This window comes from Saccostrea cucullata, unplaced genomic scaffold (genome assembly GCF_032062105.1).
Source record: "Saccostrea cucullata isolate Sc308-1 unplaced genomic scaffold, CSIRO_AGI_Scuc_v1 ctg1819, whole genome shotgun sequence".
NCBI classification, from domain to species: domain Eukaryota; kingdom Metazoa; phylum Mollusca; class Bivalvia; order Ostreida; family Ostreidae; genus Saccostrea; species Saccostrea cuccullata.
This window is the reverse complement of record NW_026937349.1, coordinates 18,835-80,582: the sequence shown is the minus strand read 5'-3', so window position 1 is coordinate 80,582 and position 61,748 is coordinate 18,835. Positions and strand designations below refer to the sequence as shown.

At 33.1% G+C, this 61,748-nt stretch overlaps 3 protein-coding genes across 3 annotated transcripts; 1 reads left to right on the top strand and 2 right to left on the bottom strand.

Moving 5' to 3' along the window:
- Positions 1-12,396: 12,396 nt before the first annotated feature.
- On the bottom strand, positions 12,397-23,835 carry LOC134248000 (GTPase IMAP family member 7-like; the record flags this gene model as incomplete). Its single annotated transcript, XM_062730419.1, has 3 exons — positions 23,752-23,835; positions 22,780-22,861; positions 12,397-13,131 (listed from the first exon to the last, which is right to left on the bottom strand). Coding segments are annotated over exons 1-3 (901 nt in total), but the record flags the coding sequence as incomplete, so codon positions are not given.
- Positions 23,836-26,711: 2,876 nt separating this feature from the next.
- On the top strand, positions 26,712-34,742 carry LOC134247999 (uncharacterized). Its single transcript, XM_062730418.1, has 8 exons — positions 26,712-26,778; positions 27,519-27,701; positions 28,068-28,160; positions 30,464-30,556; positions 31,513-31,569; positions 31,767-31,844; positions 33,493-34,274; positions 34,695-34,742. Exons 1-8 carry the CDS (start codon positions 26,712-26,714, stop codon positions 34,740-34,742), a joined length of 1,401 nt encoding a protein of 466 aa, XP_062586402.1.
- A 4,550-nt stretch (positions 34,743-39,292) lies between these two features.
- Positions 39,293-41,524, bottom strand: LOC134247998 (GTPase IMAP family member 4-like). The gene is made up of 3 exons (XM_062730417.1): positions 41,515-41,524; positions 39,545-40,503; positions 39,293-39,445 (listed from the first exon to the last, which is right to left on the bottom strand). The coding sequence occupies exons 1-3, from the start codon at positions 41,522-41,524 to the stop codon at positions 39,293-39,295; spliced, it is 1,122 nt and encodes a 373-aa protein (XP_062586401.1).
- Positions 41,525-61,748: the final 20,224 nt, after the last annotated feature.

Below are 61,748 nucleotides of genomic sequence, written 5' to 3'. Positions count from 1 at the left end.
AACCCTAACACTAACCCTAACCCTAACCCTAAACTCTTAATTCCCATTGACCTACGTGATCACTTAAATCCGTGATCATTTTCGTTTTTATCCCTATACCCTATACTTTAACCCTAACCCTAACCCCAAACCTAACCCTAACCCTAGCCCTAAACCTAACCCTAACCTTAACCTTAACCCTAACCCTGACCCTGACCCTAACCCTAACCCTAACCCTAACCTTAACCCTAACCCTAACCCTAACCCTAACCCTGTACTTTAACCCTAACCCTGACCCTAACCCCCACTAACCCTAACCCCCGTTAACCCTAACCCCCACTAACCCTAACCCCCAATAACCCTGACTTTAACCCCTGCAAACACTTACTTTTCTTTTTTTGCCCATATCTTCTGACTGACTGCTCTGATGTCAACGTTCTTGGTGTCCTTGCAAAGGTCTTGAAGAGCTCTTTACGCTCGCTCATGATATTGTCGTTTCAGTGAGCAGAAAGTCGAAAAACTAGAGATATGCTCAAGAAATTTGCAAACGGCAGAAAATCCTTATTTCTGGACCGATTTTCAAATTCTTGGGCTTGTCAGAGAGCTCTGGGCAAGGTCTATCGAATGCCGTAAAGTATAGAAAGATCAAGCCATTTTTTGAGGCTTTTAAGAGCAAATATGGCCTAGGTGTACCGACGCGGCTTACGTAGACATCTTTCATCTCTCGCAACTTTTCTCGTTTTTTGATCTTTAACAACCATCTTCGGACAGTGGACGGAACTTGCCAAGAGCTTTCCAATGACACCAAGACTTTGAAAATTGCTTGAAAATTCAGAGAGATACGGACCTTTCCATTTGGGGTCCGTTTGCCACCCCTTTGGAGCAGTTTTGGGGCATTTCAGCGAGAGAGGTTCAGGTCTGGGTATCGAGGCCTATGGAACCTTTTATGAAACGAAGAGTCCCCTTTCGTCCCAATTTTTGGACTACTGAGGACGTTGCCTTCCGGTCCTACCGGAATTACGGCACCTTTTCTTCAAATGCCTATAGGTAACACGCCCTTGGGACTAGCAGGCTGAGCTATGGTATGTGGATTCCTTGAGGTCTTCTTCAACTTTAATGTACGAGTTTAGGGCCTCTATCTCTCACCATTTTCGCGCTATCGCCCGGAGAAAGAACTTAGCGCGGAACGCAATTTTAACTCGTCTCCGAGCTTAACCGGTTTTTAAAGCACTTGAATAGCTCTTACTAAGACCTCCTCAGCAACGTGCAGGTTGTCGAGATCTGACCACTTTAACTTGTCCAAATCCCTGTCTCAAAGTTTTTAAGACTTTTGTACATTCTTCTGCATGTTTAGTCCTTCATATCTTTAGAAGGAGAACGCAGATTGGCAAACTTTTTGCAGTTACCAAGAGTCCTTGTTAGGGTCTCTCACTGACATGAGTGGGAAGTGTCATTTGCATACCATTCTCGAGATCTGAGAGGTTGAAAATGGTGAAAAACTCCCAATTTGTCAATTTCTAAACACAATCTTTGCTGTAAATAAGAGACAAACTTTCTCCCTTTTCCTGACACTTGGAGTTTGTGACCCCACTTAATCGTGTGCCTGGTTTTCTTACCTTTCCAACGACACCAAACTCGTCTTCATCCGATGATTAATGAGAAAGTTACGAGCTTCGGAAAATTGCAATTCTTCCTTTACTTTTGCATGTATCCGTGACTTTCACTTTCCACTTTCATTTCATTTGACCTAAATAATTCATGACCTAGATAGTTCATCTTCGTTTTTAGCTCTATTCCTAACCCTAACCCTAACCCTAACTTCAACCTTAAATAATTGTTAGGTTTAAAATAACTTAAATTTGATCAATACAAGGGAAAGAAAAGAAATACAAGGTAGCAAAATAAGTTTGATCTTTGTAAAAGAGAAATCATAACAACAGGACAGGTTTAAAACTAGTCCCGTCCTCTAATTAACTCATCACGTACAGCGTTCACAGTCTCAGTTACATCAAAGAGCGATCGCTAGCTTTGTGTATTGGATGCCATCAAAAACCGGTTTTTGAAATGCCGTCTCAACACTGAGCGCGTGCAGACTTGGACATTCACAGAAAGTCATCGGAGAGAGAAGACGTGGAAAAGGTAGGCAGAATACTTCATAGTTAGCTTAGATGTTTTTTAGCTCTAATTTGATAAAGGTGGAAGACTTTAAGCAAAGGAGCAACTATTTGTATATAAGGCAATAGTTTTCTTGATACCGTACAAGTAGACGTTTTTAGCGAGGATGTAATTTATTATTACATCCTCTGCATGTTATTACACCAAAAGATTAAATTTATTTTGCTACCCTTATTTTAGGTTTCAGAAAGTCTTTCATTTTATATACATTATATCACAATATAACATAGGGGATAATTTGAACAAAGTTTTAATTTATATGCTTTAATTTCTAATTATAATGGAAATCTATATCATTTCAAACTCTATAAACTACATAAATCCGGTGTGATTTTTTCGCTATCCATTTCTATTGATTTTGATTTGAAAACTATCATAATATCTCATTTCCTATATTATTAAACACAAAAACAATGTTATGACTTTCGGCTTGTATTTCACCATCAATGAAGCTGCAAGGTTAGAAATTCTTGACCTAATCTTGTTCTCTGTATTCTTAGCTTTAAAATGACACCAAACTTGTTTAAATCGAACGACAAATGAAAAAGTTATGGGCTAAAGAAAATTCCATTATATCCTCTAAATAACTAACCCTCTACAACTTTCACTTTCCACTTTCATTTTGTTTGACCTCACATGACCCGGCATGACCTATAACCCGGCATCTTCGCTTTTAGCCCTATTCCTAACCCTAACCCTAACCCTAACCCTAACCCTAACCCTAACCCAAACCCAAACCCAAACCCAAACCCAAACCCAAACCCAAACCCTAACCCTAACCCTAAACCCAAACCCTAACCCTAACCCTAACCCCCGTTAACCCTGACTTTAACCCCTACAAACACTATTTTTCTGTTTTTGCTCATATCTTTGGACTATCTGCTCTGATGTCAACGTTCTTGGTGTCGTTGGAAAGGTCTTGAAGAGCTCTTTACGCTTGTTTTAGTGAGCAAAAAGTCAAATAACAAGCGATATTCTCAAAAGGCTTGCAAACGGCAAAAAATCTCTATTTCGTGACGGATTTTCAAGTTCTTGGGCTTGTCAGAGAGCTCTAGACAAGGTCTATCGAATGCCGTAAAGTGTAAAAAGATTAAGCCATTTTTTTTAGGCTTTCTAGAGCAAATATTGCCTAGGTGTACCCACGCGTCTTACACAGATTTATTTCAACCCACGCAACTTTTACCGTTTTTGATCTTTAACAACCATCTTCGGATCGTGGACAGAACTTGCCAAGAGCTTCCCAATGAGACCAAGACCTTGAAAATTGCTTGATAACGAACAGAGATACGGATCTTTCAATTAAGCGTCCATTTGTCACCCCTTCGGGGCAGTTTTTGGTCATTTCAGCGAGAGAGGTTCAGGTCAGGGTATCGAGGCCTACGAATCCTTTTATGAAAAGGGGCCTAGGTGTACCCACGCGGCTTACACACACTTCTTTCAACCCTCGCAACTTTTACCGTTTTTGACCTTTAACAACCATCTTCGAATCGTGGACAGAACTTACCAAGAGCTTTTTAATGAGACCAAGACTTTGAAAATTGCTTGAAAACTAAGAGAGATACGGACCTTTCTATTTGGGGTCTTTTTGCCTCCCCTTTGGAGCAGTTTTTGGTCATTTCAGCGAGAAAGGTTCATGTCAGGGTATTGAGGCCTATGAAACCTTTTATGAAAAGAAGAGTTCTCTTTCGTTCCCATTTTTGGACTACTGAGGACGTTGCCTTCCGGTCTAACCGGAATTACGGCACCTTTTCTTCAAATACCCATAGGTAACACGCCCTTGGGACTAGCACGCTGAGCTTTGGTATGTGGATTCCTAGAGGTCTTCTTCATCTTTAATGTACGAGTTTAGGGCCTCAATCTCGCACCGTTTAAGCCAAACTCGTCTTCATCCGATAATGAATAAGAAAGTTATGAGCTTTGGAAAATTCCACATTTTCCTTTACTTTTGCTTCTATTTGTGACTTTCACTTTTCACTTTCATTTCGTTTGATCTAATTCCGGCATGACCTAATTCCGGCATCTTCGCTTTTAGCCCTATCCCTATCCCTAACCCTAACCCTTACTAACCCTAACCCTAGCCCCCACTAACCCTAACCCCCTTTAACCCTTACCCTAACCCCCTTTAACCCTAACCCCCACTAACCCTAACCCCTAACCCCCATTAACCCTAACCCCCACTAACCCTAACCCCCGTTTACCCTAACCCCCACTAACCCTAACCCCCGTTAACCCTAACCCCCGTTAACCCTAACCTCCGTTAACCCTAACCCCCGTTAACCCTGACTTTAATCCTTGCAAACACTTATTTTTCTTTCTTTGCTTATATCTTTTCACTGACTGCTCCGATGTCAACGTTCTTGGTGTCGTTGGAAAGGTCTTGAAGAGCTCTTGACGCTCGCATCATGACAATGTCGTTCTAGTGAACAAAGAGGCAAAAAACAAGCGATATTCTCAAAAAGCTTGCAAACGGAAGAAAATCTTTATTTCGTGACGGATTTTCAAGTTCTTGGGCTTGTCAAATTTGGCGTCCATTTGTAACCGCTTTGGAACAGTTTGTGGTCATTTCAGCGAGATAGGTTCAGCTCAGGGTATCGAGGCCTACGAAACCTTATATAAGAAGAAGAGTTCCTTTTCGTCTCAATTTTGACTACTGGGGACCTTGTCTTCCGATCAAACCGGAATTACGTCACCTTTTCTTCAAATACCCATAGGTAACACGCCCTTGGGACTAGCAGGCTGAGCTTTGCTGTGTGGATTCCTTGAAGTCTTTTTCATCTTTAATGTAGGAGTTTAGGGCCTCTATCTCCCACCGTTCAAGCGCTATCGCCCGGAAAAAGAAATTAGCGCGGAATGCACCTTGTCTCCGAGCATAACCGATTTTTGGGGCACTGCATTAACCCTAACCCCCACTAACCTTAACCCTTATCCCTATTAACCCAAAACCCTATTATCCCATAACACTTATCCCTCACTTTAACCCCTGCAAATACTTTCTTTTCTTTTTTTGCTCATATCTTTACACTGATTGCTCCGCTGTCAAAGTTCTTGGTGTCATTGGAAAGATCTTGGAGAGCTCTTTACGCTAGCAGGAAGTCAAATGACAAGCGATATTCTCAAAAGGCTTGCAAACGGCGGAAATATTTTTTTCGTGACTGATTTCCAAGTTTCTTAGGATGAAAGAATGAATGTTTTGAGAGCTTTATCAGTTTCTTAACATTTGACTTATATTCATGTTTGCTTTAATGAACTCATCACCAAGTTGCTGACAGTATGCAGGTGTAAATAATGTGTAGCCAAAATAGCTTTTTTCCACGTTGTATGTTTAATTATGTGTTTCTCAACAAAAATACTACTGTGTATCTCTGGCTGGTATTTGATTGTGTATACTAATAATAATAATAATAATAATATTTCATTATTTAAAGAAGGTAACCCGATTAGTGCACGCATTATTCTTCCCCGGTGCCTTTACGTTTGAAATGAAAAAAAAAATCTGTTAAAATACATGTGATTATACATGTGATTATATGAATATGTAAAGAATAAAATGTATATTTTTGCCTTTAACTCTTGTTATTTAATCCTGCAAGTAGTATTATACAGTTAAACTTCGTTATCTCGAAACTGAGATAAAAACTTCCAGGAATGAAGATATCTGAGGATTTGAGATATCGAAAGGTAACTACTTTATGTACAGTAGTATGTGTTTGGGACTTCCAAATCACACTGACATATCCATACCAAATCACATTGACATATCCAAACCAAATCACTTTGACATATCCAAACCAAATCACATTGACATATCCAAACCAAATCACATTGACATATCCAAACCAAATCACATTGACATATCCAAACCAAATCACTTTGACATATCCAAACCAAATCACTTTGACATATCCAAACCAAATCACTTTGACATATCCAAACCAAATCACATTGATATATCCAAACCAAATCACATTGATATATCCAAACCAAATCACTTTGACATATCCAAACCAAATCACTTTCACATATCCAAACCAAATCACTTTGACATATCCAAACCAAATCACTTTGACATATCCATGGTATTCGAGATATTGGAGTTCGAGATTCCGAAGTTCAACTGTATTAAAATTGATAGTTGCTATACTGTAAAATCCACCAAACAAATATTAAGATAGAATCAGTATTGGTATTCTCATGGATTTTATTCTGCATAAGGAAATGTTGCACTGAATTGTTAACAACTCATACAATTGAAGCAGAAATCAGAATATTTTATTACAAAGAAAGATAATGCACAATTCTTTGCACATCGATTATTGTTTAAGAAGGGATTTTAAAAAATGTCGTCATTGTAATTTCATTGAGTTGACTTATAGAAATATCATTTTGAAAAGCACTTTAGAAAGGCTTTAGTATTTCTAGCTATTAACCACTCCACTTGTATTAAAACGGATGATATAGTCAGACTTCAATGAATGAGAATCATGAGCACAACAGTATTACCCCGGTAGTATTTATGTATAGAGTAGAATGGCGTTATGATGGGGGAAATTTAAATTCCTTAATTAAAAAATCTTTTTTGCTGAATAATTAAAATCCGCAATTTTCAACAGTTTTGAGAGTATTCATGCACTTTGTTTTCTAACCCTAACCCTGATTTGGTGCAACAAATCTCAATAATTGCTCATCTATTGGCAGTTTTATTAGTTATGTAATTGTTTTAGTATGTAATTTAAGAAATTTTAACATTTTTATTTTTTAAACAAATATGTGATATTTACGATTCAAAGTAATGCCACAGCGTCCATATCTTTTTTTTAATTTGCGCCATATGAACAAATGGAAATATACCAAAAGATGCACATATATTAATTTAATTAAACTTGATTTTTTAAAATCTAATAATGATTAACTGTATTTATTTCATAGATGTTTAAAACATAGAACATAGGGGGTGTCGCCGCTTCACAACCAAACGTCACAAATTAACGTATACTTTTTTTTAGAATAAAAGAAAAACAAGTTAAAAATGCATCCCTTAAAAGTGCCTAATCCCCCAATATTTTAAAAGACAAATTTTACAACATTTTCTAGTCTTAAAATGAAAATTAAATTACATCATTTCTTGTTGATCATAAATATTATTGTTTCACGCTGATGAGTTCAACATGGAAATTGGAAAAGAAGCCACAAACTGCAATGCATTTTTGCTTTAACTTTTTAGGGACTGCATTAACGGACAAACTTATGGTCAGACAGACAAGTTAATTCCTGTCAACAACCACGTCCCTCAAAGCAAAGTTTTTGTCAAAATGTTTATATTTTCGATTTCCTAAAAATATCGGAAGAAATTGTATAAAAAATCAATGATTGTTTTTCCTTGGTTGATAACAACAAAAGCTGTTCTGAAGGAATATGTTTGCAAAATATTTGCCATGGCAAGGGAATTATCTAACAATTTAAATAAATTTCTTCGTAAAAGAATAACCTTAGGATATCCAAAAATATAAATACAAATCATTATTAAGGATTTTATAGATGCTACCAAAAGTAAAGATTTCTTCATTGTTAATGAAAGTCATGATTTCAGATATGAAGGAATAAGTTTTAAGACAGTTTACATGGTGAAGGAATACATATTAAATTAAAAACATATTTTCTTCGTAAAACAGTCACTTTGACATATCCGTAAGTATACATACAATCAATAACTAAAGACAATATAGCTGGTTAATGACAATGGATGGCATTTTATGCAAGATTACGAGGTCTGAATGTGTATGTGTTTTTGACGACGGATTCCATTGCAACGAAATATGTAATCAAATAGAATTACATTTTTAGTAACACTCTTGCCTTATGCGTCTCCATAGTAAAGATAAACATTTTCTGAATTGGGGCCTTAAATAGCCCACGCCATTTATGATTCTTTAGTTAAATATATATAAATACGTATACGTAATTCTCTTTATAGAAGTGGACAGGCTTTCGTCTACATCGACGCCACATGTTCATAAAATTCATCATGTTATAGAATAAATTTGTTCAATAACTGTTTGAAAAATCTTGCGGTTTAGATTATTTATGGACCGATGAAATGAAAGGAAGGGGGCAAGTGTCGTTGTCTCTCACTTAAATTCGAGCATTAAAATGAAACCCTGCCTGGAAAATCAAACAATCATTTAAACGATGTCTTAAATGTATATTTAAAATTCATAATAAATTTCTTGTAAGCTTTGATAATGTATTAAGTTTGAAACAGTCCGGATGAAAAAATTATTCAAACAAAATAAACAGGATTTAATCATGATCGCAGCACAGTTAAGGTTACAAAAAGGAGGCGGAGCCTAATTTGTACGGGAAAACTTGACTATGACATCACACATAATATACGTCATACAACATTTCTTTAAAATACCACAAAATGAGTTTATCTGCTAATTTAACCAGTATGAAATCATCAAACTACATAAAAACTTACTACAGTGTGTTGTTTTGTCGTTAGTTAAATCCCACATATCAAGTTATAAACAAGTCACTGATCGCAATACACTTGTCAATATGACGTCATTTCTTACAACGTGACGTAGTTTGTATGCAGTGAGAGACAGATCAAGTAATATTTTCTCAACAAAATATGTATTCTCTAATTAAATAAAATATTATTTACATATATTCTATGGGGCAATAACTTGAATTTAATATCTTCTTCACTATTTTATTAATATATTTTCTGTACTTTACGTATTTAATTGACACTGCCGTATATCTGTATGCAAGTACATCGGAGGGTAATGTGGGTGTCTTAATAAATCGATCTAGTGCAAGGGCATACACTCTATAGATCAAAGTAAGCTTTTACATTTCAAATATAGAACTATTAAAGATATCTGAAAAGTGCTGCGATCCTGATGAAATCTTAAAAACAATTTAATTATATCAATATTTCATGCCGCTGTCCAGCAAAAAATATAGCATTCGGTCATACAAGTATAACTTTAACAATTAAATTGCAGAATTTAGACAGGATCGCAGCACTTTTTAGAAACTATAATGCGTGTTGAAAATATTTATATACTAAACTTGGAAATTTATCTTGGTTATGCCCTTGCACTAGTGACATTTATATGTAACATCAATACTTCAAGTCAATGTGCTAAAATCGCGTGACTGTCGCATCACGTGACTAGTCTAAATATAAAATATAATCGTCCTCGATATGTAGTTATTAATCATAATTACAATTATCTGATATAAATAATGTACTAAAAATAATCGCCATCCCGATTACGAATACATTTTTAAATACAAAATTTTGTTGATATTTCCATTGCGCACCTTAACTGTGCTGCGATTAAAAATACTTAAAAATCAACTTACAGGTAGTTGCATGGATTGATTGTATGTTGTTAAACGTCCCTCTCGAGAATTTTTCACTCATATGGAGACGTCACAGTATTCAGGTGAAGGTTCAAATGTTGACCTTTACTCGGCACTCAGGGCCATTGAGCAGTGAGGGATCTTTATCGTGCCAACGCCTGCCGCTGACACGGGGCCTCGGTTTTTAAGGTCTCATCGGAAGGACCCGCAACTTTCACTTCAAAGTGCCGAGGGCATGGCGAAGGAACACTTGCTACCCATTTTAACGACTAGGTCAGTCGCAGCCGAGATATGAACTCACGACCTCCGCTCTACCGACTGAGCTACCGTGAACAGTAGTTGCATGGATATTGTGGCAATGTATACGGCAAACTTTGCTACAAACTTAATATGCATGTATTATTAACTTACAAGTAATTTATTATAATTATTTAATTTCACAAATAGACTTTCATTGTCCGCATGAATATTATGGCGATATATACGGCAACTTTGGCTACATACACCGTGTAAATAAAATATTCATCTTCAAAACCAAGTATTTTTGTACGTAGTCGCAAGTTTACTGTGGGGAAAAAGATAAAGTCGTCAAAAAGTAACAACTGAAATATTACTATTACATCACAGACAGCACAAGACACTAGCTATGTATAGTGTCTAAAAAATCCTGTTCGAAAGAAAACCAGCATATAAGCAGATACTTTTACAATAAAATGATTGACAGTCACGTGATATATGGGCAGAATTACGTATTAGTATTCCCACATCAGCATCACATTAAAATGCCTATACCCTCATCGTAATCCCTAACCCTAACTCTAACTGTAAATTAGTATTTATTTGTAATGGTTGCTTGTGTTTCTCCCTAAGAATTTCTAAGATCTCGTATTTTCCTTTCTTAAATAACAATATTTTTTGGTATCATATCAATGTCAATTTGTGCAGATAACTATGCTTCGTTAAGCAAAAGCAGGAATAATCACTGATAAATAGTAAAAAGTCTAGTAAACATCTGTGAATTATGATTGAGGGGTTGCTGAAAGGCGATGGAAAAGTCTCAAAAAGGATAATGAAAGTCAGCGAAAAGGTCATAAAAGACAACTGAATGTCTGCCAAATGGTTACTGAAAGGTACCTGAGTTCTGGCTGAAAAATAACTGAAAATATCGTTGAAATATACAGGGTGTCCCAAAACATATGTTACACTTCTAATTATCTATAACTTTATCAAACCAAAAGCTATCACAAAGACATTTTGTCAACATCTAGTGTATTAGTATACAATTTATCTGACAAACGTTCGGGAAATTCTGTTTAGAAGTCAGGCAATTATAATGTCCGAATGACGTCATACTATTTCTTTTAATATGGAACCTTCGTGTGAACAGCTGTAAGAAATTGTAAAACTCTACTTTAGGTCTAAATTTGCTACTTTAGTCATTAGAACCATGAGAAAACAACATCCTGTGATGAAAATGCTCAACAGAATACTAATGTATAGGTTGTGAAGGTAAAGGCACCATACACAACACATAAGGTACTAGAGGACCATGGAGTGCTCGTACTAAAAAGGACATCAGTACCATTGATAGAGTTTTTGTTACTTTACAAAAACCATTAGACGGGCCCGGCATTAACAATAGCATCTTGGGTAAATCTAGTATTCATAAAATACTAATATTTGATTTAAATTTGATTCCTTACAAGATAAGTGCAATGCAGCATTTGAAAGAGACAGAAATTAGAGGTTGATTCGAGGTAGATTAGAGTTTACACATTGGATCTGAATTAGACCCGACTCTGAAAATTTACAGATGCATGGTTTTCTGATAAAGCCCACTTACATTTTAACAATTTTGTTAAAGTGAATCTTAAATTCTGTTGTTTGGTAAAATCCAATTTTAATGTGGAAAACCTCTTAACTGTTAGAATGTTAATTTAAAGTTTGGTAAAAGAAAACTTTAAAAATCGTATTCAAACAATGTTTATTCAAAGGGAAGTCATTTGAAACATGCTGTTAAATGACATGTGTAATTTTATAGAAAAAAATGGTAATGATTAATAAGAAAACTTTGACAAATGTATGCTTGACAAAAAAATCATAACAATTTTAATATATTATTTAAATTTCATTAATGTACCTTGAACATTTTTATAACGGTTTAAAAGTGTAAAATATGTTTTGGGACACCCTTTATGTGCCATTTAGTGATTGAATGACCACTGAAAAGTCAATAATAGCCATCCTAAAATTTTCAGTGAAAAGCCGTTTTCTTCCTGTGGTTTTATTTAGCATAAACCGAGAAAAAGAAACACAAAATGAGTTTATTCTAAGAAATATGGTAAAGATAACATCATTTAATTACTGTTCAAATCAAAATAAAAGATTTATAACATAAAAGTGAAGCAGTGAAACCATGGAAAGTAGGATTCAAACAGGCTTAATATTTCTAAGATTAAATGTTAAAGAAGAACGTTATCATCTTTCAGGATGACCCAGTGCTCTCGGATTTCAAACTGTGAACATATCCTGATACTTGTTGAAAGAAATCCTTTACTTTCTGAAATCCATTACTCTTTGTCTTCTCTGAGGAGATAACGTTAACAGCTTCTTCCCGCAAGTCGTTATTTTCCTTTCTTTCTTGCTTTTCAGATTTCTCTTGTAATTCTTTTATTTCTTTATTTCTGTTCTTTGATATTTTTTCTAAATAAGCCTCTATTGCAGCCTTCTCCTCATAAAGTTTGTTTAAAACATCGTTAATTTGTTGCTCCCTCTCCTGAATATTGCTTCTTGTGAGACAAATTTTATTCTCTATTTCAGTTAATTGCGATTTCATTTTGTTTTCTTTTTCCACGAATTTTTCACCTATTTCTTTTTTATAGATCTCATATTGTTCTTGTCTTATTTTCTCTAACTTCTGTTTGATTTCCTCTTCTAAGACCTTCATATGTCGTTCAGCTTCTTGAAACATTTCATCAGTGTAATATTTCACCGATTTTTTGGATATGTTATCATCAATAAGTTGAAGAAGGACATTCACTTGTTCATTGACATTTTCAATATCAGTTTCCCTATTATTAAAAGCAACACATCTGTGACCACAATTTCCAATGAGTAATTTAAGGTTTGCAGGAGCAGTCGATATAAAATCATCAAGGGATTTTTTCTCAAACTCTAAGTCATCTTTTCTTGTGAAAAGAATGATAAAATACTCATATACTGGATCCCCAAATAGCTTCACAAATGCCAGAAATGATTCTTCTTCCTCTTTTGTGAAGCGAGCAATATTGAGAACAAGAATAAATGCATGTGGACCAGGTGAGGACATGGTAATACATTTGACAATTTCATTCTGGACAGTCTCGTTTTTTAAAGATGTATCAAAGAGGCCTGGAGTGTCGATGATCTGGATTTTTCTGTTAAACCTATATACGCTTTTTGTCGAACATTCGTCGTTTGTAGAGGACGAAGAAGATGAAGATGGGAAAAGCTGTTTTCCCAAAATTGTATTCCCAGTAGTGCTCTTTCCAACACCTGTCTTACCAAGTAAAACTAATCTTAGGAAACCTTCTTTATCTTTCTCGTTTGCATCCTTTGTGGCTGTAAAAAATAAATAAATTATTTCTGGGAATACAGAAATGAAAGTACGAGGGGCATTTCAAAAGTCCTGAGAACTGTTTAATAAAAAATTAACCATTTTACGGAAATTATTGAGTTTGATATCATTCGAAAGAACAGAAAAATACACACATATTGTGACGTCACTTTATAATTTTTATGACGTAATAACCCCGAAAATGACGTCATACTTCCGCATACTTACAATACTGGTCATAAAAATGACGTAACAAAAGACACAATTTCATCAATGTAAAATTTTAAAAACAACTTTTGCTCATTACTCGGGTGCAAGCTATCGGACGTAAATGACAGTTAGTAGAATCTTTACATAGACTACAATCTATCATATGGTGGTCTATTTCAGAGATCTTCTTGTTCTGAGATGGTTTAAGCAATTGTCAAACATCGAATGTTTTTATCGAATCTTGCTCAAAATATTGCGTAAAACAGACCCAACTGTGATAATAAGGCAAAGTTGGCAATCAAAGAAAAATATACGATCGTGTTACTACATTTTATGGCATCAATTCGTCAAGTGTTTTAACCATATTTGTCGGATCGGTGAAGGCTCAAGAGAAGTTAAGTTTAGTGTGCCCCGTATTTTCTCGTAAAATCTAAAATGGCGCGGGCGCAGTTGTAACCCCGCCGTACCTCCACATATTCACGAAAATTAATTCATGGGATTTAAATAAGATTTTTCATGTCTATGTTATTTATAAACCGTTTATGGAGTCAAAAGTCAAAAGCATTACTGAGTTTTGGGGCGCCGAAGTTGAATTAATGAGAAAAATACGCACAGAACCAAGTCAAGGCCAAAACTTTTGTACATTTTATTTGTAAACGGTAAGAGTACTGTTACTCAAAATATATTTCTTGAAAACTGCATTAATATACTTTAGTTTTATACAGAAATTGTTTTATTTAATACAATAGAGGAGTATATAAAAACCGAAAATCCAGTCGAATCATGTAACTTGAAATCTTGGATGAATGTCGATGATAGCATAACCGGACATAAACCGCGCTAGTTAACAAACCAAACAATGAAATATAGTATTGTTGATAAACAGTATTATTATACTTCTGTTAAAATGTTTCCTATATAAAGTTCAGAAAGTAAAATAACTATCTTTTACAGTCTACGTATAGCAAAACTATACCCCGGGGTATAGTTTTTGCTATCCACCCTCGGAAAATTTTCATGCAATTTTTGCCGCCAATTTTGATTTACAGCGATAAATCTATTGTCTGATGATGTCATAATGAATTCAGTAGCACTGTGACGTCATCAGGATTTCAGATTATTCTTGCAGTATTATCTTACTCCAAAAAAATTCTAACCTCAAAAATTATATTATACATCAGTATAATAAAACGCTTATCCACTGTTTGTGAGTGGGATAGCTCTTTTATCAAACCCTTGACAGGGACTATTCCCCTCGGGCAAGCCCTCGGGGAATAGTTCCCTGTCGCAGGTTTGATAAAAGAGCTATACCACTCACAACCAGTGGATAAGTGTATACTATAGTCCTACTCTACTTCTTTGCAATTGAAAATTTTCTTTGAAATATATTTTCAAATAAGCCTTTGGCAGCACTTTTAAAATTGTGCCATGTGGATAAAAACGCGAGTTTTCAGTATGCTAAACATTCTATATTCTGACGTCATTTTTGGAGATATTACATCATAAAAATTATAAAGTGACGTCACAATATGTGTATATTTTTCTTATCTTTCCAATGATATCAAACTCAATAATTTCTTTAAAACGGTTAATTTTTTATTAAACAGTTCTCAGGACTTTTGAAATGCCCCTCGTATCATATCATTTTATTTCTAGATTTCATTTCCTCCGTGAGTTTTAAAAATAAACAATGACGTATCACTTTTATATCCACAAAAATATATTCATTTTATAGCCTTTTTTCTGAGAAAGACATTTTGATATGATGGCATTTATTGAGATAGCAAACAAGATCAGAAGTCCATTTAACAAAACAATTTAGAAACAGGGCTATCACGGACCTTTAAAGCATCAGAGTAGGGATTAGGTGCCATAAAGACGAATTTAAAGGATAATCTTGCAACAATTCAATGTTTACACAGGTGTGTTAAAAACAATAAGATATTCCTGCTTGACTCTATTGATACCTGATAACGTCATAGAATGCGAAATTACGTCAATTTTACAACATATGTTTTTATGATATAGATATTTAGGGATGTTATTGAATATTTCATTAATATCTAATAATCTAACTTCTAATACAATGCAATTTTTTTTTCATTTTTGGGACATTCAGCTATTCATGTATCTCGGTCGTCCTAGTCTGTCAATCCTATCAAAAATAATGCGAAAGAACAAAACAAAGCAGGCATTTCTAAACATAAGATTTGCACAGATCGAAAACTTCGCTTCTAATTTATTTGGAAAGTGCTGTCATAATCGATTGGTAGGCATAATTTGAGGTCAAATCTCGAGTTATATGAGAAAAAAAAATCCAAACATTGGATTAGGTCTAAATCGAATGTATGGAATAATTTTTTCACCCACTCAACAATGAGATTATAGCAGGACTTTGTAGGCATAATAAAAGTTTTAAAATATATATTAGGTAGAAGTTCAGAGAATTTATTAAACCCCATCATAGTGTTGTTCTGTTAGATTTTTAATTAAGTCTATTTTGCTATAAATAGCTGTAATGTGATCGCATGATGCTTGTTCGCTCCTTTGTCGCAGTCACTTTTTGGGAGTTGAACTATGTTAAATCTCCCTTGGTGATCACGCATTTAACATGCGCCATAATTTGTGTTGATTACATAGAGCCGAAAGCGAGGCTACTGTGTCGACCGATTTACTCCGATTATACAGAAAACATGCATAATCATCCGCCACAAATAGTTCATGTCAGTTTCTCCTGAATTGATCTAATTTTTTATAATTTAAAATGTATGTAAATGTAATGATAAAGAAAACTTATTTTGAATATTACATTTCGTTCAAAAATACTAAATTATAAAGTACCTAAAACGTTTTACGTATTAGAACTCATTTTTAGTGTAGCGTCATCTATAAACACTGAAAGAGATACAAACGACAACTCTGCATACTGACAGCAAGCAGTAAATTAGTCCGCCCAACTTCCGACGGTCCCGGATTTTAGAATTTTAGCAATTTCTTCGGTGCACAGAATTTATTAAAACTTTTCACTAACATTTTCTTGGATTAAATGAATTCATTAACGCACAAAAGGTTAGGAAACATGCGTATTTATTACTAAATCAGCAGTTTGACTGGCCAAAAAGCGGTAAATCTAGTATTTTGTTATAAATGTAAAAACCAAAAAACGGACACCGATGTTTTCGTAGAATCGCGATTTAAAGCAAAAAAATGAAGTATACATACAGTGAAACCTGTCTAATCCGACATGCACTGGGAGACAAATTTTGTGTGGGAATACACAGGGCGTCAGATTGCACAGTGTTAAATACAAGGAAAATGCTCAAATTGGAAAGAATTTTAACATAGGAATTATTTATTATTTGTGTCGGATTATTCAGGTTCGGATTAGACAGTTTTCACGGTATATATATTTTTTCTAAATGAAAGGAAAATCTCAATTACATATCTGCTAATAATTAATAATTTGTACGCACACAAACCATCACATATACCACTATTTTTTTGTTTGGTATTTAAATATTTGTTTTTAACTTGGTATTGCTTTTTTCTACACAGAAATAAAAATATATAACTTCTGACGTACTCCAAGTATAATGTTGTTATATAAAACTTATTATGTTTTTGTTTGGTATTTAAATATTTGTTTTCCACAGTGTTAAAAACAAGGAAAATACTCAAATTGGAAAGAATTTTAACGTCAGAATTCACAGTGTGTCGGCTTTTTCAGGTGTCGGATTAGACAGTTTTCACTGTATATATATTTTTTCTAAGTGAAAGGAAAACCTCAATTACATATCTGCTAATAATTAATGATTTGTACGCACACAAACCATCACATATACCACTATTTTTTTGTTTGGTATTTAAATATTTGTTTTTAACTTGGTATTGCTTTTTTTTTCTTCACAGTTATATAAATATATAACTTCTGACGTACTCCAAGTATAATGTTGTTATATAAAACTTATTATGTTTTTGTTTGGTATTTAAATATTTGTTTTCCACAGTGTTAAAAACAAGGAAAATGCTCAAATTGGAAAGAATTTTAACTTCAGAATTCACAGTGTGTCGGATTATTCAGGTGTCGGATTAGACAGTTTTCACTGTATATATATTTTTTCTAAGTGAAAGGAAAACCTCAATTACATATCTGCTAATAATTAATAATTTGTACGCACACAAACCATCACATATACCACTATTTTTTTGTTTGGTATTTAAATATTTGTTTTTAACTTGGTATTGCTTTTTTCTTCACAGTAATAAAAATATATAACTTCTGACGTACTCCAAGTATAATGTTGACTTCGTGTAATTGAAATACATTTTCATTCACAGAGAAGTTTTATATAACAAACCTGTTAGTTCTTAAAAGGATGCTGTGTGAAAATCCACATTTTATCAACATTGATATCATTCCTGTGAAACTGAAATTTTCATAACACATGGGTAAAGGTGCCAAGGAAAAATATATTACAAAGTTGAAGATGAACTAGAGGTACTGTGAGCTGTGAATTATACAAATGATCAACAGCCTTTAATATGAATTCATATAATGGCAGTGTCTATCTTTTGCAATGGGAAACCCAAAATATGTGTAGGATGAAAAAGTAATAGAAGGTGCACAACGGCAATATTTAATAAAGATTCTATGAAAATTTCATTCAGTGGTGTAAGAGGAGTTGTGGATAAGAGATGGGTATACCTGTAACGTAACAAACAGATGGACGGACATCATGATTAATAAATACCCTCCTGCTTTTCAAGCAGGGCGTATAAAAAGGACTAATGAAGCCAGGCAAGCATTATAGCCCATGCATTTTTTGCTATTCAATGTCTCTGAATGTCTTTCGCAAGATTCTTGCAACACAAAAAATCTGAAACAGTTGTCTGTATTTGAAATAATGATATTGTTCAATCACTTAACCTCCCGATCAAATATTTTATTTTACACTATGTTCAACTCCCGTGAATACTTTCAGTACTTTGATTTTTCTTTATGCAATTGGTAATTATAATAATAATTTACGTTTTCTCGGTGAATTTAGAATTGATAAGAAACGAAAATTTATTAAAATCCTTACAAACAAAGGTACACAGAGGATTCCAGTTAATGTTTTATCAATTAAGCATGCTTCTTTACAGATAAAAACAGTGGTGAAGGAGAAACTTAAAAAATAATGTGCAACAATATAAACGAGAAGTGTGAATCATGCGTTGATGCTTAAATATTCCAACCAAAAAACTTAAAAACTTACGACGTTTTCAACGTTAAATACAAATATTTCCCACCGTAAATTATAGTCCAGGCTTTTTTAATTCACTGACAGCTGCGTTTGAGGGGTTTAAAAAACTTGTAAACTTACATACCTTGTCATTTGTCATAAGCAAATTAAAAAAAATATCAATCTAATAAAGTACTCTGAAGTTAATATTTAAAAAATGCTCGAGGTTGTGATCAACAATATCTGTGCTGCTCTCACTTCGGGATATTAAATTTTCGATCAGGTTATGTTTTACCTGGAAATGCCAGCCATGTGGTTGGCGTAGTCTAAGCTAAGGTGTGGTAGCTCTATGGTATTTGGCTTCTAAAACAATGCAATGTCCTTATTATGATTATATTTTACAACATGCAATGTATTGTATAATGACTCATTTTCAGTTGGCGATAGGCATCGGGAAGATCAGGATCAAGTCACCTCACCGCTGTCTGGATGCAACATTCTACAATTGTTGAGAAACCGAAGGCTGGCTTGAAGTATGCAGCTCAAAGTCCTTAATGGGTGCTTAAATGTAGGTAAATGGTAGCTTAAGGATGGCTTACAGGTCCTTAATGGTAGCTTTTAGAAAACCATTAAGTCACCATTTAGCTACATCAAGGTAGACTTACAGGTGCTTAATGTTCAAACGCCATTAAGCTACCATTAAGCTACCATTAAGCCATCATTAAGCCACCATTCAAGCCACCATTACATTGTCGATATTACTGGTTTTATCGGTAAAAAATTGATAGCGAATTGTCATCACAAAATATAAATGTCGAGTTCACACATATCTTGATTTGGTAAAAATAAGGAAAAGAACGAAATTAAAAAAAAAAACCAAACAAAGAAAAAAATCACAGCACACGAAGCGCGAAGTCATGACCTTTCGATGAGGTGGTCATTGTCTTAACCATTAGCCTAACACTGCTCCTTATGTCTATAGGAAAATATTTAACATTTATTTTGCACAAAGATTGTTTTGGACTAATAAAAGTATTCATTTTGTTGAATGTTTCCAAAGTCTTGAATTAATTTATTAATCAAACTACAAACAGTTTTACTTATGGATCTTTCTAAAAAGGCATATAGCACATTAATATTTCTAAACCGTTGAGTTCGGCTTTAAATTGTAAAGAATATTAGGAGATTTATACATGTAAGCTTAAATCATGATTTAAATTAAATTAATTATAGATAAAACACAAAAAAATCTATCATCGAGAAAATGAAAATTTCATCGTAAATATTCTGCGGACATTAATGGTTTTTGTGTCTAAAATTTAGGCCTAGTGACAATCCTCGTTTGTAAACATGTACGAGTTAACTGGTTATTTTTACAAAAACAAAACGTTCTTTAGAATATTGTATTCAATTAGAATCCTTTTTGTATCATAGTGGGTATCAAAATAATTGTCCTTTTACAATGAATCATTATTTTTAATTTGTTATATGCTTGCATTAAATTTAATTTTTTTAAAAATAATTGATCATCAAAATCTGATGATGTACGTTGTGTATGTATAGTTTCTGTTTGTTGACCGGGGGCGGTGGACACCTAATTAAGGTCTATTGTCTAACCAGTCGGTATAGTGTACACTGTTAATCTGACCCGTTTCCCAATGTGTATAAATCTGGTTGGATGTCATGTTTAATCTGATCGGCTGTTCTTCTGAAAATTGATTTTGAAATAACAATCATTGAAGACCGACTAGATGTTGACAGATACTTACCGCTGCATTATATAAGAAAAATTTCGAATTAATACAAATTATTCATGATGTAAAAGTCAAACTTTCAAAACTAAACATTTTTATACCTGTAGCCCCAGCCCCTCACCCCCTCCAAAAAAAAGACAGATTTTTTTTCATGAGAACATGACTTTTTATTTCTGTGAATTCTGTAGCGGAATGTTGCTATTAACACGTGAAATAAAAATACCAGCTTTTAAATAAAAAAGTAATATATTTTTGTGTTCATGGATAAAGATAATTTTTAGAACAAATTGATTTTTGGTAGTGAAAAATGAAGATATTTCACAGGGGGTTTTCCCCAGTGTGTAATTATATTATTATCTATTTTTTAAAACAAAAATCCTATACACTAATAATAAAAACAACGTATGTAATAATAATTTATTTTTTAAAAAAATCATGTGCGGTAATAAATTAAAACGTCTTTTTATTAATACTGTAAATGATAAAATTTTTTTATTAAAAACCGGGAGCAAGCCCCTGTGGCTATTAGAAAACTTTTTTCTCAGTGACCGAGATTTTGCATGTTGAAAGAAATGTTATATAAAAATGACGAACAAGACAAAATTATAGATCACACACACACGCACACACACACAATAGATTTTGCATAAATGACATTGAAATACTATTAACTTACTAAGTTAGATCAAAGATTCGAAATAAGATGCGTTTAAGTTTAATGATGTTTGACCATTAAGTCACCATTAAGCTCGGCTAAAAGGTGGCTTAATGGTGGCTTAAGGGAGTTAACTTTAAGCACCATTAAGTCACCATTAAGCTACCATTAAGCGATTGCTTAAAGGTGGTCTTTCGTTTTGTGTTTTTCGTCATCGACGTTCCATGTGCGTCGTTACATGCAGGATAACAACAATGATCGCATCCCTCTTCCTGGTGTTTCAATTGAAGTGAACCTTCGTGCGTTTGACAACAAACTCCCTCAGGAAGTATGGCAAACCCCACAACCTTTGTGTGCGCCATACAATAAAACAAATGAAGTGAAGCTAAGTGCTGTTTCTTTTATCCCGTAGAATATTTCAGTTGAAGCTACCGACTAAGCAAAATTAGTTACCAAGATGTGAAATCAGTGCAAAACACTCGAGCACTTTGACCTGTTAGTGAATCATTTCCTAACAGAATCTAGAATTCAAGCTGAGAATATTCAAGCGATAAATTCACGTAACCTAGAGGAATCTGGGAACGCTTATACCGTGCATATGTGAGTGTAGAAACTATCGAACTGTAACTTAAGTAGTACAAAAAAAAACAAAACAATTCTGTGGCTCTCACTGATGGTGCTCGCAAGAAATTCCATGACTTTTCTGATCTAGCGGCAAAAGTGACATCAGTGAAATGTGCTCCAGTATTTGGCAAATTATTTTCATACAATGACACGTCCAATGATATCAATGAGTTTGTTCACAAATTGCCAAACCCATTTCGGGAAAAGAGGGGTTTCAGAATGTGATATATACAAGATAAACAATTAAGTTTACCAAGCACCATTCTGAGTGCTTACGAAATTTCTTAGAGATCTCGCACGAGTGTGTAGTGATCCCAGCCTGGTGTTCACGACTTCCTCTATTAACGATAGTCATGGAAACTCATAGACAGCTCAGCAGAGGAACAAGAATGAACTACGAAACTCTTATCGTCATATAGTTATGTCTACTAAGAATACTGATGATATAACAGATTTGAATTCTTACATTTTTAATATGAGTTCCTCTATTCAAGGAACTAATTCTAGTCATTCACTAAAGGACTGTATGACATTCCGCGAAAAAATATTCAAGGGGCGTAAGGATTACCTATACAAGAATGGTTATTGTTTAAAGTGCTGTGTTTTAAGGATTCATCTGCTGAAGATCTGTATAGAAACTGTGAAATGTGACACTTGTGGTTCTAGGATTATATTACAATTCTTCACACCGAGACTGGGCCTGGAGTAATTCACGAAGGGGAACAATTTTGAGTGAGACAAGACGGGGAGAAATTCCAGCTAAGTACATACTGTGTAAAAGTATGTGGCACTCAATACAGCACCAGCAAATCCTGTGCGAAGATCCAACTTGTGTTAGTGTACTCTTTGAGTGACGAATGTCGTGAACGCAAGATGTATTTCAAGATAGACAACCAGAGTAACAAATTATGATATTATGTGAGTACTTCAAAAATCGGGCTACATAATTAAGCAACTTTGACATGGATAACGTTGCACTACGAAATTATTTATGAAGACAATATACGACATGTTATTGTGTAGTGCTAATTCAAGAATACGCAAACAACTAAAAAAAATGATTGCACCAAATTTTGAATACGCTAATTTATGAACACGTATAATAGCTACTGCATATCACGTGTTGGGACAATGTTTTGGAGAAGAGAGACTTCATTACGGCCATGACAATAACACTTTTAATACCGGCTTCCTGCTTGGAAAGGCCAAGATTGGTCGGTTCATTGGCATACTCTTCCACAACTTGAGTTGTGTGCAGCGGTATCAGCTAGAATTTGCAGAGTTTGTGAGAGATCAGCTGAACATTCCACCATAGGACTTCAGTTTCTTCATAGACAGTCGAATAGTATTTGGCTATATCGCGAATGAAAGTCACAGGTTTCATGTTTATATTGTGCTAAGAGTGGCACACATTCTATTCTTTTATAGTAATAGTAAAATGGAGATATGTTCAGTCCTAGCTTAATCCAGTGATGCTGCTTCCAGGCATGTACATCCTTCTACTCTTCACCATTAAAGTTGTATTTGTAGACCACACACTTGGCTCAGCACTCCAACTGAGAACTTTGAATAAATGGATTCAGAGCATCGTACCGAAAATCGCCCAGATGTAACCTCCAAGAAGACAGTCAACACATGAGGCAAAACCTTCAACTGGTCAGACTGAAGTGTTTTCTGAAAGATTGTGTTATTGGGACATGCTCGTACGTGCAGTTGCCAACTTGAAGTTCAGGACTAGACAGTTTAAAAATACAAAGACAACTAACCTGGTGGTCCCAGTGACCCAGAACTCTTAAAAGATTGTGACCGTTCTATCTTTACATCTGCTTAGCGAAACGTGTTCAGTGCCAAAGATCAGTGTATAGAGGATGGTATAGACATTCTGCATTCTAGTGCAATCATTCTTTTATGCCTAAGAATTGGAGCAGAAGTTCTGCTACACGTTAATGGACGATTAAACAACCTGTCTGTTGATGTACTAAATGATCACAGGACATGCGCAACTCTAAAAACCATCATGTAAGTTAACTTATCATTCGTCACATCAACCAGAGGATATTTCTACAAGGAAGACAATTCAGGAAGAAAACTGTACGTTCCCATGAATTCTGGGTAATTGGTTCAAGACGGATGACTACTTTAGTTATAAAGAGCTACATTGTGTGTCGTAAGTTTGTGGACAACCAAGATGACAGCATAAGACACATCGTCCGGATGATCGATGTAGACCATGTCTTCCATTTTCTTAGGTACCTGTCGGCAATTTTGACCCCTGGCCTGTTGTGTAGTGTCGAATTAGGGATGGAAGTTCAAGTTAGAAAGATGGTTTATATTGTTATTTGATTTGTTACTAGGACAGTTCACATCGAAGCTATTGAACAACTGTGATGAAGTTGAGTTATCTTCTGTATTTGATTTGTTATTTTATGTGTAAACAGTTGTAATTATATCCCAAGTTTGTTTCCATAGAGTGAAACAGTGTTTGCAAACAGGACTATATTTAGTCGGTTTGATCAGGGAGAGCCGTGACTGTTAATCAAGAGTACGGCCACGTTTTGATTTTGTCGTGTAGTTGAAGTTTCATGGCGAATTCCAGAAGTTAGTCTGGTAAACGGGTAACCAAAAAGTCTGTAATTTACTTCATGTGCATTTCTCCAGTCGGTAAGCTTTTTACTTTTGTAAATATTTTGTGTGTTTTGTAGTAAAGTTGTGAGTTGTGTAGGGGTTTTAGATAGAGAAATTATTGTTTCAGTGCGAAGGGTTTGTAAGTATAAACCCGGGGCTAAAGTGGGTTATAGGACCTCTGGAGGGCATTTGAGTCATTGGTTGAGACGGGGGCCAAAACAAGTTGACGACAAAGGTCGTAGTGTACACGGACAGCGTGTGTGTAGTGGAGTTGGTGACAGTTATGGTAGTATAGAGGGGAGTGAATTTTAGTGCTATCCAGTGGGAGACCTGTGAGTCCAGGACTGGAACTAGAGGGACGCAGTGTTGGTAGTATGGAGGCCCAGTGGTGTTATGGTTGATGTAACTGTTTTTCTACGAAGTTGAATAGCAAAATTTCCTATTCAGTTTTAAAGAAATTAAGCATTGAAAAGTTTATTTAGTTTCAACGGATTTCAGATTTACAGTTATTATTTAACTAAAAGTTATTTTTTCTGTGAAAAATCTACAGTGCTGAACTTTCTATTTGTTAGTTTCCTCTTATAATTACAACTGATTTGTGAAGTCCAGCATTTTATTTATTGGCTATAGTTTTTGTTTCGAGTTAAATCCTTTATTTCATTGTCAATATTATCTGGTTTTCGATTTAACTTACCAGTATATTTTGTTTTCTTTGTGAGAGAGGGTGCGTGAGCGCGCGTTTGTTTTGATATTTTCTTATTTTGTTTTGTCTTTAAATAAATATATTTTGTTTTGTTTTGCAATATATCTTCAAATTCTACAACTACAATGTTTTGAATAATGAACCACATTAAGTCTGTGGTAGGTATAGGGCTATTTGGCAAAAAAAAACAAGAAAGAAAGGGAATTTTCAGAAACAAAAATTAAAATAACATAAGAAAAGTAGGAGGGTCATACTGAAGATGAATGCCAATATGATAAACATAATTTAAAAATCTTTATTTCACAAGAAGTAAAAGTAAAAGTGAAATAAAAACATTTGTTATCGGTCAATACGTAACAGTGAAGAGCTCTCACTTCCTTTCAGAAATTGAGGACACTAAGGTAATCTTTAGGAGTAAAATGTCACTGCTTGACGTGTACACATGTTCTTCTTCTAAGACCGTATAAACGGAAATTAATGTTGTATTGCTTGAAGTTGTTGTCGAAAAATTAATAACTAATTTCACTGTTCGGTTAACAAAAAACGCTAAAACCGCTCTTATTTTGAAAGTTTTACCGTTGATTAAAGGGACTTGGTGTTTTGGGCATTATAAGGAACCTATTATCTGTTAACCGGGGGTCTTCACAGGCATCATACAGTATTTAAAAGATGTTGCACGGACTAACAAAAATGCGACAAACATAACTTTTTAGTGAAATATTATCGCAAACCATTCACTGCATTTTTTTAAAATAAATATTTCCAAAAATAATACGAGTCCAAAAGTAATGTCACAGTGTTCATATTTTTTATATTTGGCGTCATATTATATAAATGGTGCCTGTTTTGTAGGGTAACATTTGAAATTGACACCCCAAGGAAAACCATTGTCAACCGACGCGTCAGCGGAGGTTGACAATGGTTTTCCTTGGGGTGTCAATTTCAAATGTTACCCTACAAAACAGGCACCATTTATTTTATTATACTGAATGTCTTATTGATTTAGGACGTCAGCAAAAAAAAACAAAAAACGTCGATCGTCTTTACGTTCATGTATAGAAAGCTTTCACACTCACAGGTTCACTAATCTCCTTATTGTTTGTGTGATACTCGAATTCGAGTCATTTATCATATAAAGTTTCGTTATTTCTGGCTCGCAAGCATGTTCCTACACTCGCAAGCATGTATCGTCTGTCGTTTGTTGTTTTCAAGTAAGCTATATGGGACGCAAGCTTTTATTGACTTCAAGTTAATTCCGGTTCTTTCAAACGCGCAACTGACGTTTTGAGAATTCTACGGTGAACCGTACGCGCATAATTTCCACGCATGTGGCATTACCGTTGTGTTACCCGTTGTCACGTGTGTTGCTAAGGCTCAGGGTAATCGAACGGATTGTTACCTGCGTCTAAACCAATCAGATTTTAGTATTTAACATGAAAGTATAATAATATCAAATACAATATACCAACAGATGCACAAATATAAATCTAATAAACACTTAACGAGGCAGAGTCTAATTCGAGTTTTCGCGCTTTGCGCATGTTTTCGCGCAGCTTTGCATTTTCATGTAGTCGTTCGTGTGAGGTAGTATCAATCTTTAGTTTTTATTTTTCTAAATCCAGAATTAACATTATAGAAACGCATATTAGTAGTACATATTATATGCAAGTGATGAATTTCAATTTTATCGCTGAATGTATTTTACGACATAAATGACAGCTCTACCAGTTTGCGGTATTGACGTTCCTAGCAGAAGACTGGGAACGGTGAAGCGGTAAAAATTTCAAGTATGACTCGTACTCGAGATGGCACGGGGCGTTTGAAGTCAATGACGGAACATCGCAGGAAACGAATAAGTAATTTACAGAAATCCATTTCTTTGCAAAATGACTCTTTTACACCAGCTGCTGGCAGCGCTTTATACCTTGACCATTCTTATCAGAGCACTTTACAGCCTCCCGATGTTGGGAAACTATCTCAAGATGCATTTGATGATATAAATGAACTTTTTTTTTCTGGCAAATTGAAACCATTGAACTCATCACGTTTTGTTATTGATTTACATACTTTCTGTACAAATATGAAATGTACAGTTTGTGCAAGAAATGTTTTGTTGGAGGACGCGGTGGGAGTTTTGCCTGCGGGAGTTAGTGGCCATTAAATAGTTAAATGCTGGTCATGTTCCGAGTTTATACGTGTGGCGATGGACAAGACACATAGTGGGAAAGGAGATACCAATACGGGACCCAAGATTTTTGATGTAAACACCAAGCTGCAACAGGTAAGCCTAATGTGACAAAAAAACCTTGTGTACAATATATGTAATTTTATAAGTCTATATATCCAAGTATCTCATTGTTTTGGTTATTTCCTATCTTTTGCATTGCTCTCACAAAATAATATATAGGTTAAAAATCAAGGTGAAAAAAATGAATTTTAAACTTCAAGTTTTTGAATTTCACTTTCAACAAATACTTGATAGTACCCTGTATTATTTTCCTTCTTTTAAATAATAAAAAACAATGAGGAAATATATGTAATTAAAGTAAATTTAAGTTATTACAATTACCACAAGAAAGTTGTTTTCATTTAACAGCAATGTACCATATTGGAATTGGGCTAACTCAGATAAACAACTTTTTGTCAGTGTTAAATCTTCCAATGCCTGCATCCAAGACAGTACAGAGGAGATGTGAGGAAGTTGGCTCTACACTTGAGAGGTTGGCTTGTGAGTCAACTGATAAAGCCCTCCAAAGAGAAGTTGAATTGTCAACTGAAGGTATTGTAAGAGATACTTCAATTTCTATCATGCATAGCAAATCATTTATATATGACTGGTTACCAAACTGAACATGTTGCAACTTTCATCAGAATCTAAATCAAGTTGGTAAATGGTTATGTTATGATATCAAAGAGCCCAAAAGGTTGACTGAACAATATGTTTTTATACAAAATTTCAGGCACAGAAGGGCTATAAAAAACAGTTTTTGGAAATGTTTTGTTGTGGAATTAGTAAAAAAAATATATGCTAGGAACACAGTTAAATCTGCAGTTTGAACATTATATTAGAATTGCTCATCTTTTCTTTATTGGTCTTTTTTGCAATTTCAAATTACATATTCTAACTTTATCAAACATATTGTAGTTTCACCACTTTTGATGTGTGCTGATCAATCCACTGGAATTTCAGTAACAGCCAGTCCTGATCAAACTGTCAACATTGGTGCTCCTGCCCAAGGTAATTACTTAACAGATGAAGAATGTATTTAGCTTTTTCTGATCAAAAATTGACTGTTGTGTGTGGTTGTTGTCATTGAAAACTTTTCACAGTGAAATTTATTTTCTTATATCTAAACTTGGTACAGACTGACAGAGTATCCTTGGATAACGTGGATTCAAGTTTGTTCAAATTAGGGCCACACCCTCTACCAAGAGGACTTAATTTCAAAATAGTGAAAACATAATGAAAGATGTATCTGCTCGTCCAGCCCAATATTTTATTTCTTAGACTAGAGAGGTACAGATCTGCAGTTAGTAGAACCCTCATACTACAGATATGTTTTGCAATACCATATACAATATTTTTGTCATTGTTCTGCAGTACATGTATACTCAAATATCTTTTAAATATGATTGCATAGTCCTAATAAATGCACGGTAAAAATATGAAGTTCATATGTAGATCAAATGGTTCTACATTTAAGGAATGACCCAAAATTCTTTGCCAACTACTTCGAGTATAACCTGGTTAGGGTCACTTTATGCTTTATGATTTGCAAAGCAGATTATAAAAAAGAGTAAACCAATCCAAACCAGGTTAAAGTCGAATAATTTGGCCACAAATTTTATTCTTTTCTTATAATTTAATTTTAAAATCATTGAACAACTACATGTATATATGGGTGTAAAATAGTGTTGCTTTTTATGAGTTCAAATTAGGTGCTCAATGATTTAAATGTTGATAATGGAAGCAATGGGGAGCAAGGGGAGGTAATAACTGATACCTAGACTTTGCAGCCATGGTGTTTGTTTACATGTGTTAAGACCAAGTTACTGTTTAAAATTAAAACTACATTTAATAAATGAGGAATTTTCCATGAATCCTGAGGACTGGAAATGAGAAGATTGCATGGATACAAATGATTCAGCTGGTTGACAATGGGATGTGTCCTCATACCAAACCAGATTATACAGAAATAATTTGCATTCGTTTTTGGATATTAACCAATCAATGGCTAGAATATAGACAAAATTTAATTATAAACTTTTCTTTGAACCAGCAGTTTAAAAACATTATATACTCACCGTCAATGGAAACGCAACACCCTATTTTTAGGTTGAAAATTATATTCGAGTTATAACTATGTACCAAAAAGTTAGGTCAACTTTTACTTTGCCAAATCAATTATTTAACGATTGAATGAATTTCTTTCCACTACCGGAAGTTGCTTTCTAGCCCTCTTAACAGAAATCAAAATTTTGCATTTTGAATAAAAAATTTAACAATATTTTGGGTTTTCGAGGTTTTGTAGCTGTTAATCATAAGTCTTGTACTAAAACGCCGGGGAAAAAATTCTTCTTTCTTCACCGGAAGTGATGCCTATATTTCCTCAAAATGATTGATTTTCATTGCTAATGCTAAAAATTCTCAAAATAAAGAAAAAAAGAGTGCAGATGCAAATGTACACTATATAATTACTCATTAGGCGTATGTGTTTCAATAGCATAAATGAAAGTTTCTTGACCGGAAGTCCAAAAGTTGCTACACTACGCCAAGTTAGAGAAAATTCGACCGCAGTATCGGAAAAAACATGCTTTTAAAAATGCCCAAGAATATTAATTTCGCTCAGATTAAGATGTCTATAAACCTAATGCTTGGTAGAAATCTGGCTGAACTTGTTGTATATGGCGGACTAGCACGTTTTAATTAAATGGTCGGAAGGGGGGATGTTTTAAGATTTACCTGGTATTTGTTTCTTTCTAAGATTAAAAAAAACATTCAATGTTTAAATTGAGTATTCATGTTTTGAAAATTTACTTTTTAAAGATATATATTATTTTTTTATGCTATCATTAAACTTTAGAAGGTAACACATAACTCTTAAAACATCCCCCCTTCTTGATTTCAGTCATTTTGAGGAAATATAGGCATCACATTACAATTGTTTCGGTATAGAAAGCAGGATTTTATCCCGGCCTTTTCGTACAATACTTATGGTTAACAGCTTCAAAACTTTGAAAACCCAAAATATTGTTAAAATTTTATTAAAAATGCAAAATTTTGAATTCTGTTAAGTTGGCTAAAAAGCAACTTCCGTTAATGGAAAGAAATTAATTCAACCGTTAAATAACTGATTTGGCAAAGTAAAAGATGTCTTAATTTTTTTGGTACATAGTTATGACCCGTAAATAATTTTCACCCTAAAAATAGGGTGTTGCGTTTTCATTGACGGGGAGTATATTAGAATTGCTCATCTTTTCTTTATTGGTCTTTTTTGCAATTTCAAATTACATATTCTAACTTTATCAAACATATTGTAGTTTCACCACTTTTGATGTGTGCTGATCAATCCACTGGAATTTCAGTAACAGCCAGTCCTGATCAAACTGTCAACATTGGTGCTCCTGCCCAAGGTAATTACTTAACAGATGAAGAATGTATTTAGCTCAACTTAGCTGAAGGCCAGAGTGAGCTTTTCTGATCAAAAATTGACTTGGTAGCTGTTGTTTGCGGTTGTTGTCATTGAAAACTTTTCACAATGAAATTCATTTTCTTATCCAAACTCGACACAGAAAATCAGGTTTGTTCAAATCCTGACCCCCAGGTATAGGGTGGGGCCACAATGTCTGTCTGTCTGTTTCAACTTTAACCTATAACTCATAACTATTCAATGTCAAGGGCAAGTGTATACCACTTTATTCTACATCCCATTCAAGAATTGTGTTTCAGTCGGGGGCATAGAGTGTTTCATAAACACATCTTCTGGGTTGTAATTACATGTAGCTGCAGAACTGTAGCTCTCTGAAAAGATATATATTGATAGACCACTGAGAGCTACAGTGCCAGTACCCATTGAAAAAACTGTATATTTATTGCGCACAAAAAAGTGCGCTATTTCTGGATTAATTCTTCAAAATTCTTACCTCAATTGCAAAAAAGCTAGATTTGAATAAAATCTTTACTCCTCTATCAATTACTTTTGTAGTTAACATTTGTACGAAGCGCGTTGGACCCAATATCTTACAAACCAAAATGGCAGTATAAATAGGCAAAATTTTCAATGATCTGTATTTCAGGACCAGGAGGGCTATCAAAAACAATTATAAGGAATGTTTAGTTGGAAACAGTTTAAAATTCTGTAAGGAACACACAGTTTATATTTTATAGTAATATTTTGAAATGACAGTTTTTAAAGCATGGAGAAATAAATTGAAAAACAGCACACTTATTTGTGCGCAATGAATATACATTTTTTTTCACGAGGTGGAACTCTACCTCTCCAATCTATCAATATATATTTTTCGGGGAGCTACAGTTCTGCAGTTAGGTTGTAATATCACCATAATATATAAAATGAATTACTTTTTAGGTGAATTTCCAGAAACAGCTACTTTACCAGTGGAAAAGTCAACAAAATCAAGAACTGGTAAGATTTCCTTCTGTCATGAGTACACTCTTTCATCATCCAATATACCAAAGCATGTATTATTCAAAAGCCAACATGTACATGTACCTGTATATTATTTTAGTTAGATAAATGGTAATTATTTATACATCCACTGGTAATTAAGTTAACATCATTCACTGCTTTACATACATGTACAATGTTTTGTAAATTTGCAGATTATCATGAAATAACAGCATCAGCAGATGGAACATACCAAAGACGTGGATCAGGGAGATGCCACAATAGTCTTTCAGGTGAGATTTCAAACTGAAATTAAGCTCACCTGGCCATGAGAATCATTTTATGTGTAGATTAATGTATATAGGATCTCTCATTTGTAGTTGGATATGAATTTTATCCAACGAGATGTGTTTTTTAGCTCTTCTGAGCCAAAGGCTCAAAGAGCTAATACTATGGCCATTTGTGCGGTGTGCGTTAACTTTTTAGAATATGGGCCATTACTCAAGAACACCTTAGCCAATTATTGTCAAATTTGTCACAGGGTATCCTTGGCCCAAGGACTACCATTTATACTAAAATTAGGGTTGGCACCCTAAAAGAAGGGGAGATAATCATGAAAATAAAACCAAAAGTACTGGTTGCTAAAAAAATCTTCTTCTCCAGAACCACCTGGCAGATTTTCCCCAAACTTACAAACAAGGATTGGGATATGTTGAAGATTAAAAATTGTTCAAGGCATGACCCTGGGCAAAGGGCATGGTCTCAAGGTCACTTCAAAGTTGACCAAAATTTTCACTTATTAAAAACGATTTTTGTTTGCTAAAGAGACTAGGATCATCAGATCTTGGAAGTTTATGCATCTAAGGGCTTGACATCATGTTAATACAAAAGTAGGTCACAGTGACCTACTTTTCAAATTTTACGGGCTTTTGTTTTCAAATTGATTTGGAGGTATATTTTGGACACTTTAAGGCATATGATCATCAAACTTTGTCAGTAGATGCATCTTGGGTTTTTGGAGAATGTCTACCAAAAAGTACGTCAAAAAGTAGGTCACAGTGACCTACTTTTGTCATTTTATGGCTATATTTAGATGTTTTGGGTACTTATTGGTTTAAAATCATCAAATTTTGTTATTTGATGCATCTTGGGTTCTCGGAGAATGATGATCAATATATAGGTCACGGTGACCTACAGTACTTGTTACTATATTTAAGTATTCTAGGGTACTTATTGGCTTAGAATTGCCCAGTTGTTCTTGAGAAGAAGTCGAAAATGTGAAAAGTTTACAGACGGACAGATGGAAAGACAGACGGACAGCTAGACAGACGGACGGACGACGGACAAAATGTGATCAGAAAAGCTCACTTGAGCCTTCGGCTCAGGTGAGCTAAAAATGTAATTTTCTATTTATCATATATTTAAAATAATAAATATTTGAGTTCACTCAAAGTTGTTAAAGAGAGTCTCATGTAAGATACATTAAAAAAATCAAAAAGAGCCAATTTTAGGTCAATTTAAAATGGATAAAGACTAAAATTGAAGCACATGAATTGATATTATTATTTTCAATAAATTTCGTTGATTTGTCATCAAAAATGGTTTTGTGGGCAGTTTATTTCGTTGGTTTGAGAGAAACCCTATTCAATATATAGTCATATAAAATTTCGTGAGGGATTTAATTTTGTTGATAATTGTTAACAACGAAATAAACGAAATTTAATCCCCCACGAAAATTTCTGCTTTTACAGTATGTAAATTTAATCCATATGCATGTGTACGACCCCCAAGGAGCTGGAAGGGAAAAAGCAAATGTATTGAATTCATATAGGCATTTACCATGATCTTGATCTCTGAGGGATCAAAGAGGGGTCCATAATGGGGGAAGGGGTGATTTAACAAAAAAAATAGTTTTAAAGACCTGTATTTCAACTTATTTAGGTGCTGCTTCTCTCATCGGTAAGAGAACAGGAAAAGTAATAGCCTACACCGCTCGTTACAAAAGATGCAGGATTTGCGACATGGCAAAGGTGCAAAAGAGACAACCAAGACAGCATAGATGTAGAAAGAACTGGAGAGCCTCTGCAAAAGCAATGGAGCCAGACATGGTTGTAGAGATGTTGAAATCCACTAAGGAGAAAAAAGCTGTGGTGACGACTTTGATTGGGGATGATGACACAACGGCGTTTAACAGAGCAAGACAGGAAGTTTGCTCCACGATGGAGAAAGTGTCAGACAAGAATCATGTCAAGAAAAATATTTCTTCTCAACTTTACAAGCTGAAGCCAAAGTATAAAGAACTATCAGTTAAAACGATAAATGCTCTAATGAAAGGCTTTAGTTACATGATATCGCAGGCAAAGGGGAACAAGGATTATATTAAGGAACGACTACAGTCAGTTGTGTTACACCAGTTTGGAGATCATAGCCATTGCAAGACTTGGTGTTTTATTTCTAAGGATCCTACCAGGAAGCACAAAAACTTACCCTGGGGAGTCGATCTCACTGATGTCAATTTAAAGCACTCACTGTTAGCAGTTTTCAACAACCTGGACCCTGAGAAGTTGTGCAAGCTTGATAGTAGTAACAGCAATGAAAGTTTTAACAACACACTAAGATCTAAAGCCCCAAAAGACAAACATTACAGTGATGGAGGGAGTTTGGCTCATCGGTTATCAGCTGCTGTGTGCCAGAAAAATGAGGGATATGGATATGTTTCTACGGTATTTTTTAAAATTGTTTACCATTCTATGCTCTTTACATAAACATAATTGGTTTAATATTTAAAATATAGAGCAATCACTCGGTATGGAGTTGTGTGCCTCAACATTAATTAGAGCTATATAGGTCCGCACCATTTATTGTATTTTTTGATGAAATCTTATCAGTATTTATAAATTAGCGCATCACTGATGTCCCTGTAAAAAGCTGTTACAATATGTCATGTCAAGTCTTCTTTAATAAGTACACATACAGTATTTAAACATATAAATTGTATTCCTACATTTGTTAATTAAGAAATGGTTTACTTAAGTACATAAAGTTTCAGTGAATTACTTGTTTTACTCAAATTACATTTACATGTAATAAGTAGTTTCTATTCATAAAAAATAATTTTTATGTCATTTTGTTATCTACATTAGGTTCATAAGAAGCTTGGACTAAGTCCAGGAGAATCAAGCTGTTTGTGAGGACCAGGTTTTTAACAAGTATATTACACCTAGCCAGGGAATTTCAGAGGAGGCCAGCAGAATCACTGGAATTAACTTTGATACCACAACCAATGAGCTGTACCACAACAATGAAGCTGTACCCCATAGTCTTCCACTTCAAGTCCTTTTGGACTTTATACAATTTTTGATGTTACTGGGCAAAAATTGTGTGTTAGTAGCTCACAACAACAAATGTTTTGATTCTATCATATTGTATAATCAGTTGAAATATTATAAGATTTGGAATCACTTTTGCAAGTATGTTGTTGGGTTTTGTGATACCTTGCCATTTTTCAAATATTTGTATCCATCTTTTGAAAGTTACAAGCAGGAGTATGTTGCTCAGAGATTATTGAGTGAGTCTCACTCAGCTCACAATGCCTTTGATGACTCTAAAATGCTTCAAGCCCTTGTAAAAAAGAGTGAAAAGGTTGATGTTCTGCTTTCTGATTTTTTTTATAGTACGGTGCAAGTAAGTTCTCATGGTGTTCAGCCATCTGTAGAATCTTTAGAATATTTGCAGAAAGAAAATGTTATCTCAAAAGCAATGCTGAAAAAGATTAAATCTTCATCACTAACATACAGTCATTTGAAGCTTGCATATCAGAGAGAAGGTGTTGATGGTATATTTTTCTTATTTAGTGAAAAGACAAATGATGGGAAGGCTAGAGTAAGCAATACTTACCGAGTTTCAAAGAAGGTTGCTGATTTTTTCTCAAGTTAGTTATGTTCACATGTATTTGTTATCCTGTGTGATTTCATAAGTGCTTTGGATTGTGAACATTTTGTACTCACTTGATTAAGATCATACAGATGTGACATGCTTTGTAAGTTCTTTTCATGTCATTGTTGTGTAGTATATTTGTCCAAATGGTAATTTCTGGCAAGAATATGCATTACTCATGAGTATTATAAAATTCAATGATCGAAGATTGCTGATGTAGTGATGATTATTTTAGCCTTATCTTCAGAAGAGTATGAGTATATGATGCCCATTGTCCATCTGTCTGTAATAAGTTTCAAACTCTACTCCTCCTACAGTTTTAGATCTAATTTCAGTGAGACTGTTTATGACTGTTTAAACTGTTTATGATACCTAATTCTATACATGTCTTTGATCATAGACAATTGATGTTTTAATGTGCTACTTTATAACTATAGATTAAGTGAAATTATTTAAAAGCATTGATGAACTTTAGTCGAACTTTTTGGTACACAAGAAGACTAAATACTAAGATAATATTTTCTATAGTTCGCATCCACATAGCTGCATTCCTGTCCAGAGACTTCTGGTTATGTACATGTTATGATGTTTTAATTTGTTTAGTGTTATTGTACTGAATTATTATACCTATATTTGTTATCTTTGTAAAAGACATGCTTTGCTGATTTCTCTTCAATTTCATTGTTTTTGGGTGGTAGTGATAAATAGTATTGAATAATTCAAAACATAACGTGATTTTGCAAAACAGGATGCGATCCTCTGGCGCAGGTGAAACATACTCGTAACATCGCAAGTCACTGGCGTAGTTGAAAAATACTCGTAAACTTGGCCTGCTGCAAAATCAGAGCTTGCTTGTGCTTGCATATGTAAAGGGTTTGGGAATGGTATTTTTAAATTGCATGTCTCATACATATATTGACTTTGTAAGCCTAAGTATATCAGATATTCAACTTGATTCAAAGACCGTTTTTACTTTTATGTGTTCATGTCTTAAATTAAATTCATATTGTTGTTCATTGTTGAATGGATTAAGCTTACTGAAGTATTCTGAAAAGAATGAAATTATATGTAATGAAATGTGTTCTTATCTTTTTTGTGAAGGGTATAAAATATCTGGTAGATGAAAGCACAAAACTACAAATGAGAAGACTGAAAAATGGTCCATTTGCTGTGACCAACCACGAATATGGCCAGCATAATACGGTGTTTGTCATATCAGTCTTCCATTCTTTTATCATACAGCCCTTCCATCATTAAACTTATTTCCAAAGAAAATGTTATTTGTTCAACCTTTTATGCTACTACATATGTATTTGGGAGAACAACATTTGGGTATGCAAGTTTATTTATCCATAAAGACGGCTATGAAGGGTTATAAAACATACAGGATGAAAAAAAAATATGCCTAGAATTAGGAATTTTAAAAAGGTAGTCGATTAACTATAAATGCTGGAACGTGGAGAAATTCCTCGGAACCTTGCACTGGAAATCTTTGGATGTAAGTTACACCATATTTGCATTAAAAATCTGCAGCTTTATTACCATGCAAAGACTAAAATAAAATTTAACCAAAGTTATGCAGCTTACACAGATCCATGGGAAGCAAATTACGGGGGAGGGGGGGGGGCATTTACAGTTGGGGGCACTAATCAACTACCAAAAATTCCTTGACAAGCTATAGATAAAGTATCATCTTTCAGAAGAAAAAAAGAAAGCAAATGTGAAAAGGATCTATACAACAGCAATCCTGTAATTGTCAATTAATTGTCAATTAACCTTGTTAAAACATGAATATAATAATGAATTTTTAGATGGTCCCCCATGTTTTAATTAAAGACATGGTGACTTGTGTGGACTGACAATTTTATAGACTAACTTAAATTTATTTTGAGAATTTATTGCTGAAAATAGTACATAATATTAATAAATTATTAATTATGATACATCATTTATATTTCATTGTAAAATTTTTAACTATCTGAGGGGATCTACTTGCGTGTTAAAATATGTGAAAACCTTGCTCCATGTTTCTCCCTTTTTGCTCTCATTACAATGAACTATATGCAAAAAGCAAATGAATAGCTGACCAATTCTATAATTATTTACAAAGACCTATCATAAAGCTAAAAGTAGGAGACATGAATTGTCCTTGAAAAACCCAAGTTTATTACTCTAATGCCTAAATTTAGTAGATAGAGAGGGCCGCAAAAACGGGAGTGGGGGGGGGGGTGAAGGTTTAACAACTTTGAAACATGCCCCTGTGACAATTTTGCCTTTGAACTATATTTTTAGGATTTTTTTTTCTGTAAAACTGCTCATTACCTTTTTCTTAAAAAATAAGTAAGTAATGCTGCCTAAATCCATGATTATATTTTTAAATAATTATCAAATTTGTCGAAAACTGAAGAAAATTTTTAAAAATTGAACTTTGAGACGGTCCCTGGAATAAAGTAGATGGTGACTCTCCGTTTTAATTTGATCATTTTGTGGACATTTACTAGAAATTTCATATATTCATTTGAAAAAAAAATCCCTAGGGCAGAAATATTAAAAAAATAGGGAAAATATGAAAATTGGCCCTTTTTTAAGTAAATCCCAAAGGGTCCTATAGTAAAATTTGACAACTTTTGAGGTGCCCCCTTAAGAAAACGGGGTGGTAAACATTTGATGTTTTTTTTTTTAAAACAATAAATATAACAGTAACAATTAATTATCAAAAAATTATCAAAATCCCTAGGGTAGAAATAAATTAGACTCGGCCTCGTTAAATTTTAATTTAATAATGTTTTTTTCTAATTTATTTTATAGATGTTTAAAACGTGGAGCATACGGGATGTCGCCGAGTCACAACGGAACATCGCGTTTTAAAGTGTATTTTTTCTTAGAATGAAAAAGACAAACACATTAAAAAGACTTTTAAAAAACATCTAATCTCTCAATTTTGTTAAAGACACAATTCTCGTCATTTTCTGGTCTTTAATTGATAATTAAATGACGGCATTGGTATTTGTGATCATAAACATTGTTGTTTTACTCTGTTGAATTGAACAAAGGGATTGTCGAAATGGTGGGAAAAAGGCTCAACGAGTTGTTGTAATGCATCTGTGCTACAAAATACGATAATCATCACTAGCGAAATTTTCTTTAATCAATCAAACTTACAGAATAAAGAATGTAAATAAGAGACATCTTAAAAGATGGTGCAATTTTGGGCGGGTGATTGGTCACTGAATGATTAGCAGAGAACAAGAAGACCGAAAGATAGGAGACCGGACGGAAACGTTCAATGGTGTCTGACGTTGTCAAAAAAGACAGACGTATAGAGTAAAATGTGAACTTTTAAGTTTGTCTTATGCTACTGTTCAAAAATTGTGACAATGGGCTTAATTATGAAAAGAGTGAGTGTATACTGGTACCAAGAATTCTTAGAGAATGTGGAATTGGTGATATTGTTTCCGAATTTCAAATATTTTTTTAATGAAACGAAGGAGAAACGATGAAATGTATGACGGTGTGTATCCGTCATATGACGTTATATTTAGGTGCGGCGACTACCATAAACGCGCATTGTTTAAAATCCAATATTTTGAAAAGTATATATCATATTCCTTCGAAACTATCAGGTCTGATTTGAAATGTATTAAGCTTCCATCAAATATAATTTTGTTGCTTTACGTCCATTTATAGCAATTTTATCAATGTTGTGACATTACTTTTGGATCAACCCTCGAATAATAGATATAGTAAAATTTGTCAGAATTAATGGATTCCTCTGTTTTTTTAAAAATGATTTAAACATAAGAAATTAGTCACTTATTTCTCCAAACCATCGCCTGAATGCACGCCAACCTCGCCTCATAAAGAACATTTCTTTTTCTTTTTCTTCCCTTGCCTGTTCTTTTGCTTTTTTATAATTGTCTGCCTTTTTGTAGTCATTTAGTTGCTTTTCTTTCTCTTCCTTTTCTTTTAAAATTTTCTTTATTTCATCCTCTAATCCTTTTTTTTCTTTTTCGCTTGTTTCTAGTTTTGATTGAATATTTTGTAATGTGTTTTTTACATTCGACATTTCTTTTATTTTCTCTTTTATGTTATCCAATAATTCTTCTTTGGTTTTTCCATCATCTTCTCTCTGTTTTCTTAGTTTTTCGGTTAAGGAAGAGATAGAACTCGTAAGACTCTCAACTTTTTGATTTTTAGCTGTAAGATCTAATATCATGAGCTGGTTTTTTGCTGTCATGCCATTCAACTTCTCCTCATATATTTTGTTTCTTTCTTGATATCTTATTTCTATTTCTTCTCTTATCTTTTTAATCTCTTCTTGCCTCTTCATTTCTAAATCTTTTTTTATTTCCTTTTCTCTTTGCTCCATAAGGCGTGTTGCTTCTTCATATATTTCGTTTGTGTAATATTTTTGACCATTTTTCTGAAAGATTCCTTTAATCATCTTTAACAAACTTCTAAGTTGAAGGTCTTGAGTTTTGCCTCTAGCCCTATTGTTGAAGGCTAGACATCGGTTTCCACATTTCTCAACAATTTCTTTAAGGTTAGAGGGTATACTCTTTAAATGATCTTCTAACGTTTTATTGTCGTGATTCCAGTCATCTTTTCTGGTGAAAAGTATTATAAAATAGTCAAATATTCGTTCACCAAAGTGGTCAACAAAATGTGTAACAGCGTCATATTCTTCTTTCGTAAATCTTGTTGAACCAAGGACTAGTATAAAAGCATGTGGTCCTGGAGTTGTTAATGATATACATCTTACTATTTCTTTTTGTACATCACTATTAGATGACTTAGTATCAAACAAGCCAGGTGTATCAATAACATAAATATCTTTTTTGAATCGTGTTGCTACACCTCTTTTGCATCTAAGAGTAACTGATGACGCTGATGAAGACACTTTAAATCGAGAATCTATTCCAAGAATACTATTTCCAGTTGCACTTTTTCCACTTCCTGTTTTCCCTAATAATACTATTCGAACTTCATCTTCGAGTTCTTCGAATTCATCAGCATCTGAAAGCAAGATCAAATTTGATGACGAATTCGAGGAACCTTAAACTTAGCAATTTTAATACTATAAATGTGGAAAGCATTGCAACAGTTTCAATGTTTCTTTGTTTCCAGTCAAAGATATTTTCACCAATGATAAGCCTATGAAAATACTGTCATCATATTTTGAAAAAGTAAAAGGATACCTCCGTTTTTTTAGGGATAAGTTTATTGACCATGAAATTCAAATCGATGTAAAACGAACAAAGATAGGAGAAGGTAAAACATGAAATAAGTTAAATTAAAGACATTTAAAGTATGCACCAAATCGATTGTGAAATGAAAAATGACGAGCAGTAATGTATCTGTAACAGTTGAAATTTTGTATGTCAAAAGAACATGTTCAATAGTTATGCGTGTTATGGTGAGAATGTTTGTTAATCTTGTGTTTTATTAAACTTGAATTATACTAAATATTATATTTTTTTTAATGTGAATACAATAAATACCGGTATCGTGTTTATACAAATGTAGAGACCACACGCGCAGTAAAAGTACGAATGAGTGACGGGTTGTGGCATCTCCATATTTTGGTTAGGATGTGTTCGATTGAAAAATTATTATGTTCTATTGGTAATGTGTGAATATATTATTTTGTTTGTAACTCATTTGATGTTTGATAAAAATAAAGAACTGTAAATAAGAACTTGACTTTAGTCGTTACATATCTCAAAAAGAATTGACGTACTACGAAAACTTGTTGTTTATAAAACGAAATAAGTGTTAACAATAAGAGTCAATTTAAAAAAAAAACATAAAAATGACAAGTGTTCTTGGATTGGATGATTATCAATTTGGTTGTCAAGGGTATTTTTTCATAAACTGACCCCTTCTTCTTTTTCAAGAGGTCTGTGTTTGTTCTTAACTTCTAAAATATTACAATATTTTTTTCTTCCTTTAAGAAAGTTGAAAAGGCTCAATCTAATAAAATTAGATGATAGGATCTCTCACCTACTTGCTACACTATTATCTTACAACTTTCCATAATGGTTCACGTCAGACATCAAATTCAGAACAACTCTAGACTTATTTGCTTCAAAAAATTTACGATAATTTTGCAGGCAACGACTTTATCGGTTTATAGAATTTGACCTGTGATGTGACCCTCTATGGGATGCTGTTAGATGTTAGTGTACCGAGTATGCGTGTGGACCTTACATCAAATTTTAATAAAATTGGGAAAAAGTCTTCCTCATTTATTTTAGAATTTCTTTTTGAGTTTTGGGAAATTCCAATTCAAAATTTTTTAAGTTTTTGAGAAATAAATTTTCAGACAAAATATGTATATTATATTTTTTTATATGCAATAAAACTTAATTAGTTTACCTGTTCATTGTAATGGACGAATTATTATGTGTGACTTTGTATTTAAAAATAAAGCACTCTGAGAGGCCGTAAGGCTTAATATTTCGTATTCGGGTGAAACACAATATAGGGCGTATTAAGAATACCAAATTGTTATAATAAAAATTATTATCACAAGTTACATAACCCATATTTCTTATGAGATATTGCTTCAATTGTCTAGCTGCTTATTAGGTAATATCTTAAGATGTGTTAAATGGAAGTAAATTTGTATTCAAACGTTAAACAGTGGGGAAGTAATTTAGTGACGGACACTACAAAAAAATTTTTAAAAGAAAACTAAAATTACACCAATTTCAGATAAAGTATTGTATATTCAACTGCTTGAAGAAAAATAGAATGCTTCACAGATTAAAACAAATAAATATTAGTGAGCTTTATTCTTCAAGATTTGACTTTTCTACTTGCACATAACACCTGTATAAAGTTACGCGTGTATATATTTATTCAAAGTATATTGGTTATGGCATGCTTTTATCAGATGAAGTTGAGATCTGAAGAATAAAAGAAATCGGGAGAAACTGAAACGAGAAATGACGTTTTGTAAAAAGGTTAGGAAAAGGGCTGAAAAACATAAACTTCATCCTCAAGCCTGTGAAAAATGAAAGTATTGTGTAGTGTCTGAAACCCTTAAATTTGATTAAATGACTTCATTGATCAGTGTACCTACATTCTAAAAAGTTTTCTTAAAACTTTGATAAATTAGAGAACTTTTTCTCCTGCACTACAGTTATATACCGCCTAATAAATAACCGGGTAGTTATGTGAATAAAGTAAGTTTTAGGATTTCCGAAACTGGATTTTTTCCTATTGCCATTAGTTTTAAAATTGTTTTCACTGAAACAATATCTAATTTCCATGCACTTTGCTTTTAATAATCATTTAAATCTGATTTCTAATAGTTCAGAAGTTTATGAAATGTTTTTTTTTTACCACAAACCAAAAGCCAATCATAAATATATGGGTCTTGTAGTGTCCGTAACTTACTGAAGCTATCAAATTATTTTAGAAATTTTTTTAAAAATGAAATTTCCTATTTTAATGGAAGTATTTATATTTCAACAAAGGCATAAAAAATATTATTTATAGATAGTTTTTTCTTTATTTATATTGGCTTAAAGAGTTTACATAAATTGAAATTCTACCATTTTAAACAAAAATGTACGAAGTAAGAACTGTTTTTTTTATTTTTAAGTATAATGCCACCTTTTTTAATCCAACTTTTGTAGTATTTTTATGTATTGTTTGTTTTTGAGCAGTTGAAAAAATTTCAATATTTATTTCAAAGAAAACAACACTGGTAGTGTCTGAAATCTGTGAAAATGAGGTTATTATCAGCTTGTTAAAAACAAAGTTTTAATGTGAATTTCATAAAACCGTTTATGTTTCAGATCCCTTAGATACTCTACTGTTTAGAAAAAATATTGGGGCGAAATAAAGACATCATTTTTTTCTACCCCCAAGTGCAACCTTACTGTTCCCTTTATTGTGTTTCATCCGATTGCTATAGAGGAAGCATAGTCGGGGACTATTTGGTTAAGAGTCCTGGTTTTTATAGTGGTCGAAGCACCGTGTCTGGAAGCATGACCGGCCTGAAGTGTACTACGTTTTTTTGTTGTTCCCCTGCCTGATTTATACAAGTTGCGAATATTTTCGGTGAGATAAAGCACCGAATGTAAACCAGTACCCATAAAACATGTCAGGCGGATTCTTGCAGCATATTTATGCCTTTCTAGTCGTTAAGCATGTTCAAATAATGTATATAGTTAGTTTGTTGTTATATATTTCAGATTTCAAACGCTTTGAAATAATTTTTAGATTAATGGACGTGCTGAAAGTCAGTTGACAGTGCTAGAAATTTCAGGGTTATTGACGCGTTTGTATGGTGATCACGTGGGTCATGTCCAAATGTCAAACTGTGAATGGTGCAGAAGGATAAACGGAGTGTGAAGCTAAGACCCGGCGCTCTGCAGTTACGAAACTACCATTTCAGGATTAGGGAACTTTGAAGGACGTAGCTGTAGTAATATGGCGAGAGTGCAGTGGTGTGATTTTCAGAACATGTATGCTTGACATTAGTTTGTAAAAATGCAACTTTGAATAACCTTCAGTGGTAAATGGAAAAACGCATTTAAATTTGACTACACATTTCACCCTTATTCAAATTCAATTGAGCTTTTTCGAAATATAAATTCAAAAGACAACATTTGGTGAATTGCTCATTTGATTTCAAATCTGATACTTGTTGAATCATCATAATGACATGTAATTTTAAACTTTATTATGTGAAGCATCGAAATCGGTAAGGACTGAGTTAATTGTTTATATTTATTCCAGTTACTGAGCGAGTTGGTGTGAGAGAGAGTGGGTGTCAGAATTTCTTTTTACTTATTTGCTTCATATTTTGGTTAATAAATTTGTTTGCTTATTCTGATTATACTGTGTTTTCTTATCGAATCTTAAAAGAATTCATTACAAAGATAAATCGTATGGATGTAACGTATAGTATTCAAAATCAGAAGTCCATAAAACAATAAAAAAAAATAGGAGCAGAGCAAACACGGACCTCTGAAGCATCAGAGGTGGGATCAGGTGCCATTGAAGAGTGAGCATCCCCCTGCTGACCGGTCACATCCGCCATAAGATCCATGTCATGATCGGGACATAACGGAAATATGAGTCTACAATTCATTGTATAAATAATGGACTAACAATTTGAACTAAAATCATCAGTGAGTATTTGACTATGAAATATTCTATTTGCTGACAAGGTCATTGTATCGACCATAGAACTTACGAAATGGTGACTTTAAACGAGACTGCTGGTATTCTTGTTTTAAGGTTAGGGTTTACCTGGTTTTAAAAATTGTTCAAACGTAGAACATGCTCTTGTGTATCGAATCAACTGAGGTATATTAGCTCCGTATGCTGGTAATGAAGGTATATTGTTGTATAAGTAAGGTAAATTGACAATGAAATAGTTAAAATGATCAACTTTATCATAGAACTTGGTTGTTATATTACCATTAATGTTTTTTTAAGTAAAATATTCAAATATGAAACAGATGTGTCAGAATTTTTGGTATCTTTTATTTCAAGCTCACCATGATACATCGTATCGACGTAGGAATAGAAATTACCATTGTTAAGGTACGTCACTCGTCAGCTTTTTAGAAAAGTTCACGCAGAAGCTTTTACTTCAAAACTACTTATTAAAATTAAATTTTTATAACATATTTAAATTCAACAATGTAAATTTTTTAACATTCAATGAAAAATCTGCTCAAAAATGTACAAAGAAGCAAGATTTATGAGGGACTATTTCTTTTGGGTGGAGTATATTTAGCAGAAAATTCTAAACCGCTATACCTAAAACCTATCTTGACATTCTAGAAGGGAGAAATACTGTAAATTGAATAGATAATGAAATAAATAATTTTTTTTCGTGATGAGTGATAATTTTGTATTTGTAAGAAAATCAAACAAGTTCATATATTTTGAAGATATAAAGCTCAAAGATATACAAAGAGTATTAAACAAAAATTTATGAAGTAAGGTTAAAACAAAAGATTCAAGAATTTTAATGAAAATGCTTGCATAACATCTTATACACTGAAGAATGTTTTTTTTCTGTAAATCAAATATTGAAAGTCAGAAACATCCATTTTATGAATGTAAACATGTGAAACTACTTTTAGAATTGGTACAAAATATAATGTTAAAAATCTCTGCAGTAATTCCAGTCAAAGTTGATGTATGTATTGTTTTATTGGAATTCGCAGGAGAACCAAAAAATGTTCGAATATGTATTAACACCTTGATTTATATATACAAGTGGTCAATATGGGAAACAAGAAGCAGCATTAAGTAAGAAAATAAAAAAAATTTCAAATTCAGCACTCTTGAGTGATTTCAAGAAAGAAATGAAATCAATCTTTCAACTCTTAAGAAATAATCAGAGTAAATTCAGCAGAAATTTAAAATTAGCATTAGATATGCTTACAGACTTTGATTAACTGTTACCTGTTTTCCTAAGTGCAGATTTATATAATAATACAATGATGTTTTCCTAGTTATATATTTACATTTTATTGTCACATTTTCACCAAAACTGATTCCATATTTATATATACGTATATTATTTGATTTATAATATGTATTAGATGTAAAATTATGTGTGACTTTGTATTTAAATACATGTAATAAAGCACCCTGAGTGGTGCTGTAGGGATTATTATTATTATGTATTGTTATAGAGGGAGCTTAGTCAGGGCCCCATCCCTGGCAGCTGCCCAACTTTTCAGCTGTTGACTGTTATGGGTCTGGGAAATAAATGATGAGAAAAAATAGAAAATTCTACTAATTTGCACATTTATAAAATTTAATGTAATGAAAATTTAGCCTCACATACTTTTACTCGGAGAATATTTTCCGTTTTGTTATTGCTAAAATATTTAATATTGGTCTTAATTTATATTTTTAGACTAAGTTTTACACATTTCCTCAACAAACTTTTCCAAAGAATGAAAATATATTAAAGAAGTCAAGATCAAATTTAAACCATTTTTGCCTGCAAATCCCATATTTTGACAAATATTTCAAAATTAACATCACTGGCCCCATCTTTTTCTTTCATAATTTTAAACTACTCGATACTTGTGACTGATCAGCACTTAAGTCTTAAAAAGTTTGATATAAGAAAATTTTTTATTGCCTATTAAGTTTTTTAATACCCCAAATATGTTATTTTTTGGTGCAAGGAGGTCACACAATAATTTACGCGCATTAATTTGCAAGATTTGTTTAATAATAAATATTATTCAAACTATTTTACGTAAAATAAGGTTATATTTATTGTCATGCTTACATTTACATTTGATCAATAATAATAAGGGTTTTAGTAATTAACCAAAGAGATGAAATTTAAGTGCAAAAAGGTAAACTTAAATGTACCGTAGATCAGTAGGATGCACATTGACCCTCTATTATCTTTATGATTTTGAGTTACACTTTATGAGTACTTATCCAAAATATACTTCTCAAAAAATCCTTGATTTAACAAATTTCAGGAGTGACTCACCTTAATTAACAATACGTCATCGATATATCTAAATGTCGATTTGCCGTGTAGGTCACGTTTAAGATTTTGGACAAATAATTCTGCTACATATGAAGGTCTGCTCATGCCGGGGCGCATTTGGTACCCATTGAATTTCTAATGGATTGTTGGAAGACCTGGTCTCCAACAACTATATAAAGGGCGTTAAGAAAGTTCATTCCAAATTTTTATTGTATTTTCAATGCAATGAGAAGATATTTATAATTTGTCAAATTTCATGATTACTGAGTCCATTCTTGCTAATGTTAAGGTTTTATATATTTTTATCATATGGAAGAAAAATCCTATAATTTCCTGCTAGAAGAAGGATATGGAGATAACGAACAGTTTTCAATCTCAAAGTCCATTAAATAATACAAAATAAGAGCAGAGCAAACACGGACCCCCGAAACGAAAGAGGTGGGTTTAGGTGCCATGGAGGAGTGAGCATCCCCTGCCGACCGGTCACACGCGCCGTGTGCTCCTTGTCATGATCAGGAAATAACGGAAAAAATCTGTCGTCAATTAATGGACTAACAATTGTTATGAAAAACGTCAGTAAGCATTTGACTCAATGGTAAATTGTATTTGCTGACAAAGTCATTGTATCGACCATAGAACTTACGAAATGATGACTTTAAACGAGATTGCTGATATTCTTGTTTCATCAACTTGCTGGTTAATAATTTACCTCGTTTTAGAAACTGTTCATATGGGGAGCATGCTCTTCCGTATAGAATTAACTGAGATATATTTACTCCGTATGCAAGTGATGCAGGTATATTGCTGCATATGTAAGGGAAGTTGACGATAGAAAAATTAAAGTCATCACGTTTATCATATAGCTTGGTTGTTAGATTACCATTTATGTCTTTTTCAAGCAAAATATCCAAGTATGAAACAGAAGTGTCGGACTCAGTGGTATCTTTTATCTCAAGTTGTGATTTTGTCAAATTTGAAAATTCATCTCTTCAGTAAAGCACTACTTTGAAAATTTTGAAAATATTTCATCCCGGAACGAACTTTCTTAACACCCTTTAGATATTGTCATTCAGAAACACAAGCATCTTTTTGATGTCAACTTTAGAATACTTGTGTGTGCAATAAGAATGTGTTTAAATAATTTTGCAAATGACCAGTTTAGTAATTTACGAGTTCCATTATTATTTATAAACAAGAGGCCCAGGGGCCACAGAGCTCACCTGAGCACATCGGCTATTAAAAAGCACATATCAGATCAGAACTGAAAGTTTACTGAGGTGGGGGGGGGGCTTGAATTTTAACCTCCCAGGGGACATGATTTGAACTAACTAGAATCTACACTACCTGAGGATGATTCCATATAAATATTACTATGGCTTTGAAGTACTTGAGAAGAAGATTTTAAAAGGTTTTTCTATATATTTTTATGTAAAACTTTGGTCGGCCATTTTGGCCCCACCCTAGTCCCAGGGGTCATGATTTGAACAAACTTGAATCTACACTACCTGAGGATGATTCCACATGAGTTTCATCTTTCCTGGCCCAGTAGTTCTTGAGAAGAAAATTGCTAAAGATTTTTCTTATTTTTTCATATGTAAAACTTTGATCGGCCATTTTTGCCCCACCCTAGCCCCAGGGGTCATGATTTGAAAAAGAAAAAAAATTAAATTTACACTACCCAAGGATGACTCCACATAATTTTCATCTTTTCTGTTTCTATGAATCTTGAAAAGAAGATTTTTAAAGATTTTTCTTATATATTCCTATGTAAAACTTTGATTGGGGATTTTGGCCCCTAAACAAGCTAAACTAGCTTATTGTTTATATATTTTTCATTAATACACAGAAAGATTACCATGTATAGATAGAAAAGATTAAAAAAAATAAATCAAATAGTTCAATTCGACGACATTTCAAATCAGGACATCTTTACAAAAATAATTTTGTGTAACCTTTAAATATAAGAAAAGTTCCACAATCAAATATAAAACCTTTGATTAAAGGTCAAATGAAACAATGCCTTGAGTATCCTGGGCTGTATAGGGAAATGAGTTTAAGGTACATATATCCTCCTCTGATAAAAGTTCTGTTTATTTTATATTTTTATATTTTTGTATTTGAACCCCTTTTTACATAAATTTTACAATACTTTTACTAAAAATAAATGATGTTTTAAAGTTGGCATGTATGCATCTGTTTACTTATATCTAATATTTATCTCAAGAAATATGACAATTTATATCTTTTTTCACCAATGGTTAAATTTAGACTATATTCAGTGATAATAAATGCAGTTTTTTGTACTTTGAATTCAAAAATGTGTGAGTATGAAAATACCTTAATAAGCCTAAAATTACATTAAGGATTTTTATGCAAGTAGGCTGAAGCAGAGTTGATCAAAATATCTTCAATTAAGAAATAAACAACGTTATTCAGTGAACATGGCGTTATGAATAGCAATTGCTCTGCTGGCATATTCCATGATGCGCGCTAGCGCATCATGGAAAATATGCCAGCAGAGCTATTGTTATTCATAATGCCATGTTCACTGAATAATCGTTGTTTATTACTTATATTTGCATTCTTCGATTTTTTTTTCATGAATATCACTTATATTTGCATTCTTCGATTTTTTTTCATGAATATCAGAGGAAATCCTGACTTACATATGGTCGCGGCTTCTTGTCTTCAGTAAAGAAAAACATACGGTTTTAAAATCAGTACAACTGATCAATGCTCCTTTTCTCTAATAAATCACAAACAATTTATAAAGTTTTCCCCTCTCAAACACAGTTATCTGGATACAAGCAGCGCCGTAATCACATTCTCTGAATTTTTGTTTTGATGCAGTTGTGACGTCATCGATCAACATTATTGAAAACCTCTGACAAACATCAATAATTTAACACTATGAGGAATCAAAGTACTGAAAGTACTGAAAAGCGGTTAGCATGCTTTCATCGAATATGTTTGTGTCAAAATATCAACCTGAGATTTTCAGTTTGAAAGACAGGAAGTTCAATTTCAAAAATTTTCTCCCAAATTGTCTCCATTGGTGGCGGCCAAAAGTGCTCAGAACGGAAAAAAAATTATGTTGATGTTGCAAATTTAATTGGCTTTCATGGTCTATTGATTCTGAAATTAGGTAACTGTAAAGGCTACTATAGTAAACAACTCAAAAAGAAAATAAAATGATAATTCAAATTCTTTAGATTAATTGGTTTGGAGTACTGTACATAGATCTTTAGCTGGCTAGTCTGAGAAAAACGGATGGACGAGCAAAGAATTAATTAATTTCAGAGAGCTTCAGTTTCGTAGGCTCACTGCGGGTCAGCAGGTGTGACCTGTCATTGGGGATGCTTACTTCTCCTAGGCACCGGAACTTTCAAGGATCCGTTTTTCTTTTGAGACCGATCACTGTTCATTCTGTATTTTGATACAGATACTGGGTACATCTGTTTATTAATATTATGAACTATTTCTCTCCCAGGAAGAAAGACAAGTAAACAAGATAATAAAGTTTTAAGAAATGTACATTATTGACTTTTCATACAATTAAATGTTCGAATAAGTAAATGGTATATGACAATTATTTGAAAAAGAGTCTTGCACAATATGTATAAACGAACATATACGGAGTATTTGGTAAATATTTTTCATGAAATATCGTATAAAAAAAACGTTTGAAAAGGAAAGTTGTTGTTTAATCCATCAATACTAGTATTTTAAAAATTCAAAGGTTCACTAAAAGTCAGTGTACAAAAAACAATTTAATTGTCCATTGCAAGAATTACCCAGGTATCATTGTCACTTTCTTCAATATGTCGCATAAGCAATAAATTGGGGTTTTTTTTGTTTTTTTTTTTTTTACTAAAAACAAGTATGCGAATTTCTATCAATATGCCTGTAAGCATCTGTATTTTAATTTTTATTACTTCTCAAAGGCTCAAAATGATAATTAACAAATTGGACAAATTCAAATTTAAAAAGTATTTTTACAACTTAAACCATGCATAGGAATTTAGCAAACTTTCAAAAATAATCATTCATTAGATATAATTTTCAATTTGTGCAAATTGTCAAGATTTTTCATGCCTCTTTTTTCTGTGCATATTGGGTTCAAATATGATATTTCTCGCTATACATTTCATCCTAAAGTTTAAATCTAACGCGTTGATAATGTTATCAGCTAAACTTCATGCTGACTTCGAATTTCGTCACAGGGCCCGATCGCCATCAGCTGATGTCACGGAAATTTAATCTCGACACCAAATGCTCCTATACATAAACTTTTTTAAATACAACAATTATAAATTTATTTCACTGACAAACAAAATCAGAAAAAAATTAAAAACCGAAAGATTATGTTGTTTTGATAGTCTTGATTTTATTTAACATATGTTATATGTGTTAGAAACAAATCATAGGTACTAGGTAGAGGCTTTGTTGAAGTTTTCGTTGTCAATAGGTAGCGCCTTATGGAAGTTTCCGGTGTCGATAAAAATCGGACACATGCCATAAAGCGGCTAGCGAAGCTAACCGCTTAAAAATGAGAATGCTTTTATAATTATTATTACTCCAGAATGTTTTTCTATAATTTTCTTTTTTAGTTTTTCTATTTATTTTTCATAGTTGAAATCATTCTTGAAATAGATATTCTAGTTAGGGTTAGGGTTAGGGTTAGGGTTTTCTCTTTCTGAGTGTTATTACCCAAGTTTGAAGAGTTATCGTTCTTTGTACAAATATGCATGATACGAAAAAATAAAAATATGGCAGTTCTCTAAAATTTTTTAAAGTTTTATTATATAATTAAATACATTGTTCAAAATTAAATTTTTAAAGATATAAATCAGGAATTTTAGATATTCTGAATTTTTTTTGTTTCAAAGAACAATATTAAAACCCTATATTTATTCCTCTTACTAAACATTTCATATATGGGTACATCCCACTAATTATTTTTAGAATCGGTAGGAGAGGAAAGTAGTGCAGAAAAAATTACAAGTTTCTTAATTTGTAGACCTGCATAAAAAAAATTGGGCAGATGTACTGAACTGAGCCTCACACTTGTTGATAAGGAGTATCTTTCCTACCAAAAAAGCTTGGAAAATGTAATTTATCAAGAAGATCAGTCGAATTATTTTGTGTATTATAACGCCAGTGAGAATTCTGAAATTTCCCTACGTTCACTTTCATTTTTAGAGGTTCCCGCAGACAGACGCATTTTGCCGGAAAACGAATCTGACAAGCCACCTCCAGATTTTCACCAAGGAAATACAAGTTGATGTGCTTTGATTTGAGGGGTCACTCACTTCTGAACGAAAATTAGGGACATCGTTATGAGAAGAAACGTTAACATTGTCGCCTATGGGAAAAAAATTAGTGGACTGTACCCATATATACTTCTCAGAACGTTTTATAAGTGTAGTAGAGCTTGTTCTACACGAGCGTGAAAGAGCAGTTGCACTCATAGCAGAAGAAGTTGCGTTTATCGTTCTATGAACTCAGTTGATGACTACATGTTCATAGTGGGAGACAGCAGTGGATATGCAAATATTACGAAAATGAACATCTAGCCCAGTATATCTCTCTTTGCTCATGACTTTAGTAAGATCCAGTCACAAAATAATTTCAGTACCAACATTTGCAGCGGTTCATGGTTTTTGCAGCGTGATTTTAAGAAATAGCATTATCTTGACTAAAACCGCTAATAGATATTCGATGTTCAAACACGATAGAATTTGTATTTTAACATCCTATTGCACATTTGCAGGATTTTAGTATGCCTTAGTTCTATCTGAAGTATCTCGGTCCTTCCGCATTTCAATCGACACAGAGAGAGAGAGAGTATGGTTTTAAAAGAAAGCGGATCAGTACTCTAGTAAATAAATGTAGAAGCTTTCAAATGATTCACAGAGTTCAGATAATTTTTTTTATTAAACTTAAAGCCATAGTCAGATAATGCTATCTATGTAATCAGTAGTACACACATAAAAAAAATTAGCTGAATTTGAATTACCGCGTTGTGTAAACTTGAAACTAAGTCTACAAATATTTATGGGAACTGAAATGATTCTTTTGCATTTTCGCTTCACTCTCTTTCTCTCTCTTCATATTTATGCTTACCTAAAACATGGTGCATATACAACCAAAATTGTAACTATGTTATCGTAATAATTAAAAAGACTTTAAACGCAATTCTATTTATGTAGTCCCACTTTTCTGCGTGTATATATTTACATATAGGAGTGTTGAAATTTGTATCAGTTGCTTTAAACACAGATAATATAAGCTTATATTTAAAAAAAAAATTTTATTAATTTAAAAATTTTTTTAGTTCCAGTCTTGCAAATAAGACTGATATGGATTTTAACTGATCGATTTATGCACAAACTGTATGAGTATTTTCAAACTGCAATTGTGCACCAAACTGTTACAAGTTTCAATACCGTAACATTACTGTAAGCATACTGTTTTCCATCATTTAAAACTTAACTATGGAATCCCGAAATAAATTTTTAAAAAGAACTGCACCTTTGAATCGATCATTTCAAATAAATATAAACTTAGAATTATTTGTCAAAATGATTGGAATTTATTGATAATTAGAAACTGCTATCTATTTTTACATAGTGTAAAATTAAAGTTAAAATACTTATACAATATGTGAATGCCGTGAGACAGCTACTGTCACAATCAATGTTGATTTAGTTATAAGTACATTTATTTTTATTTTATTAGTATTGCCCCGTTGTGATCCTTGTTTGTATAATTAAGAAATAAGATATCAATTTTAGAGTTTCATTTAGGTATGACATGAAGTCGGTCACGTTATAGAATTTGATCACATGACCAACTTCATGTCATACTGTAGAACACTTAATTTTCGCGACACCTTATTTTCGCATTGACTTTTTATTAGCGAGACAAAAATTTCACGATTATTGTCATTGTTCTATATAATCTTAAGGAATACTATTACGCACGAGAATGAATTTTTTTCGAGTATATTGTCTCGCGTAAATACGTAAAAATAAAGTTCTCGCGAACAAATAATGATTTACAGTAACCCCATGAAACTCTAAATAATAATATTTATTTCTTATATTTATATTTTACGTTTTTATTTATGCTTCGTAGAAATATAGACATTATCTAGACGATGATTTTTAAATGCAACGTAAAGTATCTATGACGTCACAGTCAAAACTTTTCAAATTTCTCGTGTAGTTTGCTTTACATACTCAAAAATGTCTGATCATTTGACCAACTGCATGTCATTGAAAATTAAATTTCAATTTTATAACCATTGTTGTATAAGAAAAGACATCAGCAAATGGAAATATTAGTGTTTTATCCTGCAAGGAGCCGCATTTTGATGCTCAGTTGATTTAAGCATTCGGCCGGTCTCTATAAAAAGTAGGTCCTTCGACTGATTTTTCAAGTTGCGCATATGGTAGAAACATTTCGTGGATAGATTTATAGGTACATGAATTTATCAGAATAGATTGTAATTCATGCATACATTTAATTAAATCATTTAAAAGTTTAATAATCAATAATTGACTTAATGTACTAGGTTGTGTTTTGAGGACAGGTAACTCAAGTGTGAAAACTGGGTGCCGTTTATAGGAAATACATATAGGTTGCTTTAGTATGTATTGTTATATACACAAAAGGGTTTCTTCTATTGTTTTGTACACAAAAGTGTTGACCAAAAAAAAAAGGAGAATTATCTCACTCTACCTAAAATAAACGGATCATTTCAATGGGGAACAGACTATGGTCAAGATTTTTAACTCTCTTTCAAGGTTTTTGAGAGGAATAAAATAATGTTTTTTGTGTGTGCAATTTTACGCTTCATATATAAATATATATATTTCTACAAGTTAATGCAACAAGCAATTATCTTTTTTGTGTTAATAAGCACGACGAAGAACGATCAAGTATAAAAATTTAATCAGGTTAAAACTTAGAAGGGGGTATATTTCACTTTATATTTTAATCAAAAATTTTATTTATGTATAATTTAACAGTGTCTGCAACTACATGGTAAATAAAATCAACATTATTGCTTCATTTTAAAAGTATTGAACTCTACTGACAGAAAAGAAACACTTGGAAAAAAGCTAAAAACTGGCTTGTTAAGATACAATTAAATACCTCTAACCTGCTCTAAACATGTTTCGACAATGAGTTATAAAGTGATGATAGATATGTCTTTGGTAGCGCACGTTTTCCTTTAACAGGGAAAGTATAATCTATTTACACATGTCCAATGAAGGTAAGATAGGTTTCTTCGTGGTGACAGAGGAAGTACAACTTACTTACATTTATTAAAATGAAAAGTAGGGTAAGTATTCAGGTGAATGGTTTTTTTAACTGTGAAATTGAAAAGTAATGAACAATGAATTAAATTAAATAGAAAATGAACCTACTTTATTTTATCGATGATACGAAAGTGTTTGAATTGTTTACGGAAATATAAGTTAAAACATGCACATGCCGTGAATTTAAGCGTGGATTAATCATTTTATTCATTACTCATGGTATATTTTATATTATTTTTAGCATTTATGTGTTAAAAGGCAGCCCCTTTGGGGTCAAGCTGATATACAAGTATATGTGTACGGATATTTGTTGAAAGTACATGCAGATACATGTACATATGTATGGTCACACTATGGTGTGGTGCTGTCGACGATAGCAACCTGGGCGACTACACAAGGGGGTGTGAGAAAACGTAGTTTCCTGGATTAAATCAGCACTGTTGACGCTTAAGATTCTTTGGATTAGCGAGTCAGGGACGTCGAAGACGTTGTGGCAAGCGCAAGGGCATGGTAGCCGTATAACATGGACCGCAATAAACAAGTAATGGACATGGCTGTGGGAACGTGGCTCCAAGATGAATGCTTATATCCATTTTGGAACTGTTTTTGAGTTTTCATCACGGTATATATATTTATATATATTTGTTTTGATATAAAATTGTAGATATATAGAATACCACACTGCTGTTTTGATCTCGGCTCTGATATCTGATATGGTTGGTATTGGCCCAAGCACGAAGCTTATTTTCTGTGATAGGAAAAAATTAGGGCCTATACCTATCTTTCTTTATTTGAGATATTCCTGTTGATGTTGTTCGGCTCAGTGAATATTTAGAGTAAATTAACAGTGAATCATTAGAAACTTAAAACGGTACAGAATTTTGAGGTTAAGAGGTTTATTTATTCAATTACTGACAATGACAATGAATCCTTCTGTGGTGGTAATATTTTAACTGTGGTGGAACTGGTTTATTTTTTTGTGGCGCTAAAGAATTTAACTGTTGTTGGGACGCCACTTTAAACAGCCTATGGTGAACCCTGCCAAGTGCCGGTAAGTTTGGAGCCATTTTTTAAAATCAGCAAAATTACAATGATGTTGTCAAAAACCTCTATTTATATATAGTTTTTGAATTATTACTCGTGTTTAAGATTTCAAAAAGCGTCCATTCAAATATCCAGACTTTTCATTGATTCACGTTTATCACGAACTTCAATATCCGAACGTTAATTTGGGGAAAGAGGTGGTATTCTGGAGCTAGAAATTTTTCCCTCTCTGTATATGACAAAACTTTATTTAATAAATTTTGCATGTCCAGTATTTCTGCTAGAAGCTTCAGGTGAATATTTTTTTGCACTGTGAATTATACGACGTTTGATCCAAAGGTAATGTAACTTCAATAAAATTGCTACTAGTCGACAACAACAACAACAAACTCATGCACAATGGGAGCTATATTTATTTCAATTCAGACCTAAAAACAATTCATATCAACATGATTTACTTTTCAAAAATTGAAGTATGTACAACATGCGATTATGGTAGTCGCCGCACCAAAATGACGCCATATGACAAATGCGCAATATCCACCTTCTCTTTTTTCAAACATAATTTATCTTTTATATTTGGCGTCATATTATAAAATATAATGTAACAAAAGATGCATAAAATAAATCTAATCAAAATTGAAAATTTCATTTAATAATATAAAATTGAATTTATTTGAACATAAAACATATTGGGTAACGCCGCACCAAAAATTCGTATCATCCTCTTTTAAAATTCACGTACAAAATTAATTACAAAGAAATGAATTTCCTTGACCTAAACCTATTGAAGAGAGAAGGGTTTGAATAAGAATGGATTCTTGATGTTAAAACTTTCATTAAACCTACTAATACCTTCCATTATTTGGAACGCAATAGTGCACATAGTTCTTCAGTTTTCAAGGGCATTACAAAAGGCAAAATTATTCGTCATTTACCCAATACAAGCGATTCTATTTTTTTTTTACAGTGCTGTCGAGAAATTCAAAATTTCTTTGTTGAAAGAGGATATAATGAAAATGAAATAAATAATTCAATGTTCAGTAAAATTATATAAGAGACTATTTAAATAAAAAAAAAGAAAGTTAACAGTAAATCTGATATACCATTGGTCATGGTTACAAAGTACTACCCAGTCATCTGTAATACCAGATGAAATTACTGAAATACTGGGGCACTCTGTCAAGAAACCCTAGTCTCGAAGAAATTTTCAAAGTCAAACTTATTATAGCATAAAAACACAAAAGTTTAGGAGATCTCCTAACAAGTTCGAAACTTAAATGAACGTTTTTTAAAGCATCACTTATTACTCAGTTAGAATGTAATAAACCAGATCATTTACTGACATATTCACTAATCGTAGCATTCCTGCATATTTATATCCGCAACAACTTTCACATAAACATGCATGTATGTTGGGAGTCACTTTATTACAACAAACAAAATTTGCGACGTTTTCTAGTCTTTGATTGAAAATTAAATGACGGAATTGCTATTTTAATCATAAATATTGTTGTTTTACTCTGATGCATTGATCAAAGGAAATGCAAAATTGAGAAATAAACACCACGATGAGCTGTGACGCTTTTTTGCTTCAAAATGAGTAAATCAAGAGGCGAGAGAGTTACGATGATTAATACGATTCATAGATAAATAAAAGAATGCAAATAAGAGACTTGTTTAGAAATGTTTTATGGGTGGATTATGGGATATTGAATAAAAAGCAGGAGGACAGAAAGAAAGAAAGATGAGAAGTCGGGGGAAACGTTCAATGGTGTCTGACATTACAAACAAAAGACAGACGTCGAACGGTTAGAGCAATATGAGAAACTTTAAGTTTGTCTTATATTAAATTTCAAAGAACTTTGACAGAGGGCTAAGGTAAAAAACATAGAACATAATGGCATCTGATCCAACCTGATCCCAACTTTGATGTTTCGGAGGCCCTTGTTTGCTATGCTCCTATTTTGTATTGTTTTATGGACTTTGCTATTGAATAATGTTTGTTATCTCCATATCCTTCATTTCATTGATTGATTGATTGATTGTATATTGTTTAACGTCCCGCTCGAGAATTTTCACTCATATGGAGACTCCACCATTGGAGAGCTGCAAATTTTGTCCTTCACTCGGCACTAAGGGCCATTGAGCAGAGAGGGATCTTTTTCTTGCCAGCACCTACTGCGACACGAGACTTCGGTTTATACAAAGGACCGGTCTCTACATCCCGCAGTGGGATTCGAACCCGCGACGTAAGGATTGATTCCTTACTTCGCGACTCTAGATCAGACGCTCTAACCACTGCGCCGCGTGGGTGACTTCATTTCATTGAACGAAAATTCATATTCACGAACATATTCAAACATTTCACTTGTTTCTCTTCTTTATTCTAAAATTATACACTTTAAAACAGGACATTTAGTTTTAACGCAGCGATGCCCAATAAGTGTTATGTTAAAATAAGTTCAACTTAGCATTATTAAATAAAATTTTCAGTTTCAATTTTGATAAATTTTCAATTTTGATTAATTTTCAATTTTGATTAATTTTCAATTTTGATAAATTTTCAATTTTGATAAATTTTCAATTTTGATAAGATTTATTTTAAGCATTTTTTAGTACATTAAATTTGACAATATGACGCCAAATATAAAAAATATTGAAACAATCACATTACTTTTGGATCAACCCTTGTACTATTTCATTGGAAAATAAACTTCATATATTACAACGTATCAAGCAAAATTTAGAAACTTTTTTTGTTTCTTGAGTATTTATTTAAAATGGGCAATCATAGAGAAGAACAATCCTGTTTTGATTCTCTACGGGGTTAGCTCTCGTTTTCTTGTGCCTAATTAGTTCTAATAATAGAGTAAACTCTACTTTAGAATCAGCTTAGCTCCAAAATAATTTGATTTTCTTTCACACATGTACCAAACTTTATGTTTATAAAGGTAAATCGTAGTGTTAAGAACAGTTTCATATGACCCTTAAGATATCACCAGGTAATATAAAATGTTGTGTTGTTTCAAATACTTACAAGAATCTCCCTCTGTACTAGGGTTGCATTTGATAGGAAGAGAATTATGTTTACTAATGCCCTGTATATGTTCTTGTGATGTAGAAGAAGGTGATGTAGCCTCGGACTCCATATCAGAAGAACTGCTGAAAAATATCAGAGTAATATCTTAATTTATTTGTATCTAAAGACCTTTTACACTGAAAAAATCCGATCTACTGCAAAACTTTAACTAATAAAGTTGGCGAGATTCTAATTTCTACGAGTCATTCTGATATAGTACAAAAAAATTATGAGTACGATCAACAATTTTTATTGTTTATGTATTTTTGAAAACAAATTTTTATACAGTATTATTAGATATTGGGTGTTCTTCCGACATCTTTACCCTGTCTCGGCTTTCTGGCAGAATGCTAATACATGTTAACAGACAGACATTGCATTTCCAGGTGAAGAAACAATTAATACGAGGGATGTTTGAAAAGTTTGTGGACGCTGTCAATTTTTGTTATATTAATTTCAAGAAATTTTTAAAAAGGACGTCATATGTAAAACCTTTTGTTTTGTTGATATGTGAAGTTTCATTCCATTCATTCAAGAGAAATCAATTTACGTCATTTCAAACATCAACACGTTTTCGTACCCGTGGAATACAATTAATAACAATGTAGGGTCAAAATATAGCGTCAAGAATTTCTCAAAATCACTATCCCTATAAATTTAACACAATATAATCCAATACCCACTTGTTGAAAACCTGTTTCTATCACCTGACATTTACTTTTAACAATTGTTCTCGTTGTATAATTTCTTTTGTTGCATTTTAATTTCCTTTATTACTTAACTCTGCATTCACATGATCGGCAACTCTGAAGGGCCCATGTTTTTTCTTTGACTTTCTAACTATTAAAAGTTTTTGTTCAGAATTTTACAGTTATATCCTTTCTCCACAGATTGTCCACCTTTGACACAAAGTCTTTGTCACTCAAATACTTTCCGTACTATTTGTACGGAAATACACAATTGGCTTGTGACATTTAGTATTCCTCCATCAATTTAAGAGTTTATTCAGGATTTTTTCTGAGTAAAACGTAACATTAATCGTTATCTGCTGCTTTTTGGTGTCGTTTTTAATGATGACAACCTATTTATAAAAATGATTTCTTTTCAACGAAGCAAAATATTTATCTATAATTTGGAATATAAATTGATGTTATAGTTCTTAATTTTCAAACTCTAAGTTTTTTTTTCGATTTTGCTCCATTTTACCGAGAATATCATGCAGTACAGGCATCATTTATTGTAATGTGTGTAGCTTACAAAATTTTTACCTGCTCTGTGATTTGATTTTTGCTTTTTTTGTATCTTGATAAGTTTGGAGTTAAAACTTATTAAAACAAATAATAATACAAGTCATTTAAATTTATTTTAAAATATATTTGTTACCATTTTGGATAACATATGACAACTAATCAAAAAGATATAACAGAAGTCCACGATATTTTCGAACAACCCTCGTTGAGATAAAGAAAAATATTAAGTTGGAAAGTCCAGTAAATAATACAAAATTGGAACAAGGCAAATATGGACGGAGGTTCTTGAGAAAAAAGTTTTGAGTTTGGATTATTTACCAAGGAGGAGTGAGCATCTCCTGCTGACCGGTCACATCCACCGTGTACTCCTTGTCATGATCGGAAAATAACGGAAAAGTCCGTCGACAATTCAGTTTGTAAAAATTGGCTTACGATTGGTATTAAAAAAAAATCAATTAGCATTTGAATCCACGATGAAAATTGTGGAGATAATGAAAGGTATTCGAGCTCAAAAAACATTACAATATAGCAGCAAAGCAAATACAGACCTCGAAAACATCAGAAGTGGGATGTCAGTTCTTGTATTGCGCAAATAAAAAAAATTTGACCAATCAAATGTTCTTTAGAACCCTTAGACTTCCTCTTTTTGGTATTTAGTTTATTGAGATTGAGTCAGTCCATATTGATACAAAGATGTTCATTAAAACCTAAAATCCCAATAGAAAGCAACAAATCATTTTCTGAAATTTTGTACGTTTTTGTACCCTACAGAAATAATTTGATGTAAAGTTTGTAAGCTTCAGTATTTTAACCTCCTCCGTGATCCCAATTTTTTTTTACTGTAGTTTGAAATATATCTTGATATATGTTTATACAGTCCCTGAAACGTTCTTCTTTCAAATTTCCCTTCGTTCAGCGTGTGTTCAACGTTCGTTCACCCTTCGCTCTTAAATCGTTATTTTGTGTTCACTGAGCGCTCGAGTTCACCGTGCATGAAACGTTCAACGTTTGCTCTTCGTACCGTCTACTTTGAATCACTTTGCGTTCACCGTTCACTT

Excerpts from the sequence above, each read along its gene's own strand:
- LOC134247999 (XM_062730418.1), top strand. The coding sequence starts at position 26,712 with ATGACTCGTACTCGAGATGGCACGGGGCGTTTGAAGTCAATGACGGAA. Across the intron at positions 31,845-33,492 it reads ATGCCACAATAGTCTTTCAG|GTGCTGCTTCTCTCATCGGT; the intron begins GTGAGATTTCAA and ends CAACTTATTTAG. Across the intron at positions 34,275-34,694 it reads GATATGGATATGTTTCTACG|GTTCATAAGAAGCTTGGACT; the intron begins GTATTTTTTAAA and ends TATCTACATTAG.
- LOC134247998 (XM_062730417.1), bottom strand. Across the intron at positions 39,446-39,544 it reads AAATAAAAGAAATGTCGAAT|GAAGAGAAAGAAAAGCAACT; the intron begins GTAAAAAACACA and ends TTAAAAGAAAAG.